This window comes from Platichthys flesus, chromosome 6, assembly GCF_949316205.1.
Source record: "Platichthys flesus chromosome 6, fPlaFle2.1, whole genome shotgun sequence".
Lineage (NCBI taxonomy): Eukaryota > Metazoa > Chordata > Actinopteri > Pleuronectiformes > Pleuronectidae > Platichthys > Platichthys flesus.
In genome coordinates this window covers 25,433,689-25,505,777 of record NC_084950.1, presented here as the reverse complement: position 1 = coordinate 25,505,777, position 72,089 = coordinate 25,433,689, and the positions used below count along the sequence as shown (strand labels likewise).

General features: G+C 40.5%; 2 protein-coding genes across 2 annotated transcripts; both read left to right on the top strand.

Moving 5' to 3' along the window:
• Positions 1 to 12,974: 12,974 nt before the first annotated feature.
• Positions 12,975 to 49,868, top strand: lrriq1 (leucine-rich repeats and IQ motif containing 1). The gene is made up of 26 exons (XM_062390168.1): positions 12,975 to 13,309; positions 14,090 to 14,186; positions 14,410 to 14,486; positions 14,580 to 14,670; positions 15,217 to 15,422; positions 15,712 to 15,786; positions 16,119 to 17,615; positions 18,229 to 18,381; positions 18,462 to 18,612; positions 19,128 to 19,321; positions 20,715 to 20,842; positions 21,056 to 21,129; positions 22,140 to 22,233; positions 27,621 to 27,800; positions 30,983 to 31,354; positions 31,851 to 32,034; positions 32,881 to 33,006; positions 33,472 to 33,561; positions 34,920 to 35,053; positions 35,722 to 35,793; positions 35,899 to 35,987; positions 36,822 to 36,923; positions 42,954 to 43,059; positions 44,284 to 44,344; positions 44,929 to 45,049; positions 48,126 to 49,868. Exons 1-26 carry the CDS (start codon positions 13,193 to 13,195, stop codon positions 48,257 to 48,259), a joined length of 4,725 nt encoding a protein of 1,574 aa, XP_062246152.1. The 5' UTR covers positions 12,975 to 13,192; the 3' UTR covers positions 48,260 to 49,868.
• Positions 49,869 to 54,027: 4,159 nt separating this feature from the next.
• On the top strand, positions 54,028 to 59,111 carry alx1 (ALX homeobox 1). Its single transcript, XM_062390568.1, has 4 exons — positions 54,028 to 54,217; positions 54,706 to 55,010; positions 55,400 to 55,528; positions 57,790 to 59,111. Exons 1-4 carry the CDS (start codon positions 54,028 to 54,030, stop codon positions 58,129 to 58,131), a joined length of 966 nt encoding a protein of 321 aa, XP_062246552.1. The 3' UTR covers positions 58,132 to 59,111.
• Positions 59,112 to 72,089: the final 12,978 nt, after the last annotated feature.

Genomic DNA, 72,089 nt, shown 5'->3' with positions numbered 1-72,089 from the left:
GGCTGTGCGCTTGCTGTCTCTCCCATAATATGTTTATTGTGCTGTACGTGCCACGTGCCAAATAAAACAGACCTAAAATTAGTTATTTTTGTGTGGTTGTGTGTTGCCCGGTGTTATGTGCGTAATGGGAAGCCGCTGTTCCGCGCGCACTGTTTGCGTGTGTAGACAGGGGCCCGTGGCGAGTTTGTGTCCAGGGCCCATGGTCATGATAATCCGTCGATGGATGTGACGTCTCGGCCCGCCGTGTAGCACGGCGAAAACAGATCAGCGATCTACAAACAAACATACAATCAAACAAATGACACGCTAAGTATTTAAACTAGTCTCTGCCCAGACAATAAAGCCTCTTACTGTGACCTTCACGGTGTTGCGTGCGCGTGTCGCGCGGATATTCCGGAAGTCCAGTGAATAATCGTGGCCGCTCAAGCTTGGCGGCGCTGGCTCCTCTGTCGCAGCGGCGTCGGCTGGGCCGAATAGGAGCGGATTCGTCTTGCTCCTCAACGGGATGACGTCGTTCTTCTGCAGTGATGAACAGCGGTGGCACAGTTGTGTTGGAGATCGTGGAAAAGAAAAGTCTTTGTCTCGGCCGGCAAATGAGCTTCCTGTTGCGCGGCCTTTCAAGTTAAACAAAAAATAGTCTCTATCAAAGTAAGATCAAACTTAAGATAAAAGACAATGAAAGAAATGAAAGAAAATAACCCTGGTTGCCCCCTTTAGCAACTAAATCATCTGGAAAGACCCGGAGGGGTCTGTTGACGTCTTGAGAGCAGGGAAAATAGCAGCGATTATTGATGTCTCAGCACTCTTATACCACCTGAGGACTTCCTGCTTCCTCCGGAAGTGGTCACAGGGTTCAGTTGGCTCTCAGCCAATGAGAATGTCAGGATTCCGACCTTAGTGGGCGGGGCTTGGAACTCAGGGGGAGATTCTCAGGCCTGCTGGAGAATATTTTCCCTCCAAAAGTTTTAATCCTTTGTCCTCACCGTCGGCTCCAGGTTCAATCAATCAATCAATCAAATTTTATTTGTATAGCCCATATTCACAAATTACAATTCATCTCATAGGGCTTTAACAGGGTGTGACATCCTCTGTCCTTAACCCTCAGCAAGAGTAAGGAAAAACTACAAAAAACTCTTTTAACAGGGTAAAAATATGTAGAAACCTCAGAGAGAGCCACATGTGAGGGATCCCTCTCCCAGGACGGACAGAAGTGCAATAGATGCCACGTGCAGGAGAACATCATCAATAATCAAAGTCTCTAGCAGCATTGATGAAGCACAGTCCATGCTCAGCAACCATCTAGACCACAATCCACCATCCAGACCAGACGCCACTTCAGTCCTCAGTCACCGTCCACCGCCGCCCACCAGGACCCATCACAAGCCACCACCGCGGTCCTGGTCCACCACCCGTGCCCAATGGAAACGCGACACAGGGTCCGCCACCAGCACCACGATCAGCCCACATGACTCAGAATCTGCCACACTGGATCCAACACCGCAACCCCCGGTGCGCGATCCACAAACCGTAATCCATGGTGCGGCCACAGAGGCCCTGGATCTGCGGGTGATAAAGCAAAGGGATTCCGGGGAAGGGGGATAGGGATGGAGAAGAGGAAGGAGAAGCTGGAAAGAGAAGCTCTGTGTGTCATGTGTCATAAAATAGAACAAGTAACGTTCTGGCGCACTAATTAGCTCTAACTATAAGCTTTATCAAAAAGGAAGGTTTTGAGCCTACTTTTAAATGAACAGATGGTGACTGCCTCCCGAACTGAAAGTGGTAGATTATTCCACAGCCGAGGGGCTTGATGGCTAAAAGCTCTGGCTCCTACTCTACTTTTAGAGAATTTAGGGACGACAAGTAGGCTTTAATTCTGGGAGCGGAGTGCTCTAGTGGGTTTATAAGGTATTAACAGCTCTTTAAGGTATAAAGGCGCTATTTTATTAAGGGCCCTGAAGGTGAGGAGGAGAATTTTAAATTCTATTCTAGATTTAACTGGAAGCCAGTGTAGCGATGCTAATATTGGAGAAATGTGGTCTCTTCTCTTTGTTCTCGTCAGGACACGTGCTGCGGCATTTTGGACAAGCTGTAGAGTCTTTAACGACTTCCTGCTGGAGCCTGATAATAATGAATTACAATAGTCCAGTCTCGATGTAACAAAGGCGTGGACTAGTTTTTCTGCATCTTTTTGTGAAAGGACATGTCTAATTTTTGAAATATTACGCAAGTGGAAAAAAGCGGTCCTAGAAATTTGTTTTAAGTGACTATTAAAGGATAAATCAGGATCGAAGATCACTCCCAAGTTCCTGACTGTTTCATTGGAAGCAAGGGCAATGTCGTCTAGCGAAGCTATATCATTAGATAATGCATCTCTAAGGTGTTTGGGGCCAAGTATTATAACCTCTGTTTTGTCTGAGTTTAATAAGAGAAAATTGCGGGTCATCCAGGTTTTTATGTCCTTGAGACATGCTCGAAGTTTAGTTAATTGATTACTTTGTTCAGGTTTTATTGACAAATATAACTGGGTGTCATCCGCATAGCAGTGGAAATTTACCGAGTGTGTCCTGATAATGTTTCCTAGTGGAAGCATATATAATGAGAATAAAATTGGGCCGAGCACAGAGCCCTGTGGAACACCATGATTAACTTTGGTGCGCACAGATGACTCATCATTAATTTGCACAAATTGGGAGCGATCAGGTTGTCTGAGGAAGGTGTGAATTAAGACTGAAAACTGGCCAAACTGGTTTCAGCTTGGCCTAGCAGGGCCCAAGTATTTACAACCCACTGTTTGGTCCTCACTGGGGAGTCTACCCCGACAACATTTTCATTTAATCTTCTTTTCATTTACTTCAACTTCATACTAAAAGTTGAATCTGTCAATTGATCTGATTCATTTTGAGAAAATTCACTGAAATTATCTTTGCTTAATCTGCATGATAAAGTGTTTCTGCTACAATACAGACAAGAAGTTAAGAAGTCTTTAAGAAAAGCATTGTGTCCTCTAATGTCTGATCAGTGGTGAAAGCTGCAAGAGAGAGAAGCCTCTGGTAAACTGAACCTCTTATTGAGCCATTGAGAGTGCTTAGAGCAAAAGACAGAAACAAAATCCACCCCGTCTCCACAGAAATGATGCACCTGCATGGCAGTAGCTCAGCTGAACTGAAGATGCTGGATAAACATATCGTCATGCTCATTCATGCACATGACAATATGTTTATCCAGCTTCTCATGAAAATCAATCATTCTAACTAAAGAAACATGAGAGTTGATCAACAAAACAGATGACAGCACGAAAAGATCATTGACACCTTTGTGGTAAGTTGGATCTTATATGTTATCATTATTCCATATTGTTTGCAATAGTGGTTATCAATCTCTCCTTAATAGCTGGGCTCATATTCAATCTTTTCTTTATTGTGATCTTATCATCTGCTGAACCAACGTAATGACAATTATATTCTCTAACATTCTCCTATTTTATTGTTCTGAAGGCCACAGTCTTACAGATTGGATAAGAGCTATTGTCATATCGCGACAAGCACACATGAATTACGTGTCAGGGACATTCCCTGAAGTGAGTTGATGTGTATTTCTGTTTATCATTGTCTTTATATCAGCTTGGCATTCAAGGATTCAGTGAAGTCATTGTGTGGCTGTAAGTAGGATTGGGTTCATGAGGCAGACTGACTGCAACACTGACAAATGTTTGTGCTAGTTCACTTCACACCTCAAGGACAAAGAGGAAAATAATAAAGAACCCAATCTCCAAAAGGTCAAGTGGGGTCATCCCACCGAACATCTGATGCACGAGGCTGCGGGGCACACCCATAGAGCAGACCTTAATGCTATGTTATGTAGAAAAATGTACCACCAGACTGATGAAATACAGCGAAATACAGTGGATGACAGTGGATGTCTACAATTGCTGGCATGCTACATGATAAATACAGATTTTTGATTGATTGATTTACTCATGTACAATTACATAGAGTGGCTCAGTGGGTGGGTTCTTAAAGTTGAGATAGTTGATAAATAATTCATTCATTAAAATCATTATGTATGATCTGAAACCCATTTATATCTTGCCTCTCTTTAATGTTCATCACTACATTATAAATTCAAGTGAAAACATCATTAAGTGAAACATGACAAACACAAATGCATCTGTTTGCCCACTCTATCTCATACAATAAAGCAATAACAAGCTCTGACCTATTCAGTTCAAGTTGATGTCAATTGTTTGAATGAACATGGCCATTATGGCCCGTAATTACAATGAAAAAAGAAAAATCAGAGGCAGATATGGAAACATTTTTTATTATTACACGTGCATGTGTGGTGTATCATAGATATATATATAAAGGCTAGATGTCTCGTCCGCATTGCCAGCCAACGGAGTGGAACATGTACTTTTAAAATAAAATAAAATAAGAAATAATTCTTGATCTATATTTGTAAAGGGAAATCTTGTACCTATATAGAACATTATTCTATTTTTAGAAAATAACATAATTATTCATAAGTATGCAGTGTCATAACTACATCTCTTATGTTTATAACAAAGCAAACCGCAAGTTATGGTTATTTAAAAAGTACGTACAACTACAACACAATGTTATGGGTGAGCGAGCAGCACATGGCAGCAAGATGGCCGCCATGTGCTGACGTTCGACGCGGTTGGCCGAGACATCTAGCCTTATATATATATCTATGTGGTGTATAGCAAGAAAATGATACAGACGTGAATACTTGACAGTTTACCAGTGAGGTAATCTGTTAAGGTTTTGGTCCTCTTGTCTCCTTGGAGGGAACTGTCAATGCAAATCTGTATTTATTCAAAGTCATTTCCTTTATTGGATGTAGGATGAGACGTATCCTGATGCAAGAGGTTCACAGCACAGCATAAGGGCTCACTGAATGTTTTTTTTGGTATGAAAATTATGTGAATAATATTGGACGTGAATCACAGGCACAGCTTGTGGTAAAACTACACAATAATAAGAGACTTCATGATGTTTTTTCTTTCTATTTCTGTTTTGATATACCCTATTTTCAATGTTTCTCCAGCTGATAAACCTGTTTACATCAAAGCTGTCTCACATGGAGGCTGTGCATCAGTCTTCTGCCCTTATTTTGAATTAATTATCCCTTTGAAGTTCATAACATTTTTCTTTATTAAAAAACTAGCACAAATTTCTGAGCCTGTTTCCAAATAGGAATAAAACAAGTGGTTTTAATAATGAACTGTTGAGTACTTGGTGTTCCCCCGTTCTTGTTTTGATTTTATGATGGTAAACACAGAGCTGTTCACAGATGGTGGACTACTTAGATGACCTGTTGAATTCTTCATGAGCTGTCCATGAGTTTGCTAACACAATGCCATCCGGACGTCACAGGTTTACCCCTCCCACACCTGTGGAAAGTTAAGCCGTATTGGTTTTCACTATGTCACTGAAATGAAAGCCCTCAGCCAATGGGAATCCCCCACAGCTGACATGAATGAACAAGTCAGTGACTTGATGCTGATTCTTGCCCCTCAGCTCCTCAGACACAACTTCATAAGAAACAAGTCTTGCAGCTGTGAGAATAATAGTATCATGTTTAATGATTACAGTATTGAGATGGACAAGGAACTTTACAGTTAAAGCTACACCAATTAATATTTGTATTTCTGTTCTATCAAATGGTAGTAGCTGTCCTCAAATCAGTTCATTAATGTATCTTTAAACTCTTTTTTTTCTTAACTGGCTACCCAACACTTAACTACAGACGCAAAACAAGTAAACAACTACTAAGTAGAGAATATTGACAAACAAGAAGTAAAAATGCCAAAAGAAGCCAGACATGGAGTCGGCCAGTTCAGAGCTTAAAAGATAATTTTATATTGAATATTGAAGTTAAGTTCATCAGGTGTCCAGAAACTACATATCATTTTATAAAAGTAATTCTGCCCCTCTATGAAATGAAAACAAATTATATATACAAATAACTTGTAAATATACTAACACTGAACGAAAGTGAATGTAGAACTAAAGAGATTTTCTCTCATTTACCATCACTTCTGACTTTTGTCACCATTTGAACCAGATAAATGTTTGATACTTTTGTAATAAGCATCAGTAAGTTATCTGTGAAAGTCATGAAGCATGGTGTAGATGCAATGTGTCATCTCACAGTCAACCAAGATACCTTAAAGTATTTACATTCCTTTCATTGACCTGATGTTTAAAATCACTGGGGTAAAGTGTAAAATGTTTGTTATATTCAACTAATTGTACAACTATGAACTTGAACACAATATGTGTGTAGTTTTTACCTTCCATTGATTTTCATTAGTCGACTGATTAGACAACTCAAACAAGTGATTCATATGTAAGAAATTGTATTTAGTTAGTTTTTCTACCAGTATTAAGTGAAGCAGTTGACATTTACAGTCAAGTAAGTGAAACTGTGGAAGATGAACTTTCAACCAAAAACCTTTTTGTGTAACAAAGCCAGTATTCTAACAAATAAATAAATAACATCCTGCAACTGTTATCCAATCATATCAAACTATTTATAACATCATAATTACACACTAAACTCTTAAACCAACAAAGATTTTGTGCTATTGTCTTGAAAAGCTCTTTTTCACCCAGGGGAAGCTGAGTTTGTATCATGTACTGTCTGGGAGCCGCTTCAAAAAACAGAGAGGCCTGTGTGCTGTGCACATGACGTCCACTGTGACAGCCTTGATGCAGTTGGGTGTGAGAGCGCGAGGCCATGAGAAGTGCTGATGGCTCGAGTTTGTATCTGCGAAGTTCTGAATTTATCACTGAATGGTGATAAATGCTATCTGCTCCCACAGTGTTGTGTCTCGTCCAAGACAGAGTGTTCTGTTGTGTATATGTGGGTCACTCAATAGGATGGTTTTTACTCTCATGTGTTCGGTGGCCTCTGTTTCAAAGCTGCCAAACTTTCTTTTGTCGAGCAGCTGACCACTGAAATGTCCTGTCACCTCACGTAACACGCAAAGGTGCAGCTGTTGGTACGAGTCCCGACCCATGCAGTGTTCTGGTGCCCTTTTCTAACAGATGTATTCATTCTACTGCTGCTAACTCTGCACCCATGAAATGATCATTAGGCCAGCTAAGTTTTAACAGTAAGTTATACAACAATGTGGCCAGGACTGTTGAGGTCTTTTCCTCAGATCTTCTCTTGATTAAAGGTGCCCTGTGGAGTTTTCATATGAACAAACAAAAATATGCTTAAATTCATTGTTACGCACCAAAATGCATTGTGTGTATCCTTGAGGTAGAACAACAGGGAAATGTTGAACCTATTGAACACATTTCCTTCCTCATAAATCTTTTGCAAAGCCCATTTTTCTCACATGTTTGAAACCTACGTTGTTTAGATTCATGTTTACCAGCGAGCGGTCCTCTTCATCGTGGGACCTATAGTCAGAGATGGACTCCAGCCTCCTGCAACTCCGCACAGAAAGAATTGTTTAAGATAAAGAAGATTAACCACAGAAAAGCCTCCTCTCTTCTCTCAATATGACTGTGACACAAAGCCAAGATCAAGTCATGAGACCCACAGAGCACATCACAGCACTAACACCAGACCTGGGCCAAGTGCTCTCTTTATGCTTTGTTTCAACCCAGCATCATGGGAGTGGGTCTTACCACGCAAGGCGGCGAACTATAATCAAATATTATATACCAATATACTAGCTAACTATGTCACTGAACTGAATTTTGTCAAATCACATGACTGCATTAAAGACTTACATTCTCAATTCCCTGATATTCACTAAAACCCCTCTGATACAATGTATGACTTTTTACAGCTGATATAATAATGCATTTGATATCGAGTTAACACAAGGAGCTAATATCGCATTTGAATATAAGTGAAACACACATACGTATTACTTTTGGTCCACCACATGTTACTGCAATTGACACATGGTTTTTAATGTCTGCAATATTTCAGATTAAATAGTTCCTCCTACCATATGATTATATAAAAAAAACAGAACAGAGCTTGAAATAGAATGAATTTTGAAGTAACATTCATCAGGTGCCCAGAAACATGACTACAAAAAAAAATCATAATAGTAATTCTGACCCCATTAACCTATTAAATGAAAAATGATTATACAGACAGCCAATGCTGACCATTAATGCATTAGCCTGTTTGTTTATTCTGCTCACTATAATGGAAGAAGCAGTATGTTTGCAGTTGTATATGAGGACAGAGGTAACTGGACCTAACATGGGCAAATCAAGGGACAGCAGAGAGTGTCCTCTACAGTTGTAGGCGTTCACTGAGAGCCATTCTGCCTCCACACAGTGAGTCTCTGTACATATACTGTGGCCATGCACAGAACACCCTGTTTAACTTGAGACATCATTTGTACATTTACAGTGTTCATGTTCCCTGTGAAGAGAACAAAAGAGCTCACATTTCTATTTGCCCCTGGTCATCAATGTTACTATTGATAACCCTCTGGGGAAATAGCTGTATTCGGCATGTGACTATTTGCAAAGAGTATGTGTGTAGATGGTTGGATTTAACCTTGAAATAGTTGTATAAACCTTTGTAGTTTACAACACAGATATCGGGAAAGAAAAGGAGTTTAAATTATGAATAAAAACATTTGGTAACATGCTTCTCTCACTCACTGAACCCCGGGTGGAATATTCCCAGCCCCCAGCTCTTGGAATTCTGATTGCAGTAATCCCACAGTCATTTGAAGCAGATTTAGATGTACTAAGGTAACACTGGCAGCGTAATGATAACTTTGAAAGGCAATCCAAATCTGTGTCCAAGTCCAACTGATTCAGCAGTGTTGTCATCCCCCGGGAGGAGAGGTAATCTCAGGTCGGAGGCTGCTGACGATGAACTAGGTGAACTCCCCCATTTTGAGAAAATGCTGTAAATGTGTAACTGTAACTTTTAGCTCAAGAATGCAACCTTACTGTGATCAGGCTTACAGCAACACTCGTGCTGGATTAGCTTGCTTGACAATGTCCAACCCTCACATGCACTTAATATGTTCACGATCAGTTCACATACAAGCCGCCTTACTCGTAGAAGCCTATAATGTGGCTCAGGGCATTGAGAAGAATCATCCACATTACAGTTCTGGTATTTGGAATGTCAGCTGGAGTTCATGCATGGAAAAATATGTTATTTCAGGTTTGAACATACACTTTAGGTTTCTGTGATTACTTCCAATGACTAAATACAACTGGATTAAACCATGTCTACACAAGAGACACGTATGTTGCAGCCCAAAAGTAAAATTCAACAGTTAATTGAATGAATCATTAATAAATCATGGCCTTACAACCTGAACATTCAGAATGTGCAGTGAGAGAAGAATGAAGGGCAGTTGGGGTGGTGGTAATTTTTCCCTTCAATCCTTTCTTTCGTCAGAGCCCCCAGATGGAAATGATAGGCTTGATATGCCCAGTAACTGCCAAGATAATGGCTACAGACGAGTAACAGAAAACCCTTGACAGTGTAAACACAGGGCCACTATCTAAACCACCACTGCTTTAGGGCCGGGGCCGCCATTGACCGACGTAATCTGCTGTATAAATCTGCACCATGGCTCTGTCTGGTTGCTGTCTGGGTTCCGTGCACTTGGACAAAAGCGACGGACACCTTGCCCACTGACAAAGGGCCTGGCCCTAATCGGAGCAGACAAGGCTTGCTGATGGAGCCTTTTTGAGCAATTGAACTTGGTCAATGAATCTTAGAGGACCTAATGAAACATACGGGACAGGCAGTTTGACTCCAACAACGAGGGCAGCACCAAACTGTCCTGTTTTGCTCATCAGCCTCAACACTGAAGTTGTGCTTTGACCCACATGACCTTTATAAAAGCAGGTCCATACCGAACCTGTGAGGATCCTGGCGGTGTTGAACTTTGTAGGCCGCGTAAGTGTGGTAGATGTGATGCTTTTCATTGTTATTGTGGAATTCAGTTTTGGCCTTTGAAGGAAAAAGGATTCTGATCTGGCGCCATTGTGTTGTTTTGTTATTCATCACGAACATCACGAGAATGGAGAACAGGCCTCAGAGTGTCTCCAGACCAAACAGTTTGGGATGGAGGACATGCTGTTTCTCTTTGAAACTGAGGAAGGAGACTGGGTTCCTTTTAGAAACCCCTCTGGAATGTGTATGGGAAAAGCTGTGTGGGCCACTGGAATCTCCTCAAAGGGACAGAGTACAGAACGAGTGCACAGCCCTCACCATGGGAGAGAGATACCGGTCTTTGTGATCATAAAATGGCATGAAAAAAGTGTACATTGTTCACAGCCCCACACGTTGTTTTCTTCTCCTGGTCCTGTGACTCACCTACAAGGTCTCAGGCTCGCTGACCTCCTATGGCTGCCCAGAATGCCCACAGCAGGCAGTGACCTTACATTTTGTTTTCACAAAGAAAATGATGCAACCAAACTGCTCAGCTTTTCTGTAACTCTGGTAGGATATTATATTATATTATATTATATTATATTATATTATATTATATTATATTGCATTACATTATATTATATGACATTGTCCAATTCATAAAAGTGATATGTTGATAGTAGTATTAAGGATTTATTTATTATATCGTTTTTTTGGTAAATTTTTTTAATAAATGTGCACAGCCTTTCAGCAGTGACATCTTTAATTTCGTTGTGTACGATGACAATACAGACTCCCTCTTCTAAATCTCGACACGTCGCTACAATACCACTTTCCTTTTAGACTGTTTGTCCCTTACGGTGTCACGTAGTACACAGCGTTGTTTCCACGGAGACCGAAGTATAGTCGCGACGCCATGAGACGAGAGACAGCAAGCTCAAATCGTGGCAGCGGCAGCTCGTAGGGGCACTTCCGATGGCAACAGAATCTGCCACTGAACTGTAAAGGCAGTTGTCCTGATTTGAGGAAGCTGTCAGTTGCCACAGCTGTTTGGGGGCAGTTGCCACAGCTGCCGCCCTGTTCGAGGGCAACCACCGCTGTTTGCGACTTATTCCCAGATTTTTATCAGCGTGTTACTTTTCTGAGCACCAAGAAGAATTGAACAGGGTTTCTCCACTTGTATTGTGAAACAGCCTCGTTTATTTGGCCGGTTTCTTGTCATATTTGTGTCGATTCTGATGAAATGCTTTTAATGGGTCGATGCCATGTTCTTCTTTGGCTACTGATCATTTATAAGAGGTGCCTGCGCCACACTTCAGACCTAACAGCGACAGAACAAATAGCATAATAATTTTTTTGTCAAAGCAAAATGAATCCAGTCTCCATGCACATAATGAAGATGAGTGTTCGGGCTACCAACACTAGATTTCCCTAAAGATCAAGGTGAGCAAGGTAAAGATGCTCCTTTTTTTCTCTCATACTATTGTTTAGTAATTGTGTGTTTTGAACTGCATTTACAAATTAATTGATATTACTGTTGGATACTTCTAGACTATATTACATGTAATTTTGAGATCATCATTATTAATTTGCACTGTAACAATGTGCAACAAGTGACAAGTGGAAACTTCACTGCATTACCATCTGAAAATTCCGGTATTTCCATATCTGTAGCCTGTTGTGCATATCTTTATCTGATTCAATATCTGGTCTTTTGCTTCAGATATGCAAAATCAGAATGTATTGTTGGTTTCCATTTATGTGGTCCAAATCCAGGGTGTGTTAGACTATTGTGATTATATTACAAATACTAAGTAAGCCGTACTTTCCGATCCATTGAACAGCTCGGGGCCAATCACGTCAAGACTGACAATGTGATGTCTACGAGAATGGTGTCTCCTCCTGTGTAAAGACTTTTATCCAGGCATCATTTATAGATGTTGATAGAGTTGAGCTGTTGTTAAAACGATGTCCAACAATCTGTTACACATCAGTGTGGTAGGACTTGGTAGAACACTGCTCTTTTTTCAATGAGTTACATAACAAGACTTACATTTGCTATGACTTTACTCCTCTGTCTGAAATGAAGATGGTGAGAACATGTTACTTATGGTTCATTAATGTTCGTGCCTTGTGAACTTCAAAGATTTTAAAATATTAAAGTCACTTTAACCCAGTCCTTACGTAGTACCCTGCTATCTTTGACCCATGTAAAACCGGCTCTTTGTGTCGGTTATCGCAGCTCTGGAGCCCTTTTTAAGTTCCAGTATTAACCTTTACCATCACTGACACAATAAGTTTAATACAATCGACAATGCTATAATTGAATGCTTTCATTTAGTTATTATGATATGTTCTTGCACAAATTACCAAAAAATATATAAGGAGATTATTTACACATTTTTCATGTCTGTCTGTCATCCAAAGCAAAAACAATTTATTTTTCAAGTTGTTCTTGGTAACCTTGGTGGAGATGTCCTTGAAATTACTGGTCAGCCGGGAAAGTATAAATAACAGTTTGCTTCAATATCAGTACATCTCACTATTTTAAATGGATAAGCCAGTCTGTATCAATATTGCTGTTCTTGAAGTCAGTCAGTTATCTGAATTCATATAAACACTGAAGACATGAGAATAAAACTTGGTTAGAAAGTAGAAGTTCAGTAGCTGTTTGTTGTGTACAGCTTTGTTTGTCCTTTGTCTATTATATGCACTGATGCTTTTAAACAATAGAAGTTCATAACTCATAAAAAATATATTAAAGTTGAAGGAGTAACCATAAGTCTATTTTAAATGTTCTTATGGATGTTGGTGTATTTACTTAGTGTCCTTGGAGAAAGGCTATGAGATCCTGTCATAAAGAAAACATTTGGGCCAAAGTCAACTTCTGATAGCAAATAAAACTGTAAATGTACAATTGGGAAGTCAAATTTTGTGAGTCTCTCTTTCTTGTCTTGTAACACAAACAATGGAAACAGATGCCAAACAGTGTGGCATCGAAGGCAGCTTCTTTTACGTATCAGTGGCAGGTTCTGTTGACACCGGAAGTGGCTCTACGACCTCCCGCTGCCACGGTTAGAGCTTTCCCTCACTGCTAGAGAAGTCGTTCCTCTTACTAACAAATGTTGAATTAGCCATTGCGTGTTGAAATACACACTATTGAGAACACGTGTCAGTCACAGGTGTTTACAGGCGATAGAGGCAACGTGAGTGAAGTTTGTGGCGACTGACCGAGACCAACTGGGACCAGTTAAGTTTACCAGTGAAGTGTACCGTCGTCATGGCGGATGCTGATGAGCTGTTTGAAACAATCATGCGGGAGCTAAACGACGTGGTCCTTTCTGAAAGTGGCGATGTTGAAGAAGAGCTGGAGGAACTTCCCTTTCTACAGGACACGGTGAGTGTGTGAGTCCTGAGCGCTGAGAGAAGTTCGTGTTAACTGAACCGGACAGGTGCAGGTGACGACGAGCTAACTGGAACTGCTTTTGTTAGTCAAGCCAGAGGATGGTGGCGTTTTTGCGTATTCCTATTATGTTAGTTATATGCATTGAGGTGTGTTTATGTAAACAGAGAAAAAACGTAAGCACACAACACCAACATATTAATACCCATACTATATTAGACTGATACTATCAAAACCTTATAAACCGGCCCAAGTATGTGTTTAGGTAACACCATAAATATACCCACAAACACTCACAATAAGTAAATGTTTTTTTTTTTCAATTAGTTTTGTTAAATATATAAGTTTAATTCAAGCCCCTAGCCTAAACACACTTTCCCCATCGACCCAGATGTTTTGAAGTTTATCATTTATCAACACGTCCTTCCAAAGTAAAGTAAGTCTGATAGCATTCTGAACCAATAAATAATAAAAGAATGTACATCGTTTTCTTTCAAAATAAAATACTGTATTTCCAACTCATTGCGTGTTCTGGCTGCCAGTTGAATTTCATCCGAGGACAATGCTGTAATAGATGATGCTAGAGTCAGCAGGTGTTTCGGCCTTTTGATCGCTATAAACGTTAAAAAAGCTGAGGCTATAGGTAAATCTGTCTGGATACTGGCTTGTATGGCAGTACTATGAAAGCCATGGTATTCTAAAATATAGTATGAGTATGTATGAATTTGTTTCTGTGATGAGACCAATTTAACTTTAAAATTAATTTGTCAATAGGTCTCCGATGATATTCCACCCTCTCTGCTCAGTTACTTTGAAAGTTCAAAAAGCAGAGCAGCGAGAAGTGAGAAGTTCATTCTTGAGGAACTTGAAGGTATGGAAACTAGCAAGAACATTATCAAGCATGTTTATACTTCTGTAAGATCGTCTTTCCTCTGTTAAAAAGGGGCGTTAAAGCTTCTGCATTGAGATCACTGTTGTTAAAAAGAGAGAGAAGTATCTCCAACAAATAAGACTTCCAATGATCCCATCGAAAGGACGTAGATTGTCTCCATTGTTGTTTAAAACATCTACCTGTTCTTTGAACTATATCCCAGACCTCACTGCATCACGTCACACTGAGGACATGGATAATTTGCCTGATGAACTCGATAAGGACATGGCGAAGAAGTTGGTAAATGCCTTGTTTCAAGTCTCTTACTGTTTGACTCGTCAAAACTACAACAGGCCCACACAAGCTGATGAAATGCATGTTTTTCTGAAACAGGTTACTTTTGACACAGAAAACGAGTCCATCTCTTCTGCTGAGACAGAAGCACCTTTTTCTCACGATCTGTCAGTGTGTCCTGACATTGAAGGTACAGTGCATGTTTTCGAGAATGAAGTAAACATGTTTGAATGGTGATAGAAGCCATCTTTAGAATATATCTTTTAATGTACATATTTCCCAGTTAAATGCACCATCATTGTGATAAACACTTACTGAAGTTAATCGTAATGAATGTATCAGGAATCCAAAAGAACATTATTGTTTTGATGCTTAATACAGTTTGTAGGTATTTATGAAAAATTAACCATAGTAAAAAGTTGTAAACCTGCAAATGTAAACCCAATAAAAAAATATATTACCATCTGGGTTATATTGCAGTTATGTGCGATATAACTTTCTGCATTACAAACACCTCTGGTAATTCTAATGTTCCCCACAAGAGGTCCCTGTTGTCCTATTTTTTGTTCTAATCTATGACTTGTGTAGTAAAGAAATTATGAACATGTACATAATCCCACCTATTCAAAACGTCTTTATCCAGCATATTTCAGGTAGTAACTGTCACTGCATAGTTTGACATGGATGGAAGCACAGAGAGCTGGGAAAAGAAACAATTCTCTCTTACTTTTCACAGATGAGACTGAAACAGATGAATATGTGGGGCCTGGACTGGGAGTCACTAAGAGCTCAGAGGAAGAGGAACAGATGAAAAATAGCACAGAATCCCATAGAGAACACAGAGAGAAAAAATGCTGTGAGGAGATGAAGACAGACGAGAAGAGGAGACAGAGACACAGAGACTTCCAGGAGGAGCTGAAGAAGATCATGGAGGCAGAGAAGGTGAATCATTCGTGACTCCCTCTACTCAACATACTTAGTTGTCATAATAATTCTTAATGTGGCAGATTTAGGGTTTCTTAAGTTTTACAAATGAGCCAATTTGTGATCCCCCATTTAGTCATGATTTATTTTATATATGACCGACTGTAAAAGGGAAATACGAACCTAATAAACATGTCTAATACTAAATTAGTTTATTAGGGAAAGCTGAGGAAATTACTGCCTTGGACAAGTGTGGTGTTCATATGAACATAAAGGTGATTTTTTTTGTATTATTGCTTTTATCTAGCTTCATCAGAGAGAACTGGAGTTGATGAAGAAGAGAGCTCAGGAAAAGCTGGAAGTGGAGTTTCTTCTTAAGCAAGTATGTCCGAATTTTCCTAGGCAGGGACTCAGTGAAGGTGTAGTTAATTATTCACTGTGTTAAAGCCAGGGTTGTTAATCCTGGAAAAGTTACACACATGAAAACACGAACGTCCACTGACTGACAACCACTTGCTAATGTCTGACTCGTCTCTACTTCATCTATGTATTTCTCTTTCACCTGGACCAAATGAAAACGGGTTTCTAATTTTCATGTGGGTTGTTTTATTTGCTCACAATACAAAGTTTTGATTTGTTTATTGAGTAATGAATTAGAAATTGAATGAGACTTACTTTGTTGTAACTATTGTTGTGACTATTTTCACCAATCAGGAGCTGATCTGCAACTTACAAAAACAAGTGGAGGAGGAAAAAAAGATGAGAGAGGAGGAGCAGAAAAGGTTCAAGGAAGAGGGGGAGAAGAATAGGAAGGAGGAAGAAGAAAAGAGGAGAAGAGAGGTTGAGGACATGAGGAAAAAGGAAGAAGAGATAATTAAGAGGGAGCGCATAAGGATGGAGGAACAGATGAGGAGACAGAAAGAAGAAAAGATAAAAATGGAAGAAATGCAACTTAAAGATGGGATCAGAAGAAAGAGAAAAGAGGAGCAGAGGAAAATGGAGGAAGAGGAAAAGAGGAGATTTCAAGAGGAGGAAAAGGGGAAAAAAGAATTGGAACGAAATATGATACAGGAAGAGAGAAAGAAGGAGGAAGAGACAAAAATAAATGAAACAAGACTTAAGGAAGAGGGGAGGAATAGACGGATAGAAGAAGAGGAGAGAGAAAGGAAGGAAAATGAGGAAAAAATAAAGGAGAGGGATAAGAGTAGGAAAAAGGAGGAGGAGGAAACAAGGGCAATGGATAAAATGATGGCAAAGAAGATGGAGGAAGACGAAAGGAGAAAAGAACTTGAGGTTAGGAAAAAGACTGAGGAGATGAGGAAAAAGCTGGAAAAGGGTAAAATTGAGGACAAAGGAAAGAATTTGGAGGAAGAGAAGATGATAGCTAAGCAGATGAATAAGAAGGAAGGGGAAGAAAAAGATATTGAAGAAATGCAACTCAAGGAAGATGGAGAAAAGAGAAAGCAAGAAGAGGAGATGAAACATAATATTGAATTTAGTGATAAAAAGAAGGAAGACGTGAAAACAACTGAAGAGGACAAGAGGCCATGGCAGGAGCAAGAAATGAGGAAACAGAAAGAAGAAGAAGAGCACAATAACATGGAAAAAGAAATAAGATTCAAGCAAGAGATGGAACAGAAAAGAGGCAAAAGAAAGATGGAACCTGAGAAAAAAACAGAAGATGATGTGAGAAGATATAAAGAAGCAGACAATTGGTGGATTACCAACTTTGGAGTGCAGGACACCGAAAAGGAAGAGAGGCTGAAGCTGCAAGAGAAGAAAAGAGATAAGGATGGACCTAAAAGTCAAAACAAGACAAAGAATATCAGTCTGACCTCATGCACCGTCTCTTTACAAAGCCAGTGCACAGTCAGTGCCTCCATCTCTGAAAATGTACAACAACTTGACCCAAACAAGAATGTTCTCTATACCTCCACATCTCAAACTATGAAACAACCAGATGCAGATGTATCGCCCCGCACCTCTTCCGGCCCTTTACCCATGTGTCTTCCGGAGCACACAGAGCAGAAGAGACTGTCATGGATGAGAGACTGCATCCCGTGGTCCAGACTGTCTCTGCAGAACAAGAGCAAGCAAAAAGTGCATGTCCGAAGTCGCAGGGGACTGCGTAGGGCCTCCGAGGCCTGTAGTCTGCCACCCGTCTGTCCTCAAACTCTGCTTCAGTCCCCAGGCTGCAGATCCCTGCAAGAGGTAACCTTTGCGCAAATGTTCAGCCATGACGCGGATGCTAGTTATTAAACCTCTGCCAAGGCCCAACATTCCCTATAAGGAACCACTTTAAGATTCACTAGATTTTTAAAAACCAAATTGCACACACTCATAGATATTAGTCACCTAAACATGCATGATCTTTTTCATCTAAAGGAGGAGGACGAGAGCGGTGGCAGAGTTGTGAATTATTCTCTTAGAACTCAACGTAATTGTTGAATAACATCCCTTCTTATACTGTTAAAGAAAGTAAAAAAATTTAAAAAATGCCCGTCCCTCATGGAAATCCATTGGATAGTTTTGTATAATCCTGCCAGCTAAAAAACAAACGCAGACAAGAGCAATCTCCTTGTTGAAGGTAATGCAGTTGTTTGAACACTGACACAGGATTTTCTTGCTAGCTCTATGAAAGAGAGTGCTTTGTTTTAGCAGTCTCACTTTCCTGGTGGTCTGTATTTGATATAACACGATACAAAGTTTTGTATGATACAAAATATTGTATCATAAAAATATGATACGAAGACATATTCTTGTGCCTTGCCATATGTTCCAAATTAACCCCTGAAACCTGATGCAACCTCTGCCTCTCTCTTAGGTTACCACGGTGACCCTGGAGGACTTGCCTGGCTGCAGCTTCGTCGCTCTCGTTCAGTGTCCTCAACTTCAATCCCTCACCCTCAGACGCTGTGGCCTAAAATCCCTGGAAGGCATCAACCAGTTACAACAGCTCTGCTACATCGATGTAGAGGTGACTGTTGAACCAATATGTGATGATTAGTTACTGGTGCCATTGTTCATGTTGTTCATACTGAATTGGTTTTGTCTCAGGGGAATGACATCTCTTTTGTGGATTGTGAAAACATGGCGAGTTTACAAGTTCTTCGACTGGGACACAACAAGTTAACATCCATCCATGGTTTGAGTGGAGCTGTAAACCTGAATGTTCTGGACCTCTCCCACAACTCCATCACCCGCATTGGTGAGAACTTTAAAACCCATTAGCTGTTCTTTAAAATCTCAAATTGTAATGCTTTAGAAATTAAATACAGATACAAGCTGAACGAATGAGGGGATAATATTTGATCGAGTCTTTAGTCTTGTCCTTGGACTGTGAATGTGAAGTAGCAGCCAAGACGAAGCCTTCTTGTGGGGTCTGCAATATTCCACAAGAGGGCAGCCTTGTTCTCCTTCAGTCCTGGACCTCATTCACTTCAATCTGTATTTAAATGTGATTCATTACTAAACTCAACCTGGGCCCTGAGGCATGGGGCTAAAGTCATAAATATATATTGGCCAGGCAAGAGGTTAGATGCATGGAATGGTACTTTCAGCTACTGTAACATTTCCATCGGACTCACCCCTAAACTTATACATACAGGTAAGGGCAAGGACTCTCATTTCAGGATAGATTTTTTAACATGCTTATGATTTGCTTACTGCTCATACGCAGATTTATCCTTATAAGAAGCTCTTCTCTTGTTGTTTCTTTCCCAGCTGGTCTGGAGTCTATACGGAGACTGCAGAGTTTGTCACTGGATCACAACCAGCTGATCAGCACCAAAGGACTGAGGGACACGTACACCCTCCTTCACCTGGACTGCTCCCACAATCACCTGGCTGCCGTGGAGGGTGTGGAGAACTGCGCTCTGCTGCAGACCCTGGACCTAAGATCCAACAGCCTCACTGAGGTAACAACAGCTGAGCAGTGGAGCTGAGGTCACACTTCACGTCAGTGGTGCAATTTTAGATTAGACCTTTATGGAAGATGATTAAGTTGTTGGAGGGAGGTGAAGGACTGAAAACGCTTATTGAATTAAACTGTTTTCATCATGTGGGGATGTAAATCATTTGTATGGATGGATGGATTTCACATGGAAACTCAGGGATAATAGTTTACTTTTCTATTTTTTACTTGTTCATTTTTTATCATGATGCAGAAAATTAGATGTATTGTATTACTTTATATATTAATGTATATATAATCATAAACCCCAGATGTAATTTTAGAGAGGGTTAGTGTGTATGTCATTAGTCAGAATGCTGAAAAAAGTTAAACATGTAAGTTTGATATCTAGCATGAAATCCTTCAAAAATAATAGGCTAAAGTATTACATATACATCTGAACTGATTCATTGAAATGAGCAACACAAGAGGAAGCTAGTTTTAGGGCTCACATCAGTACCTTGAATCTATCCTAGTTGAACAACTTATTGTGAAAAACAACATGTTGCATGACATTTCTTATTCTTCTTTTTCTAGCTGGTTGAAAAATACTAAAAACTAATTCAAATAAATGTTAAAATCTTAAATGTAACCTGAATTTAAGACCTTCCTGCAACCCTGTACAGCACAAGGGCTTTAAATGAATCGATGACCAAATAGATAAAGGAAGAATACAATGCAACAAAGCCAATGATTGTTCATTTTGAAAATGGCAATGCAATTATTACCAGGCGTATCTAATTCCAACATATAAATGTGCTAGATTCAGCCTTGCAGACTAGTTTTAATCTGCAGTTCTTGGTAAATCATGGTCTGTACAAAACATTGTGATGAAACACATCAAACGTATATTTCCACATAAGATGTTCAGAACAGAACACTGATTCTATCGGTGGACAGGACACATTTACAAATTATTAAAGGTGACTATACACTTCTAAGTCTCAGAAATGTCGGCTTTAGCAAATTCCACTGACAACTTAAAGATAGTAATGGCTGTTGTATGTGTTACTGAAGCTTTATGGAGAGTAACTCTCCAGTAATTGCTTTATAAGGCAAAGTCAAGAAAAGTTAAATATTATAATATTATATGAAATTAAACATAAAAACAAATTTTCATCAGTATGAAAATGTGTACATCCTCACTGAGTACACGCTGAGGCACCACTTGGTCTATGACAAATTTCACTTGTGTCCTGAGACGAGATGATGACTGTAAGCACAGCAGGACTAAAACAACTGACAGTGATGGACGGGGTCTTCCAGTCGCCTGCCGACCAGCGGCAGTGTAGAACCTTAGTCCAACTCCTCAGCGTTACTTGTGTTGACTGACTTTTTCCACCCCGTCTGTCCATTAGCCCCCCAGTCTGAACAACCACATCCTCCTCAGAGAGCTACATCTAGGTGACAACAGCATCTCGTCGCTGCAGGGCCTTGCTGTCTGCTGGCTTCCCCTCATGCAGCACCTCTCAGCAGCTGAAAACAGGTTCATTATCAGCAAAGCTTTATTATTATAACCAGTCTTACTCCATATCTGTCTGTGCCTGAGGTCTGTTGGGTGTCGGAAATACCAAAGAGGAAATCACTTTTCGATTTTCTTGAACTCAAGTATCATTGAATATAAATTTAAATGTACCTGTGTTTTGCAGCAATATGAATTCTGTGTTAAAGGCTCACAATTTGTCTCTGTTTTTCTTAGAATTACCCTCCTGCCCTCCATGTCTGATTTTGTGTCCCTTACAAATTTGGATCTTCGCTTCAACTGCATGTCAGGTAACATGATGTGTTTGGTATAAATAAACATATGTTAATCAAAAAAAAAAAAAAAAAAAGGGAGGGGCGGTGGTCTAGTGGTAGAAACTTGGACTATGGGCAGAGAAGGTCTCTGGTTCGTCTCTGGTTCGTCTCTGGTTCGTCTCTGGTTCGACTCCACGGAGAGACAACAAAAGACGAACCTGGTCTGATCTGTCCAAAAATCCAAGAGTCTCCCTACCCTGTCTAGTGCCCCTGAGCAAGGCACCTTGCTCCCCCAACATCTGCTCCCCGAGCACCGTACATGGTCGCTCACTGCTCTGTGTGTCCTGCACACAGATGGGTTAAATGCAGAGGTTAAATTTACCTACCATTGCATGAGTGTGTAGTGCATGTGTTTGGTAGAAATAAACCTATCTTAATCTTAATGATGTCTTGTTTAAACAGATTATAGAAGTCTCATTGCCTCTTCTCAAAGCCGACTCCTTCTGTGTTTATAATCTAGACAAATCGAAATCCTGTGTTGTTTCATTTTCTTTTCTTCTGATTCTTCTTGAGGTGATGATTAATCACTTTTTTGATTTGGTGCCTTGTATGAAGCCCTTTGTCTTTTTTGGTTTTGAAAATTGCTCTATAAATTAAGATTATAAATATCTGAAAATACAATTGTTTTCAGTGCAGTAGCTTTTTTCTGTATGTATGTTTTTCCTATTCCATACTTCTGTTCCTTACAGCCACTCAGCCAAAGATTGATTTCATTTTACGATATAGTTCCACTGTAAATTTAGATTTACCAGACGTTAAGGCATTAACCCTTGTGGATCCACCATTTTATAGTATGCTGCTGCCTTCATGTTGGCTCTGTGCTGGCTGTCAAACTACAGTTCAGTTTATGACTCCTTGGAAATAAGATGCATAGGTCTCTATAACATGTCTCCATCTGTATAACCAGCTGAGGCAATGGTGAAAGTGGGGAATAGACTGATAAATAGACACCGCATGGCAAATGTGTTTTTCTACGTCTCTCTCAGAACTGCATAACGTGTGTGAAGGTGTGGAAGGATGTCTCTTCCTGCAAGAGGTCCACCTCATCGGGAATCCTCTTCAGCAAGAGACTGGCTGGAGGTAAGGAGATATCTGGATGGAGGAGTGAGAGCATATTTCATGGGCTACTGTTTTCCTGCAACTAAATATTTTCTGCTTTTAAGGCACATCAGGCAGAACTGTTGTATTAATCAGATTTTAGTGCCGCAGTAATATTCTGGACGGCTGTTCACAACTTACTTGAGTATGTGTGTCCCCGTTCTCCCTACCTCACAGTTTCTAATCAAGATAGTATAATAAGACATTTTCAACGGTCTTTCTGGGAATTCTCTGGAAAAAAGTTTCAGCTTCTTGCGGCTCTGAAATATTACTCGCCATGATGGATGTTCAAAGGAACATACCAGTGAAAATCCAGTATTTCTCTTATCAAAAATACGGTCTATTGGCTCAGAGAGTCATAACATTCCAGCAGAACACAGGCCTTCCTCTCCACTTCCCAGGATTAGCGCTGTGATCCGCGCCTGCTATTAGATTACTGCGATGTGCCACCGACATCTGTGTGTAAGGAAGTGCTTGTAATTCCCAAAATATTGATACAATAGAAAAATCAATTATCTTTTCTGTGTCGATTTGCTCACCCACGTATAACACCTAAATATTTTGACTGTGAAGACAATTGCAGTGAATTGCATGAAAAATATGCAGTGATCACTCATTCTGTATTTTTTTTGTCAACCTGTCATGAGCAATGATCTCAGCTGTTGCAGGTTTGCAAAGTAAATTGGCTCCGCAAAGTTGGACACACCCATATAATATCAGAAAAATATACAAAATATGAAAAACTAAACTTTTCTTGTCTCTCTGAAAATCCCTTACTGTTGCAGGTTTAGAAAAGTTTTTCTGGGTTTGTTTTTCTAATGTTTTTCTGGCTGTTGTATGGTGTATCAGTAAAATTCGTCAATCCTTTTTTTTAATTTTTTATCTGCAATTTCATAACGTAGAGTTAAATTTCAATGGCAAATGTAAACCATTAATGCCTTATTTACTGCTGACAGTTTTAACATAAAATTAATGTTTTTTTATTTGTTAATGTCTGTGTTTTAGTAGTTTATGTTCTTAAAAAAAAAAAATACAACCCAAAGACACTGGTTACTTGTGGTAATTTTTCCATCTTAAGCCTCAACTGAAACATAACCTTAATATTTGATTGAACTTTTCTTAACCTCCAGTGCCAGCGCTGGAATCAACCCTCTGTATTTCCACACGCATTCCCTGCCCTTTCATCCTGAGCCAATGATAACACCAGCTAAATTAGAGCACCAAACGGCAAAGCGTTAAGAATTCCACTACCTCTAGACTGTTCCTGATCCCGAAGAAAACACTGGGCTTGATTAATCAGGGTCACTTTAAGAGCCTGTGTTTTTGAGGAAGTCTTCACTAAATGAAATACGGACTTGTGCTCTTACGGACTAGAAGCGGGGGATGAAGGAATGTGAGCCAAGAACAGTTTTCCCCCTGAAAGGAGAGAAGGAGGATGATATTTTTATCAATTTAGAAAAGACTCAGTTTGACTGGCTACAGTTAACATAGACGTAGCTGTACGGAGAGAAAGGGATGCACATCTAAATTGTTAGTTTCATGTATTTGATAAATACACAGTCTTGATAAATTCACATTTACAATACCGCAACAGGAAAAGATTCTTCACAAAAATCATGAAAATGATTGTAAGAGATGTCTTTATAAAACCACAACTCCACCCCCTGATTTGTCTGATATGAATGAATCACTGTCACTATCAACAACCCATGACATCTAATTATTTTGTACATAGGTCTACTCTGCATTCTTCCATGTGTGTCTAAGTGGCGTCCAGCCCTGAATTGAATTACAATCTGCACCTCAATGAGCTCATGTAACTATCTGAAGGTCCCATTTGGGTTTGGAGCTTCATTTCATTTGAGGACAGCCAGCTATAGAAAACATGCCTGAAGGGTTGGAATCTTATCCCGATCTGTGTCAAAGAGGCCAAGTGGGCCACATGAAAACTGTATCCCCCTGACAATACACACATCCCGTCTTCCATGGTGATGTCTCTGACTCAGGGTGGTGCTAGGGTTGGGAAAACTCTGCATGCTGTTTGTGCAGAGCATGAACTGCTTAATATCCTCCACAGGGATCTAGAGAAAGGGATCACAACTCGTAAATGAATCAGAATCATTTCACTGAGTTAATGCTTTAGTCTCCGCTTCACCTTTATTAGTTTATTACCAATGGCCATAGTACATGAAGCTTTGTTTTTCAGACAACCCAAAGAGATATACTCTTCAAAATCTATTAAAGCCATACATTGGTAAAACATGTAGATATATATGTAATGTGATACAATATGAAATAGTTTTCACAAAATCACATTATGAGCTGGTGAAATGAAAAGCTAGCCCTCAACACATGTTTTCTTCTCCATGGTGGCATAGCAGCAGGATTTAAGAGCATGCATCGCCCTTGGAATCAGTTTTGCGATTCCCAGTTAATCATTATTTCTTTCTTTATTGACTTCATCGCCTGAAAGCTTGGATTTTTTTGTGTGTTTTATTGTTGGCTGTCCCTAGTGTCCTGTAGATTTCCCAGCTCCACATTTTCCCACTGAACACAAACCACATTTGGCGTGTGCTCTGCTGCTGGATGCTCGGAGTCTGTTTCTCTGGCAGATAGTTGAAATTCTTCTGCTTGAACATCCTTAGCCTCGGGCAGCAGTTACCTCTTCCCCCAGACTCATAAGCAGTTCAGGGCTTCCCTCCAGTTTGAAGGCTAATACTACCCAACATATTCCATTTGTTTCGGGGAGGGGGGGGGGGGTTATCCCAAGTACCTGTGTAACAACACTTTTAGACACAACAGTATAAAGTTAACAATGAAGTAAAATTGACTCAAACGGTTTAAGATTATAATGGCGGATCACGGTGTACATCATTTTTACCAGTTAACAAAGTTCAACAAATTCACCAAACACATTAGCCTGGTTACACCAGAGGACAAAATGTACAATGCAGTCAGCAAACAGAACAGCTTGTACGCTGAGTGGCCTCAGTGGGACCCACAACTGTTTTCTCAAACTCTCTACCTGTCAGGATAAATGGAGAGTAGCTGCACGAGCCCTCCTATATTGGAACAACTTTCTAGCCCATGAGCTATACACCAATGAAGATGGGGTTTCAATAAGACAATCATCGTGCAACAAGATGGGGATTTTGAATAGCTTTGTTATTGATTAAATTAACATCTTGAAATACAAAACAGATCATAATTCATGAAGACCTTTCACCACAAGTCTTAAGCCTCTTAAGATGTTTGTGAGTCCATATTGACCACAAGCCTGAGGCGGACATCTGTACCTCTTATTCCTGAAGGTCTCTCACTTTAACATCTCCACTGAATCCAAAATGTCTGCCTTTTTTTATTTTTCATTCATATCACTCTCAAGGCCTCTTTTTTTTGGGAATACACAAACTGTAGGACTCATCAGCTTGTTTGTATTCCCTGCAGGGGTGAAGAGATCGTTCGAAATGCTCTATTATCATGTAGAAAAATATAGTGCAGCAATAATTCAGTTATTTGAAAAGTCTGAATGTTAATGTATCAGCAGAAAAGGTCTTGGATGACAGATTTATATCAGAGCTGTGAAAAATAACGCGTTAACAGATTAATTCGTTATTTTTTTTTTCTGATGAACCTGAGAACCTTCTGGACGGGAAGATCGTGTTCCAAAAAAACAAAGATCGAACATTCAATAAAACCAAGGTGATATGTTCACTCTGTGGGAAGACGTTATCGTTTCACAGTAGTAATACCAGCCTAAAGTACGTGCGTGGCCTTCCGCGGTTGCGACTGCAACCGCGGAAGGCCACGCAGTTGCATCGACGGACTAGTTTTGCTGCCCGTGTTGCAGCGCAATTCACCGCCAGAACACTAGGCAGAGTAACATTTTACTGTTTATTTACATCGCCACTCCGGCTCCTCATAGCCTATTTCTGGCGGACAAATCGGCCAATCAGTGACGGGTTATACAAGTGGTCATACTTTCGGATCTCTTCTGCCAAGTGCTCTTCTATTTGGTCCATGTTTGTTGTTCTTAATCTTCCGTGATTTCCGCGTATTGTGGGGCATGAAACCGTAAACTAGACTCCGGACGGGATGTAGTAAGCAGACCAATCACAAGCCTTGCGGGCTGCGTGAGGCTCGCGTCGCTTTGTCGTATAGTTAGAAAAATTGGCGGACGCACGCAAGCCGCCAGAGGGCTCGAAAGTGGCGTGTTGCGTGTCTTGCGTGCATGCGTGCGCGCATGCAACCCGACTATAATTCAGCCTTTTAAGGCCGGCGCATGCTTCTGCAACTGCGTCGGCGGCTTTTCACTCAGCTGTGTCGCTGGACTCTTTGTCATTCATGCTTCCCCAAGCTTCCCCAAGCGCTGCGCGTCTTAAGGCCGAATTATAGTCGGGTTGCACGCACGCACGCATGCACGCAAGACACGCAAAACACGCCCCTTTCGTGCCCTCTGCGGATTTTTCTAACTACACGACAAAGGGGCATGAAACCGGAAACTAGACTCTGGACGGATGTAGTAAGCAGACCACTCACAAGCCTTGCGGGCTGCGTGAGGCTTGCGTCGCTTTGTCATGTAGTTAGAAAAATTGGCGGACGCACGCAAGCCGCCAGATAAAGCCGCCTATAATTCGGCCTTTAGTTTGCCTCACCAACTGGCTAAAGAACGACTAGCTAAGAGGACCTTGAGAGGCATAAGATGGTATCATGGTTTGGTTAATGGTTGTTTGACAAAAAATATAAAAAATGTCAACCATCCTATAAAAAGAATGGCTAAGAAGCTCAAATAATTTCTGTTTGATTTAAAAAGAAAAGAAAAAAGTTTTATTCAACAATACAAGGCTAAGAAGCCCGAATTCTGTTTAGAATGAAGATTATATTAATGTTCCATATGGAATTGCAAAGAGAACTGCTAAAGAACTGCTTTGTTGCAGCACCATTGTTTTGTTTATTTATGATTATTAAAAGAAAACATGTTAAATATATATATCCGTCTTTTGTCATAAATTGTTTGTTTTCACAAAAAAATACATAGAAATCGGTAATGTGATTAATCATGATTAATCCATAGAAACCTGTGATTAATTTGCTTAAAAATTTTAATAATTTCACAGCCCTAATTTATATACATTACCAAGCTTAGTCTCTCAATGTCTCTATTTTCAAATGAATGTGGTCAGTGCTGCAGTCAATATGTGGATAGTTTATATTTTTCACTTCAATACATATTTGGCTAAATGAACCAGATAATTTGTTTATGTTGTTGAAATGCAAATAAATATTGGAACTGAATCATAACTGAAGCAGTAATGCCATTAAAACACTGCTTTAATGGGAAACTTACCTTAGTTTGCTCTCTTTTTCAGATCCACTCTGCAGAAAGCCGTCGCTGGCCTGAGAGCCATTGATGGTGAGGAGACAGACTCCTTTCTGTCAGCCCCTGCTGTTCAACAGCTCAGCCTAGCCTCAAGCAGCTTCCTAACGCTTTGTCAGGCTCAGCTTAAGCAGATTCGTGATTTACAGCAGCAGCACAGCAGGGAGCTCAGGTAAGAGAGAAATCACTGACTGCTTGTGTCGAAGTGCTGTCAGGTTTGGAGAACAGTGTGGAGAACAGTGGTCAATGAAAGTGGTTTGTGTGTGTGTGAGTGTGGGTGTGTGTAGGAGCCCCCCAGAAAACTGTTTATCCTTTTAGAGCTGTATATGAACCCATAGAGGATAAAATGGTTGGTGATAATTATTGTTAACTATTATCTTTATGAATTCTAAATTTTGAAAATGTTAAAGACCACAGACATACTGACAGATTTAACTGATTTTTTATCTTATAATCTTCAGAGCGCACACTCTAGATGATTTGGCCACAATGTCAGACCACACACTTGCCTTCATTAGGATACGATTTCACAGAGGTGATTCCAGAGACTCACAGAAACTCAAGATATTAAATCAAATTTCAAATCAATCAATCAAGATAAAGATATCTACTTAATATTTATACATTTTGCAGTGCAAACTGGAGGTGTGTTGGAAATGTATGGCTGTTTATAGTCGCAGCTGTACGAGTACGCAACATCTGGTAGGTGCTGCGTTCCGGTCAGCTCGCTCTCGTTAGCTATTGTGGGTTTCTGTCAGAGCCGATAATCATAAATATCAAACATGCTTGATATTTACAATTGGACATCGGGGAGACTCTGTGGTATTGATATTATTTTGTAAACCTCTCACACTTCAGGATTGTTGGGGCTGCTAAGAAATATTTAGATTTTCTCAACAGTAATAATTGTATTTATATGACATTGTATTACATGCTGATCCCCTGTATGTCAGACACTTATGAAGCAGTCAGCAATGTTAGCCATCCTCTTGCTATGTCTGATGGATAGGGCGTAGTGAGCCTGAAGACAACGTCCATCTATTTTCACAAGTCCTTCAATGTCACTGGCCTCCACACACACATTGATGGTCCTATGCAAGACAGACCACCAACACTTGAAACAGTGGTCAACTTTCTGCGTATCTTCATGACCTTTCAAATTACACAACACAAAAGATGAAACGTGGCGGCGGCTATCCGTACGGGTCACACCAAGGACTCCTATGGCTTGGGGGGTTAGCATGGCGCTCCCTTTGCTTCACCCCTCACTGTGTGCCCTCTTCCCCTCTGGCCTCTGGACAATGAGCCTTTCTGGGGGCTTTCCAAGGACCAACACGGCCATTTAACCCCTGGCCTGACCTCGTGTCAGACTAAGGTTCAGTGGAGGTGAGAAGAGCCACACGCCAGACCACTGGTGAATCTAAGGTATGGTTTCATAAGTTGTCTTTACGAGGTGTAAGTTAGAGTCTGAATTCAATTTTCTTCACAAAGTGCCTCTATTTTGGACAGATCACTTATGTTTAAGATATTTAACTGAGCATTTAAAATCTCCTTCCCCTTACTTCAAGCATCTTGTTGGAAAACAAGTGTCTCATCCACAGCATATGCATAAAACAAATGTTTGTGTGTGTCCTCGGGTGATCCCGTATGACAGAGAAATCCTTAAAAAGTTCTTCTTCTTTATTCTTTTTCTTCTCCTAACTTAATTATTTTAGCTCTTTGATCTCATCACCTTGCCACAGAACAGTGTGAAATAGTTTTAGAAACAAGCGGAGGGGTTAATGTTGTAAAGCAGAATAAGCCTATATTGTTATCTAGAGTAATTGGCTTTAAAGTCAGTATTCATGCAAGACACTCCAATAAATACATACTTACATAGAAAACACAACAGATGTAACATGTTAGAAGAAGCCATTGGCTGTTAGAGATTCTCTCGTCTCTGGCGTGAGCGTGGAAGGATAAACACACCCATGCTCCACCTCTACCAACTCTACCTCACTCATCTTACTTAACTTTGCATAATAAAGGGAACTGTACGTCTGACATTACCCATGGAAGTTAACATTGAGCTGCAAGCTCACTTCCTGTCGATACTGACTGAGTCAAGGCTGCAATTTTGTACATTTTATCGAAACACAATGCTGATGTACATTGAAAGAGTCACTTGTGGTGTAAAATGTTATCTTCCTATTAAAATGTTATCGTCCTTAAAATGTCCTGAAATGTAACCGAAAAACACCGATTTTGCAAACTACACACAAGCAGTAGAGGGTATACATGAACCCTGTTTTTTGCGGCAGGTTTTTACAATCTAAATGTTACCCTGCTCTCTTATTCCACTGTTATATGTGCTTGTAGTGACCCTGGAGTGAACCAGCAGGTAGAGCGAGGAGGGGTCACTTGTGTCAAAATCCTTTTGGACCCCCCGACTCCTCTCTCTCTCATCCCACTGAGGACGAAGAGCTAGGTCTTTGTAAAGAAGAAGCTGGACTACCTTAGGCTACTGGCCTTCCAGACTGGCTGAGTGTTGAAGCGTCTCTGGCCCCTCAGGGTTGAGGATTGGGCGGGGATGGGGGGGAGCAGATCCAAGCATTGCTAATAGATTCATTAAGTTTCCATTGAGGTGGCTTTGTAGTCAGTTTATCCCCTCAATGAAAGAGACATTATATGGTATTAGGGCACACACAGTGCAGGGAGGCTGCTCACACAAACACACAGACACTCAGTGCACTTACCTCAACTTGCCTATCTTCTGGACCTCGCATTTATTACAAAGAGTCAACAGCTTCCATTCAGTTTGTTCGAATGTTTTCCCTTTAAATTTTTTTTAAAACATTTTCATTAAAGTGTTGTAAGCAAATATAGTGATGTTGTCTCATGTGCAGTTTCTTTATTGAAGCTTAGATTTGGAAATTTGATGACCACTCAAAATACAGTTTTGCCACTCACACACACATTAATGCAGTGCATTTATGTTAACCCCTTTTGCTCAAGCACACAGACTAGAGGAGATGGGGATCAAACCACCTTATGGTCAGTGGATGAACTGATCTATGTCCTGAGCCATAGACACAAACAAATGAAAGCTTTTAGATTGGAAAACTTGCATTTATATGTATTAATGTGTTCTTTGACTGCATAATCAGGAATCTCATATTTATCATAAAAGAGGCTCTGTCCAGTCAACATGAGTAAGCATGACTGTGATTGATATAGGCTGTAGCTAAGATAGGTTGTCATTCAGATTTTCTTTAGGTGGGTCATTAGTTCCTCCACTTGTGCTGCAGCGGCTGCAGATATCCTAAACAGAATGAACAGCCCTTCCTAAAATATTGTGTTTATGTGTGTTCACAGTAATGCCTCAACTCCCCTGGATGCTGTGAAAAGATCCTGTCGACACTTCACTGAGACTCTGAAACTTGCTGTGGACCAGAGGTCGGCTCACGAATACAGCGACACCGTTGTGTCTTCAGGCGAAACAATGCTGGAGGAAACACTGGACATGGACAGTGCTGCTCTTAAAAAGCTTGCTGAGCACTCAGAAATTGGGTCCACTGAAAAAGCTCCACCAGTCATTCCAAACAGGAACAACACCAACTGGACATTAGAGGAGAAGTTGTCCTTCAGTCATCAAGGCCTTCACTCCTCGGCAACGATGGAAACAACCACTTCCTTTCAACTTAAAGTGGCTCCTGTGTCCAACCATCAAGGCCTGGACTCCAAAAAGTAAATCACCAATTTACTTTTGCCTCAGTGTGAACCTCAAAGGAGAGGTGGTGGGAATCCATCATATCCAACACTATGCTTTTAGAAACGAATCAATGAGTTGAGCTTGTTTGTATTGACATTGTCCACATTATTCCTGGATAATAATTGTAGAAAGATTTTTTTTATATAATACTTTTCATAGCAGCTGAGCATTTTATTAGTTTCTGCTGCGGAGCGTTTGTCATCATTGCCGCCTCCTCTACTTGATTTACAGCACAAGATGCTGAGCATTCTATTCATTTTAACACGCAGCTTCATCATCAACACTGCGCTATCTTTGGGAGGACAATAGATCTTTGATATGAAGGGTGGTTCTGGACAGGCTTAAACCCTCCTGCGCTCCAGATGTCTGCTCATGGATAAATTTATGTTTTGAGAGGTGCTATGACATCATATACATATCCCTCACTTTGTCTGTGCATGTGTGTGTGTGTGTGTGTCCTTTGTGGAGCAGCACAGCAGCAGTCGTGATTCAGCAGCGGTGGAGGAAGTACAGACAGAAATGTGGGAACATCAGCAGCCCCCCCACAGCAGAGAAGGGAGGTGAAAGAGGAGGAGATGGAGGAACGCCAGAGTCAGGACCTTCTGATGTTGACAGAAGTGTTGTTGGCCAAGATTATGCAGCAACTATCATCCAGGTAAAGCTGTTGGAATTCTGTCAAATATATGGATGTTTATGTCGTCTGATTTACAGAAGGATATATCCAGTGACTAGTTGAAGTATATTTAAAATGTTATAGGGTTTTACTTTCCACAGACCTGTAGCATAAACTGTGAGAATAATTAATTAAATTCATCAAAAAGTCAATATTTGCAAACCAAACTGCTACTCAGAATGGACAATATACTATAAGTTGCCAATGTGTAAATTAAAACCTCACCAGCTACAGCTTCACGTTTGTGGCAGAAGGTTAAAGTCACTTTCAGATCTGAAAAGTTTCACTTTCACCCTTATACATCCATCTTCAGGCCTCATACGTGCTCTGGGGGTTTATTCAGCTAATCCTCTGCACAGGCGTGAGCTGCCGTTCTAAAAAACATGCTACTCAACACAAATCCCCTCTCAACACAAAAAAGTGTTTGATGAGTCCTTCAGGGCTCTCCAAGGTAAAAGGGGAGGTGACTGGTGCAGTAGGGAAGTGTGTATCCATGTTGGGGTTGTGATTAATCAGATTCCAAAGAAGTGTGGTATTAAGAGTTCCAGGATTCCTGCTCGGTGCAGCTTGAAGTGAAGTGTGCCCCCCCCCCCCCCCCCCCCCCCCCCCCCCCCCAGCCCATTGGGAATTGGAGGATTTAGAGGCACACTGAAACTCCATTTGTCTCGGAACAGCCCGGAGTCACTCAGAGTTCAGACAGCAGAGTTCTCGGCAATTAAAAGAGGGGTTAACATGTTTTATCTCCCTAATGGGATAACACACAATATTTACGTTTGCTCCTTGATTCATGGAGACGTTTCAGCTTTTTCTTTCTTTGTGTACCTCCAGGCGTTCTGGAGGGGCTTCGCTCTGAGGAGGAGGCTTGAAACTGCTCTGGCTGCTGTCACATGGCCCGACAGCGGAGAGGACGAAGCCTTTGAGGGGGTAGACGTGCATGGATTTGTCTTTGATGAGGTATGCACACAAGCTCATGTGCTATTTACTTTCGTTGGTCAGTAATCCCCCAACCCTTGCCCCAACAGACACACAGACCTGCAGAGAGGCTGATTCAAAGATACCTAAAAATATACTCTCCCTCTCAATACATACACACACAAGCACATAGGAAGATTTATAAAGACACATAATCATCTCTGCATACATTACATATTGAACAAAACATAAACACTTACAAGACATAAACCTACAGACATGCAAATATGGACACAAAAACATAATAATACCAATAAACACATCACATACAAAATACACAACCATAACCTCCTTCCACTATTATATATGCCACAACATAAATAGAGAACAGCATGTTATATATTGTATATCATTTTACATTTTTTTGTTCACCAGTTGCTGGCTAGAAATGAAGTGTGTATATTATTGCTGCTAATATACAGAAAAAATCTTTATATTTTCACAAAGGCAGCACTGGAGAAGCACTGGACATTGCCAGTTTCTGAAGAATCATCTTCCAGATATCATCATGGTTCCGAGCAGCCACTTTCTCTCAAGGTGAACTTACTGTCTATAATGTTTTTAAAGCTTGGTGGAGGGGAGCTATGTGCGTGTGGCATGTGCATTTTGGGATTTACCAGCCGCATGTGTGATATCAGTGGAAAGACCTTTTTTACTCACCCGGCCCCTTTCTCATCTAACTTCGGTTCCAGAATTTGTCTCACATTCCCTGATAGTTCTTTAAATTTATTCTCTTGAAAAACAAGATTTTCCTGGAGGACAGTTGCTCAGCACCAGCAGATGTCATTTTTCACACGACTGGCTGTCATATTTTTTTTCCCTCATCGCTTTACCTCGTGTTGGATCTATTCTTTGGAGCAGGCTCAGCGCTGTACATCATGGTAGCTGGTGTAGGCCCGCTGATGTGGTGCAGCTGCTGTCATGGCCTGTTTCAATGCGTTGACAGTGAGGTAAACATCAAAGAAGGGGATGAACAATTTATCACTTAGAGAAAGAGAAAATGAGACCTAAAGAGTAATTAATTTAGTGGGTTTCACTAACATATGAGCGTTACGTCAGTGTGTAAACCTGCCTCGGTTAAAATTGTCAGCAAAATACCTCAAATGAAAACATGCACTTTCGTTTAAATGGGACTGAACATTATGTGATACATTGTATTTCATTTTTGCTCAGGTATACTAAAGACTCCATGTTGTCTTAAAAGAGTTAAAAGTCTATTTTCCCTTGTAGAGCATCAGCATGGCAGCTTTACACACCTCAGATTAGGATTCACTTTTCACTCAGACAGGCACCTGCAAAGTTCCCTATGTTAAAAATAATAATTTTAATATAGATTAAAACTCTTTTTGAAACTAGTATGTAGATTGGCTGCTGTACACACTGTTTTTGTAAAATGCAAGATGTTAAGGAGACTATGATTAAGGGACTCCAGATGTAAACTAGCTTGAAGCTATAATATGTTATAGTTCATCAACTGGTTACATTTATGTTTTCAACTGTCTAATCTCCCTTTCAAATAAATTAAAGAAACAAACGAGAATTGAACTCAATAGAGCACATATCTCCGCCAAGGCCCAACAGCCTTATGAAACCACATGTGAATTCACAACACTCCGATTTTTATTTGGACCTGCTCCAAATTTCACACACTCATATATATCAATCCCCTTAACATGTCCAATGAATAAAGAAAGTGGGAAAAAGTCTGTATCCACCCCCAGATGCTCACCAAATGTAATAACTCATTTAGTAATTGTTGTGTAGTCCTGCTAACTAACAACAGACGCACATGAAAACACAACCTCCTTGGCAGAGGTAATACATATTGAAAATGTACTCAAAAAAAGTAACAAGAACTGTGACTAGTTGCTGACAGTGATCGGTGTTTATTTCAGCCTCCTGGGCCCTTTCCTGAACCTTCCCAGTACACACTCCCACCAACACCCTTATGGAGGCCGAAGCAGGCCTGGGTGGCAGGAGAACAAGTGGACTCCACAGGGATGAAGGTTTCATCAGAGAGTTCTATCAGGTAAGTAAACCCATGGTCTGATTATTCACTGAAATTGACTGCTAAGAACTACAAGTGTAAGTCATTCACCACTTGATCTCTATCTCACACTGTTTTTATACATTTTCTACAATATTTCATATCTTCACGTAGAGTCAGAACAGTGTTTATTGGTACGCCTTTATGGATTTCCAAATAATGTTGTGAGTCTGCACATAGTAGAGACCCAAAATACAAAAAATATTTTTTTTGCAATTAAGCTCCTGGACAAACTGTATGTGTAACCTGGATTCTGCCTGTTCTCAATTTTGCTTTACCTGACTTCCATATGATGCACTGACTTTGTAATGTCATTTGCATTTGACTTAACGATTTAGATTTAGATTTACATTGATTTCAATAAAATCATAATAATTTATATCAAAATTGTATCCATCTTCCGCAACATAGTCTACAACTTAGTATATGTAGCATTTAAGCTAAAAATCAGACCAGGTACCAGTGAACCACATTAAGTTGGTAAAGACTGCTGTAAAAAAGATTATAAAAAAATGCTTGTTTATCAGATACTATTATCACTGATTTTACATATATGATAAATAAAATAAAATGTGTTTGAATATTTGAAAATGAATGCATTAGTAATCTTCTATGTTATCTTTCAAACACAATTATCTCTTTGTTTTCAGAAGCAAATCTCCTGCTTCAACTGCAGCGCTCAGTGGTCTCTCTGCAAGATCAGAAAAGATTGTGCAAGAATGGTAAATCACCTACGTGTGTGTGTGCGCCTGTGTGTGTTTGTGATGGGGCATTGTAATTCCATGAATGGGATTATATGCGCCATTTCTGTCCACTTTGTCTCCAAGGGGGTTCCAAGACAGCAACACAGCTCTTCTGATGCTCAAGAGAGCTCACAAGATGAGTTCCAAGAAGCACCAGCAGAATAAATATCGAGGTGAGTGTGTGTCATATTTCTGGTTTTGATACTTTTTAGTTAGCAAAACACGATAAGGCACATTTTAATATTATGAAGGCAGATCAGAAGCTCTTTTCTGTCAGTCTCCTCAATCCTGACCTTAAATCACCAAATATCCCCATCACACACAAAATGGAAGGTACTGCTGTTATGACATAAACTCATTTTCTAAAGAAAAAAGAAAAGTCCAGACAAATTTTTGCGCCTTGTCCATATCATTCCTTTTCCTTTAAATGTGCTACAACAGCAGCGAACCTTTCCACCCCATGTATGTTAATGAGCCATAACAGACAGCAGAAGCCAGGACCTGTCGCCTCTTATTGGGCCTTATTTGAGAGCCTGCAGAGGAAATAACGATCACCAAGAAACCTCTTGACAATTCATCCCATGATGACTTTCACTCATTGTAGTGGTTGACTGCAGCTGCGTTGAAAGGTGACCTCACCTCTGCTCTGCTCCAATAAACAGTAGTCCTGCCATGGTTATCATGCCATGGTCGTGTAGACGGCCGCTGCGCTTTGATCACAATTGCGAATGCATGATTCCAATAGCAGGGCTCTTGTCATCTTGCTCCACCGACACACAGGTCTATGTCAGCTGTAACTCTTAATGGCGTCTGTCTCAGTGGAAACAGAGCGCTGCTCTAATATTTTCCGAATGTTAGGTCCTGGTTTTCTGATTCTGGTTTTAGGCCTGCCTTGTCCTTCTTTGACCCGCCTTTTCTCTCTCTCTCTCTCTCTCTCTCTCTCTCTCTCTCTCTCTCTCTCTCTCTCTCTCTCTCGCTCTCTCGCTCTCTCGCTCTCTTTCTCCTAGATCCCTCCGTCTGCCTTGCATTGTTCAGAAACAGCAACTACCAGCAGACTCCAATGGAGGCACGAAACAGGCCTGCCCCGCACAACAGAAATCATGTGAAAGGTAGAATTCAGGACATGCAACACATTTGTTAACCGTTTAGCAACACCGTAAATACCGCTTTTATTGAACCATATGTAGAGGTTAGAGCCGCATTTCACAAATCATGCAACATGCAAAGTGCAAGTGGCAATAGATAATTTCCTGACTACTAACTTTGACATGTTGAGCTAATCAAAGCACACAACATACTTGTTGTCCAAGCAGAAGAATGTGAGGGCCCAGCAGGACTAGGAGTAAGGGATCATTTCATTTCTCTTTGAAGTTTGGAAATGTCTTCATTGGTCATAATAACACTATATTCACCATAGATGGTGAGATCTGTGAAGACCGCAGCCTTTTGTCTCAATGATCTGACATTCCTCGTCTTTAGTGAGTTCTCCTCAAACATTTCTACTGTCACTCTTTATTGTTTGTGCTGGACGCTGTGTTCAGAGCTTTTTCAGAGAGAAGTTAGAAAACGTTGTTTACTGTATTTTCATCTGCAATGAAAGTTTATTGTCAAAGTTTTTCATGAAATGAAACTGAACTTGTTTTATTACTGTTCATGTTTTATACATAACATGTCGCCTATTTCAGAGGTCTTTTAAGCAATCGACACAATCTTCAGACCCAAGTTCACGACTTTTCAAGATAAGTAGTTATCCCACAGTTTGACCCAGTTGCTGTTGTGGTTTATCAGAGGACATACAAGACCTTTTCAACAGGTCCTACAGACTGAAGGCACACTGCCCAACCCCCAATTAATGCAGAGCATTGATATTGAACATATCACATGTCCAAACCTCAATAATTGACACTGCATTTCCTCCTTAAGACACACTTGTTGGAAGTGTGAAGCTGATATAAGGAACAGTTGAAATGACATACAGACATGGTACTTTGGGACAAACCAGCTACCAACTGATTTTAAGCTACGATGATTTGTTTCCTGAGGACTTTCTTCCTATTGTTATGGAGTAAGACGCTTCAAACAAGTCTATAGGTTGACTGTAATGTGAAGTGCACTGATGGAAACGTGTCTCTCTCTTTCTTTCTGCTGTTGCATCCCGTCCTGCCCTGAAGTTCAGAGACGTTTTGGAGTTGTGACATCCACAGTCAGTTAAAAAGGGAGGGAGAGCTTTAGGCAATGCAGCAGGGGGGACGGGGGAAGTTGCTTTTTATCAGGAGGGCCTGTCGCCATCTTTCCTCTGCACCCCACCCAACACTATTCCATCAGGATCAAGGCCTCACGTCCAGAGAGCATGACGCTCGCGGTCCTCCAGCAGTCAGAGGGACGCTTCACCAACAGTATTTGCCAACAGGCAGTGAAGTGACTGGATTCTCACTGGGCCAAGTCCCAGGCTGCCATAAGCATGAAATACTCCCTGCTTAGCTTTGGATAAATAGAGAACGTTTATTTGTCATTTCATTTAATTTTACAGTTCAAAAAGAAATGGAACAAATTGTACCTTCAACTCTGGGATAATTTTCAGTCCACTTAGGTCATTGGTTTGTGGAATAGATGCGAAGTTGTCCCCTTGTTTCTCTCACAGCTGTTTCATCGCTGTGTAGCTTAAATGGTAAATGGTTTTGTATTTATATAGAGCTTTTCTAGTCTCGATGACCACTCAAAGCGCTTTACAGTACAGTTTAACATTCACACACACATTCATACAGTGCATCTATTCGCAGCACTTTGATGTTCTATGGGGGGGTCATTCGGGGTTCAGCATCTTGCCCAAGGACACTGCGGCATGCAGATGGGTCTGACTGGGGATCAAACCGCCGACCTTCAGGTTGGAGGACGACCACTCTACCCCTCAGCCACAGCCGCCCTTAAGATCAAGCAAATGCTCCCTGGTTTTAAAGAGACTGATAACTTTTTATTGTTTTCAGTACATGTCAGTCCATGTCTAAAGTTACACCATAAACCAATAATTTGGTTGATTGCAGTGAATTTTTTTTCCCATTTGGAATCGTTCAGCAGATAAATTGAGGCTGAATATGGTGGAACAATTATGTTATCAAGAGTTTATTTTGACCTGCAGGTGTATTATGCCAATTCTTCAACACGGTGTTTCCTGACGTTGGAATCATGTATGAAGGAGCACAACACAGCCATCGATAAGCTCTCAGCCAGCTGGCGGTTAAGGATCGGCTCCATCCAATTCACTTATTGAGTTACAACAATATTCCCAGTTCTGTTTCTTTTCAGTATCCTTATCTCTCCCCTCCACTGTTGCCTTGATAATTAATCAAACAGGACTGATCTTCTAAAGGAATGAAGCGAAGCAGCTTCATTAACTGATAAAATAACGGGGGTCCATACGTTACCCTTCTCTCAGCTCAATGCTCATTGTGCTCAGCCGGTTTTCTGATCTGAAGCTGAAAACGTCAACTAGCTTGGTTCTAGAGGAGAGTACTCTTGCTGCCTTTTTAACAGAGTATCCTAAAAGCGGTGCCAACAGTGGCATCGCCGGTGTTGTGTCGGAAACTGGCTCTCGGTGCGGTGGTCCTATGTAAAGGGGCCCAGGCCAGCCTCCCCTCTCGCTTCCCTGGTCCTGACCTGTGGAAAGCACCCCTCCTCCGGATCCATCCCCAGTGCCCGGGGCCTAGCCAGCCCAGCCCGGCCCAGCCAGCGCTCCCCGACAGGGGCTAACATTTCAGGCTTTGACTCAAGCCCCTTCTGGAGGTGATTAGCCTCAAACCCATGACAGATTCTTTCCAAGATATCCGATGCGGCGTGTTTATTTTATCCGGGCTCTTTGTGTGGATGTGCTGGACATGAGTAACCCACTTGAAATGGGTATCGGCTTACATACCCAGAGAGAGACAGAGAGGGAGAGAGTGGAGCAGAGCCGCAAGACATTTTCTTTTAAAGGCAAAAAAAAGAAAGAAGAGAAATGCACTTCCCTTTTTCTAGATGATTTGTATTGTCAAGTGTCTGGGTAGTGCAGATCCTGAAGATGTTGTAGGATTTAAAGCAATCGTCCTTGTTTCTCCTCATACTTTCTACCAGCTCCTTCCACTCTACCCCCCCCCCCGACACACACACACACACACACACACACACATCCTTGTCTTACTACATTAATTGGGAACTGTCATTGATGTAATGCATATCCTTCCCTACCTAACCTAACCTAACTGAAGGCCTTACTTTAACCCTCAAACCAATATCTTACCTCGCGAAGCATTTAAACTTATAGGGTCGCCTCAAAGCTTTCAGTCTCCACAAGTAGACCCCACAAATATAGTGAAACAAGACCTAACACACACACACACAAACACACTGCTCCAACCTTCCTCTTCCATCCAAACTGAGATCAGGCTCAGAGGACGGATGTCCTCATGTCAGGGGGACACAAGAGTATATATTTTTATTTCAGCCTGGAACCTCTACCTCCCGAGCACTTAACTCGATTTCACACTTCAATTCCGCTACAAAGCTCGACTGAAACACAATCATCTTGTTTATCATCCATCATCCAAAATAACTTAGTGTCAGACTATTTACCACCGTTCATATGCGTTCAATTTCACCCCCGTAATCTCCGGGCTTACTTTTATCTCAGGCTGGAGCTCTCTTCTCATCGTATATGTTTGAGGTGCACTGGCACACTCCGAGAAGAAACTCGCTGAGCCAATGTTGTGCTGAGGTGCAGCAGTCTGAGTCACTCACAGAGACAGACGTCCAACTGAAAACACTGAGTTAGTCAAGTTTCAGACACGCTCTGATTCTTCTTCCACTTTGCAAGTCCATGAAGACAGGATTTTGTGCCATGTTTTCCATCAAAATGGCTTTCAAACCAAAAGCAAAGAATGTAAGGGGCTGAGACATGGATTGTTTTTCTTAGTAAATCTAAAGTTTCACAGTATCTAGAGCAGGATGGGTACAAGTAAGTCTTTATTAGAAAAAGGGTGGATTTTGTCAGTTTTAACAATTAACACCATGTGAACAGTTTTTTTCACCAATATATTTGAAAGGTTCTCACATAGTTGATGAAATAATTGGTAAACAACCTAGTGCTTTAGTAGCTTTAACAAATTAGAAGCTTAGCCTTTTTGGAAGAAAAATTTAATTAATGGTAAACGTTTCTTTATTCAACAAATAAAAGTATCTGTTTGTTATCTGGCTGTTTGTAAATCCGTTTATAGTAGTCTTGATGTAATAGTCATCTAACAGCGAATGATGAGGATTTCAGGACAGAAAATCTGACCTCTCTACAGCCAGGTATGGGTGCGTCAGACAGTCGGCAGCCCAGAAAGTGTTATCTCAAGGTTCACACAACAACATCAGTCACTTTTGTTTGCACAACTATGACTGCTTTCTAGAGAAGAGAGATTATGTGTGGTTGTGTTAAATTGTTTTTTTTTATATTATTCCGATTTACATACAAATTAAGTGGTTTAGATAATCTTTTTTACAACCTAATGACTGTTAACTTATTGTTTTAGCATAATCTCTATAAACAAGATTCTACTTAAACCAATCAAAACAGAGCAGGCTTAGGTTGTCTGCAGTTAAACAGACTGTGAGGAGTAACTAATTGATCTGCATTTGTAACTGAGGATTCAAACTTCTCTGGATGCTCGCTCTATACAACACAAAGTCATCAGCTCATTCAGGCCACCATTTAATTTGTTAATAGAGATCACTGGTCCGACTCTGTGTTGTTGGTTTCTGCAGTGGCGTTGGAGGGGAGGAGGCTCCAAAGTCCCAGCTCTGTGTATCACCTCTGGTTGGCTGGGGGCCAAAGCCTCCACCATCCTCCTCTCCAACTCTCTTATATTAAGTCAGAGTTCTCCCCACCTCAGTGGAGATGAGATCGCTTAATGTGCTTAAGAGCCCCTCCTAACAGGCGTGACTCCTACAGGCCCCCTTCTGATGTCCTGGAGGAGAGCGAGAGGGGGATTCAGGAGGTTGGAGGGGGTCAGGAGGTTTTTTTCCTTAGGGAGTTCAGAGGGGAAACAAGAAGAGAGTCTCTATGCCAGTGGATTGCAACTTAAATGCAAACTTTAAAAAAAAAGCTTGCATTTTGTATACAAATACACACAGTGTAATTGTGTGATACATGCAGGGATTTTAAACCATTGTCAGCCTTTATAGCAAATTTAGATATACAGCATAAGTTTTTATTTAAAAACTAAATTCTTCTGTGGGTTTATTGTGTTTTCTTCTGAATCATCTATCCCTTGTCTCTCTGTTTATTATCTGCTTTAGGAAGTGCAAGTACCCATTTCCTGGCCTTTGCTGCCCCGAGGGGGACGCATCTATCACTTGACGTTTTTAGTGGCGCTTCTCAATTAACCCATGAAAACTGTATAGCTCTCCCCTTCTTTTTTACAGATCAGCAGAAGCAAGTCAGTGGCTTAAGTAAATGCATCATTAGTTCCAGCATTGGGCTGTCAAAAGTCATTATCAGTGTACACCAACTACAGCAGCATTACTGTCTCAGCAACATAAATGTTTACTTTGAAATATGACCTTATTATGGGATTCCGGCATAACTCGTCAATCAGCTAGATGCCTGTCTGATTTCGGTCTTTAACCAACTGTTGGGTTGTTGCTTGGGCTCCATTTTTACACAGAACCACAAGACCCAACAAATATTGATGCACAACTCATTTCATCTCTCAGCAACTTTAAATGATCCAGTATTATACAGTCCTCCGAACAAGTACACCACATTACCCCAAAACATACTGGGAGGTTTGACTACTGTTGTCTGCCAGGACTGGGAGCTCTGACCGGCTGTAATTACAGTGAAACATGTCAAGTGTTACTGAAGATCTGGCCCACGAGCTGTTTATTTGCTGAGCTCGTACTTCGGTGAACATCTGTTAACACATGTCCTTCACTGCTGCGGTATTGATTACGCTCCCTGTCATTTAGAAAGGTGCCACCTTCACCCTGTTTTTACAGATTAAGCAACATGTTCATTCTTTGCCCCAATTGTCAACAAGAATGTTACTTAACTGACACAAAAAACTTTGGAGGGGGAAGAAAATTGCCTGTGAAATTTATTTGATGTTTTCTGTCGAGTGCAGAGTGCAGAGCAAAGCTGGAGCTTCAGCAGGCGGAGGTGATGGAGCAAGTGAAGCAGGAACGAGCTCAGCAGTGGCTGCACACCCAGTCTGACAGGGACTCAGAGAGGTGAGCTGCTCAATGTCTGTCATAAAGTGAGGGGGCATGTGAACTACATACATTTCTTTAAAAGGTAACTTGACCAAATTTCGTTTTCTTCTTTTAGATCGAGCCATGCACGTAGCTTTGGCTTAATCTGACCAAGTTCTGATATGTCTGTAATTTTGAGCAAGGTCAGTAGATTATCCAGTATAATCTAACAAGAAATCTCAAAGATGTGAGATATCTCAAACCCAAAACATTTACATGGCTTGATAACAGTGGCGGTAGTTAGCTTTTTATTTCTGTAATTGATCTTTTAATGAGCTGCATCACGGTTAAACTACAAAGATGATTGGATTCCTCCACAATAAAGTTCAGATACCGTTTTAAAAACGAAAAAAAAAGTGTCCCTCACTTAATATTCCAGAAGTCATGACAATGCATAGTGTTCATTTTTTAGTATCACTACTCACATGATCAACACATGATACTTCTTACTTAATTTAAAGTGCAGATCTTGACACACATTCATCACACTTGTATACATTTAATATTGGGCCGTGATTGGCTACCAGAAAACGAAACAAAGTTAAACATTAAACTTACATGTGTCTTCACAGTGAAGGTATAACATCCAAGTGAGGTCTTTTTAAGAGCTTGGTTGGTTTCATTTAAAAATGATAAGATTTATCTAATTTGTCTCAATTCATTAAGCAATAAATTGCCTTTTAGTAAAATCACATCTGTGTTGTACAGATTTTTTTTTTTCTTTAAATGTCCAGGGGCAAATAACTGAAATATTCAAATAGATAATGACACTTGAGTATTATCACTGTGTATTGCATCATAATAACTTTCTGTCTGTGAGGCCCTGAGCATTGAGGCATGTGCTGCCCATTGCTCTAAAATACTCAAAATATTAACATAATCATTCATTAATTCACTGTTTCTTAACTTCTGCCAAGGATGTTACATTTACTTTTTTCTCTCACAACATTATGATTTCCTCTTGATGAAAAAAATCTGGCATAGTTTAGGGATATTCATGAGTGAGTGTAATTTGGTGCAGATCCAAATTAAAATCTGGATCTAGTGAATTCAAATGTGTCTTCATTTGCGGGCCTTGGAAGAGTCTACTGAATTCCACTCTAGTTGTATGATATTTTGATGCTTAGACTTTAAAATGGGCGACTTATTTTTAAATTCACAGAGGACTAATAGCCCTGAACACATTTTGTGCCTTATTCTCAGTGAACATTTCCTACCAGAGATCAGCTCAATCGTTCTGAGTGGAGGGAGAGTGCAGCTGGTGGTGAGTACAGACCCCCCCCCCCCCCGTTTACCCCTGTGCTTTGAATCGTTATTTGAATAATTTCTGTGTGTGGGGGGGGGCAATGCATGTGAAGGTATGCAGTATTTACTTTTGCCAGTCGCAGTCATCACACGCGTTGTAGGTCCCCTCCCCTGGAGCCTGTCTCATCAGCTTCGATTTAAAGGAGGAAATGGTGGGGGGGGGAGCGAGTGAGTCGAAGGTTTAGCTCCACGGTGACACTTTCAATTGGATCAACTGGCTGCAATTTCTTTATTTCACTCGCAGAAATCCTAGTGTCACTGTGGAGCAGTTTGTCTGAACCAGAGAACGATACTGATGCTCGTAAGGCCTTTGAAGTCAGAAACCGCAGGTCCCCCTGTGCCGCTATACAGCACTTTGAGTTATGATCACTGGCTCGAGGAGCCGCCCCCTTCCTCCTGTTTCTTAGATATGTTCAAACTGCAGAGCCGCTGCCTGTTGAATGTTTTTCAAAATACTGGACTGCTTGCGTGAGACGTGTCATTTTGGGCCTCTTTAATGTGTGCGTGTGTGTGTTTCTGTGTCTCTGCGTGTTGTGTGCGCAGGCTGACCCAGGACGCGCTGAACGTCTACATCACGGCAGTGGATTGTGGGCCAGCAGCAGTTTACTTGCCCAACCCTGCAAAGAGAGAAATAATCATTGCAGCAACTCTTTGGGTCATGCAAGTAAGTCTTGTAAATTTCACAGCCATTTTCTACCAGAGATCAATGTGTTACTGGCAATTTTACACCAAACATTGAACAGAATCCAAAGAACACATGTTTTTTCCTAGAATGTTCTGAAAGTCAGGACAATCATGCCTTCATAGTCAATCACGTCTGTCACTTACTGTACAAATAGAAAGGATAATAGAGACATTTTATCTTATTTAAAGGGCTTCAGGTCAGGTTTTATGTATATATATGCAAAATCTATAAAGCCTGACCTGATTCCCTTTAAATAACATAAATATATATAGTATCTAGCAAATATGGAACTCTTTTTTACTACAAAGAGTAACATAAAAGATGATTTCTTTCTAAGCCAACTCTAAAGGAAAACGACTGTACCTAGTGCATACACATTTATAAATGTATCAGTATATTTTATACTGTGTGTATATAATATGTGTCTATATATATATGTATATGTCATCACCCAGTTGTTGATAAAGCAAATGCACACTTTCTAGTTACTGCTACATAAAGAGGTGTAGATGCACCAAAGTCACACTTTCTGAGCATTTTCTTGCTCAAACTTCAACAACATAGGAGAAGCATACATGTGCGTATGCAGAACATTTACATTTAGTACACGTGTGTACAGATGTTTCAGTGTTTGCACACTCGCACAGGCAGGTCTCAGGTCACACAGACCTGAGTGCTCATAGCCAGGGATAAAGACGGCTGCTTATTCAGCCTAGACTGAGTCCACTGGTCGGCTGCTGTGTAACGGGAGGGAGGAGGGCGTGGGGTGCAACAAGGTCGGGCCGGGGACAGAGGGCCGTGAATTTCTCTTCTGACAGGAAACGAGCAGGAAGAAAAAAAAAATAGGTCCTTTCAGTGAAGAATGACTGGCCCTTCTGTCAGGAGAAGCAGTGCTCAGGAGTTTGAGTGATAAAGATGCTACTGACGAGCTGACAGCAGATGATCACATTAAACAAGCCAAGGAATCCGAGTGAAGGGGGAGCCCTGTCCCCGTTAACGAAGCCAAATTGGATTCCGGTGATAATTTCCAAAATGATATCCACGAGGTGGAAGCTTGAGCGAGCGTCGGCGTGCTACGCAGACAGACTGTTGTTCTCCTCAGGAGCTCAGCGCTGGAGAGAGAAAGCTGCTTTGTCTGCTCCCATAAAAACACCAATTGCATAGGGAAAATTGAAATATGAATGTATGTGTAAGGCCGGACCATTTTTCAAAAACCCAATTAGATATTTCATAAACATGGAAAAGACATCTAATGGTCTATCTAGTGCTCCAGTTCAACTACCAGGAACCTAATTTAATTAAATTGGGTTAAATCAGGAAAACAGGAGTGTGGAATCGTTTTGTACTCAGCCTGTATGAGACAGTGAAAGAGTATTTATCATAAAGGAAGTCTATTCTTTGCCTGGGAAGGGACACGCACATCAAAGTGCAGGTTTAAAGTTGGAGGGTTCACTTAATTTGCCATTGCAGTAAAGACTTCATAAGTACTCCTGTTGCAATGCGATACTCACCACTTGCTGAGGCGGTGCCATAAAATGCGTTTCCAGGCTCACAAAATATTTTCATTATGTGTGCAGAGGAAACCACTTAAGCTGCATATCTGCTCCTTCGATTGTGTGCAACGCTCAATGTTAATAATAATAATAATAATAATACATTTTATTTGGAGGCGCCTTTCATGTCACCCAAGGTCACCTTACAATACAAAAGTACAGGATAAAAGATAAAAACATTAAAGATAAAAACAACATTAAAACAGAACATCAACCCTGGCCCTAAGGAGAAAAATGAAAAATGAAAAATGATCGAAAAACAATTTGTTTGGTCACAGCGGTTGATAAAAACGTGTGGCCATTTCTTTATCTCTGTACGTTTAATAACATGGCTGCAGGAAAATTAGCAACACATGCATCAGGGGTTTGGGGTTCTGTTTCTGATTTAGAACAGATAATTGGACAAAAGTCTTTAATAAACTAAATTCAGCCTCCACAGCTGGAGTGAAATTTCTGAAAATAAACACAGAGGATTGTGGTGGGCTATCTTGGAACTATATTACGCAAACTACGAGAGAGGAAAAGCACACCGTCACACCATGGTACGTGAGTAAAATCAAAAAAACGAGAGAGCAGTGATTAGGTTTGACTCATGACTGGAGGGATATTCTATACAGTGTGCCAGCTGTGCAGATATTTAGAGCTGGGTCAGTACCTGCGAAGCGTCCCGGGCCCCCCGCCGCCCCCAGAGCCCTCCCCACTGTTTGGCTCCCTGTGTGGTTTGGCCGTGGAGACTGCGGGCCTGGGCTCTACACGTGGAATGCATCATGCCCGGTAGAAGCACCGCCTTTGTTCTGTGTGTTTGAAAAGCTTTGTGCTGATCCCCAGGTGAAATGGAAGGGGCTGTGATACATCGCACCAGTGCCCCGGGGAGCCGGCGCACACAAACACAAAACCTATCTGCTCTTGCTTAAGTCTTTACTGTCCGCTGAGCCAGAGACCACAGGCACACACTTTATCTACTAACACTAACTACAGTTGTGTCCTGAAGGAAGACGTTTCTGTATTAAAGTAATCATATGACGGAATGAAAAGTCATTTCATAGAAATTTCATTGAGGCTGTTTGTTTTTAACTTTTAGATTTTACCAAACTTCCTTGTATGTATGTAGTATCGACAGCGCCTTTTATCATTCTGTTCTTGGAATTTTAGACTTGAAGCGGATTTATAGTTTCCCAGTAGAAAGTAAGAATTTCTTGAATTCTATTCCCTCCTCCTTGTGAGTTGGTTCTAGGATGAAATCCTCAGGTGTACAGTACAAAAATGATACACTACAATTCTGACAAACAGAAGTTACCATAGAAACCTATTTTATTTTATTCAATTAAATATTTATTATTATTTATTATTAAATATTTAAAGTGCAGTGCTAGGAGGCAAAAGCAGTGCTTTCAACTAAAGAATATCATGGATTTCTATTTGAAGTCTGATGGATTGATTTCACACTGCTAATTGCACATGTGAAATGCTGATGTGTCCCACTTCGATATTTGTGTCTATAGGAAAAAAGGTTCCATCTCCACAGCGCGTCCAGTCTTCTCCATCAAGAAAGGAACGCATCTCCTTTCGAGACAATCCGGTGCAGCTGAGTGGTGGCTGGGGAGGAGGGAAGAAAAGGGACAGAGTGTACAAGTAGAACAGCAACTCCACGGCGACGACGACATCTCTTCTTGTTCCTGCCCTGACACAGCACCATTTAAAGTAGATAGAACTATAACTCCCATACAGCAACGCTGCCTTTGATACAAATTTTATGTCTTAAGTTATTAAATAAATCTTTGTTAGGGCTTTATCAGGAGCGTTAAATGGTTATTTCTTCCTTCCATGAAGACAAATTTCCTTAGTTTGATGTATAATGTTATTTTATCACCTATGCTGAATCCCCTCTGCAGCTGTTCCTTTTAAACTCAGCTGAAAACATGGGCTCCCTCTCCTGGAAATTAATTAAGACCAATATGAGCCAGAACAGCCCAAATATCCTCAGGCCCTTTTCTTACGGTGATTCTGCTCAAGTATCAGGACCTGAATGGAGCAAAGTCACAAACCTTCAACGAATGACACGCTCCATATGCAAATGATGGCAGGAAATAAAAACCAGGACGTAAAGTACCTGTGGATTCCTGTTGAACTCCCGTCTCTGCACTGATATTCTCTCTCGACGGTAAATATAGTTTGAAACCATGGGAAGAGTTGTGCCTTTTCTCCTTCTCCTCTCCCTTAAGAGCAAACTTTGATAAAGGCCAGAAATCTGTGCAATTTCTCCATTCTGTTGATATATTTAGCTCCTGCTTACCAACAGCGGCCATGAAATTGCTGCCTTTATGAGCCAAACACAAACATTGGTGTTGGAATTAGAAGACTGTTTTCTTTATTTTCAACCGTTGATTATAACGACCTTTTCTGTGTATTTGAATTAAGGCGTCCGTTCACAAACACTGCCCCACCGGAGGTGGTGAACCTCAGGCTCAGAGGTTCCTCGCTGGTCGGCTGCCTAGAAATGATAACTTAATTAATGTCAAAACAAATAGTCTGATCTGCGGAGTGGCTCCCTGGCAGGAAATGCATATCTCTCCAGCTTGTCTCTGTGTTTATTTTTCTTCTATCTTTCACTTACACATGTCTGGAGGGTGTGTTATGACTGTACTCGAGCTGATGGGGATTTGTGTCTCGGTGAGTGGCGTATGCCAGAGATGTGGTGGTCTTTCCCACTTGGAGGCTGTTGTGAAACCCAAGAGGACGGTCCTCCCTCAGGCGGAGACTGATTCGTCAAGCCCCGCGGGGGACAGCGAGTGAGTGGGGGTGTCTGTCATCAGACTGTCATTATACAGCTGTACAACGTACAACTGGAAAATCCAGATTGTTGTTGCATATAAAACATGATCAGATAGGTGACATTAAAACACATCGTGTCACAAGGTTCAGATCTACCAGACTCCGACTCCTCTTCTACGACTATTGCTTCTGAAATGATATTGTTAAACATCAACGTCATCCACCAGCCATCATTAAAGTTGTTTACTTTTGTATTATGGGTAAATTATATGTAACCAAAATGCGTTGCCTGGTGAAATTAGTGCTGCGCCACACATTTAGATAAGATGAAGAATGTCCCTCTCAGCTCAGACTGCGCTGCCAGCCTGACCTCAAGTCAGCTAACGTTGTCAAATGGAGTCTGGCAGAGAGAGGTTTTGTATCCACATTGCTCCATGTGATGTCTTCAAATGCATTAAAGGACTTTAACAGTGTCTTTGCAAGTTTCAGCTTCATGTGTTCTCTAGACTTCTGTATACGTCACCTGAACAGTTTGGAGTGGATAATGTACGGTTTTATTAGTTTTAGTAGACAAGTATGAGTTTCAATTCAGTTCAATGTGTTTGAAAATGAATCATCAGCCTCAGGAGACTTGCTCGAGTTGTGTAATAAATCACAGTGGATGTGGCGTTAATGTTTGTCAACGTTATATTACCATTACATTACAACAATAATGTTGCTATGGAAAAATGAACACAGGCATGTTTCAATGATGTGATAATTGTATTTTATATCCTGTGTAAATTAATGGAAACTGTGAGCTACCTGGGGGTAAAAACCAAATTCCTAAAACACAAATCAACATGTCTCGCATGAAATATATATTTTTTTTAATAATATGTAAAAAGGAATTGCCTTAAATGGACTAAAAATGGGACAAATATATTTTTATTTAGTAGGATTTCCTCTCTTTCACACTTTTGTGCAAAAAACACATGTAGTAATATATATATATATATATATAATAAACACACTACAGAGCGTGTGTGCAGGCAGCCTGACATTGAAGGAAATGTGGTAGTGAAGATGGCTTGAAGGTCTAGTGCTGATGTATTTATCATTCAAGTGAAGAGTAAATCATACAAAGAGTTACAAAGTTATTAGGTTTGGAATTTGGAAGTATTGTGTAAAGCTTTCCTTAGTTTCAGCACTGTAAATATCCCAGGATGGAAAACATAAATCTAACTCATAGACAAATGACTGAAGAGGTGCTGTTAGCTGTTATTTCTGCCTTGTGACACAGTTAACCAACACTTTTATCCAAAGTAAAGAAATCGGAAAGCGATACAAACTAAGGAATGTCTGAAGTTACCCTGAAAATGTTACCCTGAAAAGCAGAAACCATTTTTCACAGGATTCTGATAAAAGTTGAAGCTTCCCTGAATGAAAACTGCTGGATCAGATTCTTATTATATTTGACAGAGGTGAAGGTATAGAGCAAAATCACTAGAAAGACAATATACAGAGGATATTTATGCCAAAAAATACTTAATACATTCTTCAAATATAATAGAATCATCTAAAATGTACTTTATCGATTGTAGATCTAAACACACACATTATTGATCGCTAACTTTTTCATAATACAGTCATATATCTTTTTATTCATTCAAAATAATTTCAGTGGCATGATTTATTATAGCTTCTTGTGTCAGGAGCAAAAAAATCTCCAGGTTTGTCTAATTTTCTTTTTTTAAATGCTAATCATTTACTTTTTGTTACTGGACTCAATAAACATGATATCATAGATTGTTTGTGCTGGAGCAGCTTGTGACAGTTGTTCGCTGTTCTTCTTTGTGTATACATGCTTCTTTTGATGAATGTTGCCTAGACTCATTTTCACCTTTAGATTGATTAAATATTAAAATCCACTTAAATAAGCTTTTAGATTTTTTTAGTGGTGATGATGTTATTGTATATAAAATTGCTTAAATATGCAAATAGATGATGTGTGCCTGTCTTGATTGTTGCTAGGTGCTCTGTTGATGTTGTTCCTGTAAAACCTTTTTAAACTCTTGAAGTGGTTATATGACAAAAATGTTCAACCTCATTGTATTTTAATCATAATGTTACTTTAGTCTATAGGTTGGATTAATTTAACTGGTTTCATAATCCCGATGACTCAGGAATGTCCAACTCCATTGAAAAATAGCAAAGGACAAACAAACAATCTCTGAAAGCCAAAACTGCAGCTTTAACTTTTTTTGTGATATTTTGATGTTCAGCTTCCTGAGCCTAATGTTCTGCAGATTCCGATGACATTCACAACCTCCTCAAAATGTTGTGCTTTGGGGGAATATAAACTCGCTTCGATTTTGTGTTTCATAGCTGGCCCAACTTTGAAGACATTTTGACGGATTAAATTAGACCCTGGAGCGCTTCAGGCATCATGATGTCATGCTCTTGCCTTCTGAAGTGGCACATTTTGGCCTCTCGGCCCTGGTTTGGTCGCGTTGGACTCGGTTCAGTCACATCAAGACTGAAATGAATGATAATTAGTTCAGTTCAATCATATTTATTTTGACCACGATGAGTGCTATATACACAATGTAATAACAAACTGGCAGTGGATGTTTTTTCATTAGAAATGAATCTGTAGGTCTTTCCAGGTGGCTCACATGACATTTTGGCGGCAGCACTGAGAAACTGCAGGGCCTGGAGGTGACCGATCCCTCCAACTCTACAAACAGGTCCCAGCATCTACTGTGGCGGGAGTCTTCAGCCAAACTTCCGGCAGACCACATTGAACTTTTCACATTTTCTCCTCAGCGTGAGCCGGTGCGCAAGGTCATCTTAGAAGCCCAATAGGACACCCTCCCCCTGCTACTTAAGAGCACCTTTATTTATTTTTATATTTTATCCCGTGGCACAGTGCAGCCCCAGGTAACTGCCACTGACCCCAGAGCGAACCAAAGCAACGCATGGTGTGCATGGCAGGTGGTGTGGCCCAGGGTGGAGATGTGGAGGTGGGAGATGGGCTTTGGTTAGTGGTAACATAATTCCACCAATAAGAAGAAATAGAAGAAGCCCACTTCCTGTCCTTTTTAGAAGAAAAACCTCCCTGTTGAGTCCGGGCTGCTCCGGGGAGTCTGCATGGGTTCAATGAAACTCAACTTCCCTGCACCAGAGGAATGTTAGCTCTTTAATTGAAAAGACAGAAAAGGTCAACACGTCTTCTACAGGACCCATGAATCTCAAATATGAAATCCTCATTTGATTTCATGTATTGCAAATTTTAAAGAATAAAGCGACAGAGTTCAGGAAGATGCACCGAGGCTCTTATTGACCAACAGGCAGAGCGTGGTTTTTACTTCATGTTTAAGTTTGTCCTCGTTTAAAAAGAAAATCAATTTACAATCATAGCTGGTTCTCTTTTGAAAAACATATCGAGGATTTTGCAAACAATTGACTCTAAACGTAAAATTCATATAAAGCATACTAATTTGCAGATGGTGGCTGACATGAGAGCAAGAATCAAACTGCGCCGACATTAGATTTACATTCAATCACACACTTTTTTAATCTTGCGCAACTCAACCCAGTAGTAGGTAATAAATAGTTAGCGACACACTGAACGTTACAGCGAAAATAACGTCTAAAGCTGTATTTAGAATATGTATTTTTCTTTTTAATATAGTAAGGAGTTAATTATCCCGTTATTTAACTCGGAATGAAGCAAGCGTGGAACCGTTAATATCGATAGAATTGTACATTTAGGGAGTAAGTTAGAATTGTTGTCATTTCTACAATTTCTTTAAAAAAAAAATAATAAAATTGTGCAGCCATATATTATATATATGCAATATATTTTTTATTTAAGCTTTTATGTAGCTGTGAACGGGTTCGTCTTGACGAACTTATGTTTTTAATTAATAAAAAAACAAAATTCATTTTCTGTCCTTATTTTATATTAAAAGTTTAAATGTATTTTATTTTCTAGAAGAATTATAAATGGTAAAATATTAACATGACGCCTTTGGGCGTTCGAAGTACAAAGTTGAGCAAGGCACTAAGTCAGAAAAGAGTCATAACATAAACAAAAAACATATAAATCATTAAAATAAAATGCAATTTTGCGCCTATTTACGTGAACGACATATTGCTGTACACTTATTTGAAAGCAGCCAGGTAAAATAGTCTTTAATTGACGTGTGTGTGTGGAGAGAGCAGCGACCTTTACTTCAGACACAGGGATGAAGAGGGCAGGTTTTCTCAGACCCAGGGTGAAGGTGTAGATAAATGATGGGCTCATTGTGGATGTGTAAACATGTTGTACATTACAGTCACTTGTGATTGTTTCCTCTCAGAGTCGTTGTGGGTCTAGATTCACTTCAAACTTGTATCTGGTTTGGATTGGGGTCGTGGGAGGAGTTGGCTGCTGGTTCACATCCACGGAGGAGGAGGAGGACAGGGTTCTCCTTTAAGACTCTCGTTCTCTTCGGGGCTATAAAAACGATCTGCCTTCAACACACAGCAAATCAACTCCATTGGCAAATTGTTGCATCACAAAGCACCGCTCCGCTAATCGTCGCGCGATCAGAGCGTCTTCTTCAATGGTGACATCAGATTCAAGCAGAGTGGATCCCGGTTGAGATGATGGAGTACATGGAGGATAAATTTGCCTTGAAAAGCCAAGCGATGAAGGCCAGCGATTACTACATGGACCAAGTCATGGAGAGCCTGGACAGCGCGCAGTACTTCACCAAGTCCTCCGCGAAGTGCTCGCAGGCCTTTGGGCTCCAGAGCGACGAACACCGCTCCTCGCCCTGCGTGGACCAAAACGGTGCGTAACTACTTTGCGTTGTGTGACTGGCTTTCTATGCGCCATCCTTGTGCTTTATGGGATCTGCACCGTACCAGAGCTAAAAACTAGAAGTCACAATTGAAGACATGTATCATGCAGTGATATTATCGCTTTCTTTTCTTTCTATATTGTTTGTCCACAAATTTTCAGATGCGTAATTCAAATTCAGATAAACTCATTAGATGTCATTATTCTTGAAATTATTTTATGTTTTTGTCATTTAAAAAAATTAAAATGTATTTATTTAAAAATTCTGACATTTTGATGACATGATTATAAAGGAAATACATTTAAAATAATGAAAAAGGACTTAACGTTTATTGGGGAGGGGTAGAAACTAATTCGTGCAGTCCACACTTTATTTACTCTGCTACTTGAATCATTGTTTTGCTCTAAACTGCAATCAACATGTGCTGAAATAAAATATAAGGAATATTTCTCACTTATTTGTCAATTGTTCTCTCCAGCCAGTTACGGTGTGCCAAAAACAGACGAGGGCAATTTGCAATCGGACCTCGGCAGGTCCATGGACAGTTGTTGCACCCTGCGCGAGTCCCCGGTGACCAGCGGGCAGGAAAGGACGGACCTGGACGACATGGCGGACAAGTGCGACAGTAACGTGTCCAGCAGCAAGAAGAGGAGACACCGGACCACATTCACCAGCGCGCAGCTGGAGGAGCTAGAGAAGGTGTTCCAGAAAACGCACTATCCAGACGTGTACGTGAGGGAACAGCTGGCCATGAGGACGGAGTTAACGGAGGCCAGAGTGCAGGTACAATACATCAGCGGGCTCAGTGTTTTCTTTCAGTCTAACTGCTGGACACGACAAAGCGTGAGATAAGAAAAAGAAGGTTTAAGAAGATAAAACAGGAATGAGGAGCTGTGCGTAAAAATATAAATCCACCAGTGTAGCTGATATGAATACACCTCATCATCTTTTATCAGATAAAACACATTTGTAAATTTAACACACACTTGATTTTTATTTGCTTCATTACAGAAATATTTATTTTCCAATAATTGTCACGGCGCTTATTTTTCAACACATTATTTAACATGTTTTCGAGAAATATACCATGTATTTTATGCAGAAAAAAGTCACATTATTTAAATTGATTTGTTTTATTTTATTTTCCATTTCTCCTTCCTCTCTCCTACCAGGTGTGGTTTCAGAACAGACGAGCAAAGTGGAGGAAGAGGGAGCGCTACGGGCAGATCCAACAGGCCAAGACGCACTTCGCGGCCACCTACGACTTATCCGTTTTACCGAGGACCGACAGCTACACACAGGCGAGTTTGACCCCACGTTTCTACAGGAGTTCAACTTTGTAAAGGCTGTGAAAAAAAAATCCACATCTGATGGAGTTTAAAGCCATTCATCAAAAGCATATAAGGGCGCATGGATCCGACGGGATGTCGGAGGTGCATCCCCCCCGTGCGAGTCACAGGTTGCACAAAGTTGCACAAAGCAGCCAAACTGTCACTGCGGCGCAATTAATCACTTATTATGAAACGTATCTTCAGACAAAAGACCCGGGACGCTGATTAGAGAGGCTGCGAGGTGTCATGGCGGAATGAATGGCCTAATATCACATTTCATGTTGGCTGAACATTTATCTTGCACTTTGGACAAAGGTCATGTACAAGATGAGGTGAGAGGAGACGCAGAGTGTCAGCTCGTCCTCTGGGTCCATCACAAACCGAGATTAGTGGTGTTGTCAAGGCCCGTGCTGATTTCTTTTTTTTTTTAAGGATGGAAATATGCAGACGGCCTCTTCTCACAGCAGTGTGTGTCCACATTTCAAGCTTAAAGAAAACAGTTTGTGAGTTGATTTAGAAGAAGAAAAAAAAAGTAGAATCACAAATCGAAATGCACAGGATGTTGGAGTCTGTGCTACGGCCTGGTCCAAGAGCAGGTCAAAGAATCTGCTGGACTGTTTCATTGTCCTCGCACATGTTTCTGATAGATGGCCCTGGATACCAGCCGTGCCCTGTCCTGCAGCTGATCCAGATTACTGTCACTCTAAGAGAGTGGGGGAGTGGGTGTTTATGTGTGTCCCCTAACTCAGCAGGCATGGGTCGCTTTCTTGTGAGTTTGAAAGAGTTTGTTTTTTCTTTTGTTTACTACAAGGATTTTGGCCATTGTTGTTGCTCTGGGTAGAGATTGAAGTTGATTAATGGCACATGTTGTCAGGAAGGCACACAGTTAGGAAACGTTCCACCGGCCCAAGCTGCTTCTCATGCTACAGCCACATTTCGGAGCTGGAGTCAGTTTATCTCATTGTCAAAAGAAAACTCTTCATCCAACCACAATTGACTTGTGGTCTTTTCTGTAAACTAAGGTGTTGTCCTATGTTGCACACTAGCCGGTTGGTTCAGTCTATATCTCTTTGCATTTTCTGTATTCTCTGAACATGCTGTAGGTTTTGACGTAGTCATTATAATAAAGAAGTCTTTAGCTGCTGGATTCAGAGGTTTAACCAAATGCAGTTAAATGCAGTTAAAGAACAGATTAATTTCCATACTTATAACATGTTACTTACTGTACTTACATGGGCTTGTCTTCTCAGTTTGATTGAAATCTTGGCATTTTAGGAAAATAGGTCATTTATTATGTGACAGAGCCATCGGTGTATTTTACCTTATAGACCGACATGCTGACGAGACGCTCCTGCCATGTGGTGTTTACTCTGTGCTGACCAGATGTCTGGTATTCATGTCTCATATTCCAATGAGGAATATGAGACATGAATGACATTCCTTTGTGCATGTAAACATATTAACCATTAACTAAATATGACCAAAACATATTTCCTCCCTGACCTCTATATTAGTAGACTCATAAATACAGTTGTGCTTTCTTTGTCTCTAAGGTCTCGCCCTCCATGTGGCCCTCGCAGCATTACAAAATTATAACATTTAAAATAATTTAATGGCAGCATTTATTTTTCGTAAGAAGTGTCACTGTTTGACGACATATTTCAAATATTTGTCAGAAGATTTCATTGGGACCAGTTCTTGTGGAACCGGACACTGTTTATGGAACGACTCATATCTCAAAACCTGGGCAAATAAAACCAAAACTTAGTAAAAGCTCACACAGACACCACTAGAGTTTAGAATATATTTTTCGGGTGGAACAACCTATTTACATTTACATTTTTTCTGTTAATTAATCATTTTACAAAATATTCCTGTATTTTAACAGATGCATGCTGGAACTACATTGAAAACCAGTAGTATAATGCTAATGTTATGTTAATTATTTTACTTGATTTGTGTCGTTTGTAGCCCCTTAAAAATGTGATACATTGCGATGAATAATTATATATATTTAGATTTATTGAGTTTTTTTATTTTCAGCACACTTCGCAGAACTTTAACATTCTTATAACTACATCTATATTGTGTGATTAGCATCTGTTTACAGGTTTTTACAGAGCTTCTGACTGTATGTCCTGATCTTCAGCAGCCACTGTTGGAGTGTGAGTTAGATCTCCATTCTATGAAACTCATTGTGCTCCGTATCTAACACCCTCTTTCCCCAACAGATCTCCAACAACCTATGGCCGAACCCGGCCTCCGGTGGCTCCGTGGTCTCCTCCTGCGTGCTGCCCCGAGGCTCCCCGCCCTGCGTCACTTCCTACTCACACTCCCCCCGCTCGGCCGCTGGCGCCGCCGACCACGGCTACATGGGTTTTCCCAATCAGCAGAACCAGTTCGGCCACGTATCCCTCAACAACTTCTTCAGTGCAGACTCTCTCCTCACGCCGGCGGCCAACGGCCACCACACCTTCGAGACCAAACCAGAGTTTGAGAGGCGCTCGTCCAGCATCGCTGTGCTTCGCATGAAGGCCAAGGAGCACACGGCTAACATCTCCTGGGCCATGTGATTGTGGGTTTCTGTGTCTGGAGAGTTTTTTTAAAATGCTCAAATGAAATCATATAAAAAGCTCTGTGACTCACAAATCTTACAACTCACCTATCCTTTGTTTACTGCGAGTGATATGGCCAATTTAACAACCACCTTGCCTTACTATTTAGATCTGCATCTTATATAAGGCATAACCAAAATGTATTCATTGTACATAGAAATAGACCCAAAACAGGGCCTGGATCCAGAGCTTCAGTTGAAAATGCTTTATCTGCATATTCTTAAAGCTGCAGGAAATACTCTCAAAATAGGAAACTATGCAGCCATAATGTTATATGACAGATAATCAGCTGCGTTTCTGGTGTGATGCAGATCTGTAGTGCGACCCACTGGTAGTATCCTTAAAATACCAAATCAAGTTTCCAGTTTAGACCTTCATGTAGCTAACTCTAGCAAGGCATCCATATCCTTCAGACATTCAGGGTGATGCTCTTACAGTGTTTTACAGCCCTGTGAAAAAACTGTTGTACTCTCTGGTCAGACCAGACGGCCGATGAACCATGGTGATGTGAGGAGGTGAGAGCTGTGAAGAAAAAGCTTTCTCTGTTATTGTTGTTTAAAGAGGAGGGTCAGCAGTGCTTCCTCTTTATTCAGACAGAAAGAAGTGAAAGGCAGGTGAAGACAGAGAAACTCAAGGCTCCAGTGGGATTCACTCCCACCGTGGGTAAAAGTGGATCCAGAGCAAAGGGGCCTGAACCACTACCTGATTTCTAAAGCACTGTGAAGAGGTTCCTTTCCCTGCGCCTTTCACCTTTCTCCCCCTCGCTCCAGCTCAGGACTGAGGATGAGACAGACTGACTTGACGTACTAACGTGTCTGTGTGCTTTGCAGCAAGGGTCTGTAATCTCTGTCGTCTGCCTCTGTGCTGTATCACAGGTACAAGACGCAGGCAGTTGAGGCAGATTTTAATATGGTGTTTTGTGTTGTGAATTTATCTGGTGAATGCATAATAAATGATTGTCAATGAATCCAGTATGACTGCACTTTTTTTGAGGTTTACATTAAAAGGTAAGGCAGGTGATTTTCCATTTGGTTCCTTAATGTCAACAAATCAACAATAGCAATGCTAACATCGACACCAATATTTAGATATTGACCTAATAAAGCCAGTAGCTTGAATAAGATACTGCTACCTAAACAGCATTTCCTGATTAATACGGTCATACTCAGAAAAAGCAATAATGGAATGAATACATTTGGAGTTGTCGCATTGAGTAGACATTTATATGTCGTTATCACATTATAACGTCCTCTTGGAGTCTAAACAACCAACTAGAAAGAATGTTGACGTGAGTCATAAACACACTATGCTCTTTAACACATAAACAGGAATCTCATGTGGAAAATTCTATTGGCAACTCCTATAAACTTCATAATCAAAATTATATCTTACTCTAACTAAGGTCAATAATTGGAATATTATTGTCCATTTAAATATGGTCAATGGATTCAACCTTCTAACGAGCCTGAGGCATCTTCCTCCAATGAACCACTCCCAAAATCAATCAAAAACATTAGGGACTCACTTCTTTAACTTAGGGAGAAATTTTTCTTTGTTTCTATCAATACTTAATTAATTTATTAATTAATTTATTATTCCTCTCCTTCCATTTACTTGTCTTACTGTCAGCAAGTCCCATGAATTAACCAAAATAAACATTCTCACTGGTCTTTCAATTGTTGGACCTGTCTACATTGTCATCAGCTCTAACCCGCTGGCTCCTACTGAAGACCTTGCAGGAAACAGTCTCAGACTCATTACACGGCAGGCCTCTTTAGTCTTTAGCAAATGTTATAAACAGAACTAAATAATGAATTTGAAGGCGAAGACTAATAGACAAATTCAGTTATAATGTTCATGAGGTAACGTGTCAGCAATTGCAACAGTGTAGCCCATATCAGTGGATCACTGTATGGCACAGATGAATATAGATGTGTTCTGATTATATGATACGCACAATAGGAATACTACAGAGACAAAGGTATAACAAACCTTACCCTTTAAACTCCATCCAAAAAGAGTCCTGACCCACATAACCTCGAAACTGCCACCTCATCTCATTAGACACAGTTAATCTCTTCATTTGTCAGTGGTAGCTCATCCATGTGGCCCCAGCACTACATGTCTCTGCAAAGACACCCAGTCCCTGTTCTTTAATCTATGACACTGTCCTGTAATTGGGAGCATGTCTTCTTCTTTCTTTCCTGTTTCCTCTCTGATGTCATCTTTTTGTTTTGCTCTGAGATCACAGTGAGCAGTGGACGGCATCTCAGGGAAACCCAACGGTTGGCTTGATTCAATTACGACTGTAACTTGTGTCAGATGCTTTGGTTTGGAAACCAGTTTGTTTCCTTGGGGTACTTCCTGGTTGCTGCTATTCAAAAGTACAAACCAGAGTATGTTATCTGCATGCATCATAACACAGAGGCTTTGATCATGAAGTGTCCATGGAAACAGGGTTGGACGTGTTCCCCGATGTCACAGGGAGGTGTTCCTTGCTGTTATTCCCTCCGCCATCTTTTTTACTTCACCAGTCCAGTTGTTGACTATCATGTGCTGTATCCTGTAGGCTAGTTTTATTTGAACTCTGCCAAGGAGGTCATATTTTCACTCCTGACTGTTTGTTTGTGTCTTTGTTGATTTGTATTAAGGCAGTGGTTCCCAAACTTTTTACACTCTCGTACCCCTTCAGACATTCAATCTCAAGCTACGTACCCCCCCCCCCGACGCACGTATACAGCATATAACACTTGAAACTTTGAAATTGTCAGGGATTTCAGGGCTCAGATGTAAGTTTAGATCAAACTGAGTTTATCTTTCGATTGTCAGTTATCAATCAGTTGTTAATCATGATTGTCAGTTCCTAATCGATTGTCGAGAGAATTAACGATCGATTTTTGATTAATCGTTAATATTTTATATTAAAATGCACTATTTATAGGCTCTGTTAAAATGCAGTGAAAATATAGGTCTTTATTACAAGGTGAACAACTCTTGTGGCAGTTAAACGGGAACCGCTCACTGGTTACACTTGAAAATATGCGCTGCTGTTCTCTTAAGCCCCGATGAGAGTGCAGCTAGCTGCTGTGAGCTAGCTGGATTTGACGGTTCTCGACCTCTCAGTCCGGTGGTTGTCACCCCATACCCAGAGCCGGCTCTGTCTGGGTCCGAAGGGGCTAGCTTTGGAGCTAGACCTCCTACTTAAAGAGAGCAGTGGACTCCTCAGGCGCTCATGGAGACATATAGCTTTGCAGTGTTTGCAGTGAACGCAACAGAATTACGTCCATGACAAAATGTCATCTGGGAAATTCTTAAGGATCAATTAATCGATTGTCGATTAATTATGCCCATCCCTCGTTTTTACTAACGGTCACTAACCTACCTGTAACTTCTATTGGCAGTGTAATTATTTTGCTGAATATGGGTATACATGAGTATTTTTGGCAATGCGACTTGGCTATTTAGACTATTTAATAATGCATGATTATTTATAGCTCAGTTTGAAAATGTAATGGGCTTTTTCACTTTGAAAACTCAAATAAAATGTTCTCCCCATGTACCCCCTGAACCACTTCGCGTACCCCTGGGGGTACATGTACCCCAGTTTGGGAACCGAGGTATTAAGGGAATATCACATTACATTTAGGTGCTGATGTGGATCAGGGAGTGTATCCAGGACTATTTTCCTCTTTCTTGAACATTTTGCGAGATAGGGCTTTTTTCAACATTTTCACCATTTACCCAGAACGAAATTTCAAGCATATGAAGCAAACTGATATTTATGAGCAATTTGTTGCAGATTAAAGTCCAGGTCTGGTGATTTCAAATGTGCTTTCATGAGGGGACTTTTGGGCCTCGGACGATGTCGGCATAATCCATCCATCAATTCAGCCATCCATCCATTCAGCCATCCATCTATCTACCCATCCATCCATCCATAAACTACACTACTTATCCTTTGAGGGTCATGAGGGAGTTGGAACCGAGGCTGGGACAGGTCACTAGTATATTGCAGATCCTTAATATTATAATATGAGTAATAATTAAAGGTTATTTCTAGTATGTAGAGATTGACTACATCACAAGCATTGCTACATTCAGCAGTATTTTCATATCTAAAAGGAACTATTTCCTCAAAAATGAGTGATAAGTCAAGTAAGACAGGGATTTATTTGAGACCATATGCATGTTTGGTGTGCGTCTCTCGTTAACTCCAGTGGCATTATGTACAATACAACTCTGAAAGCCTGATATTATTGATTATACCTATAGATTGCACTACATTGAAGAACAGTCTTACCACATTGTAAGCTAACATCTTGCGTGGGCTCAGCATGTCAGTGAACACTGGCAATGGAGGAAACACATGTAACAAACCATTGAAACTAGGTCAGTGAATGCAGTGAATGCCAGTAAGATTGCACAATGTTATTGTGGATTTCTGTCGACCTTTCTGAGTAAACATTCTTCACTGGATATCGTCAGCAACTGTCGTTCATTCAGCCTACTGTATGTTTGGGTCCCCACCTCTTGTGGCTTTTTGTGAATAAGGACTGTCAGGACGAGTGTGACACTTTTCCATCTCCTCAGATGCTCAGTGTGTGTGGTTGCGTGAACACATTGTCTTGACTTTTTCATTCTAACAGTCAACAGGATTGTTTAACCACAAACCATGATCTCTCCCCAACAGAGTGGTTCTAGTCGACATATTTGCATGCACAATTTGTTTTGTAGGTGAGGAACAAGATTTTGGGTCTGGAAATCTTCTGGTCTCCATTTCTTCTTTGAACAATCAAGTTGTACAGGCTTTGGTTGCTCGCAGGTAAACAGGCTGTGTGGAGAACAGAGGCCGGACACGTTGACCGAAATGCATCGACTTAAATTGCCATGCATTCATATGTAGATCTCTGCACCTAAAACACATTTGACATGTGTGATAAAAGACGCTAGTGGGACTAGGGCCAAGACAGTGGATATCTGTGCTGGGTGTTGCCATCAGAGGTTCATTCATTGTCATTGTCAGACGAAAGCCGATAAGCTCCCAGATTGTGTTTTGGTAAAGGAGATCTTTTTTTTTTTTCACTTTCTTAAGACTGTTGTTATGTGGTTCCACTGAGCTTTACCTCATCAAATTACATGCTTTCATCTTCCTCTGTCCTTGATAAGCATGCCCTTAACTAAGAGACCACATTGCTCCTTTATAGTCATCTTTTTTCCCTAAGCAAAATTACATCATCACCATCTGTGACCGGACAACCACCGACTAATGGTCATGCAGCCAGGCCTGTGCGCATGTGGACAAGAGTGTGTGTATGTTTGTGCATTCGATTCAGAGAGAGAGAGAGCGAGACAGAGAGCGAGAGAGAGAAAAAAAAAGAGAGAGAGAGAGAGAGAGAGAGAGAGAGAGAGAGAGAGAGAGAGAGAGAGTGAGAGGGCTCCTGCAGACCAGATCCATCAACAGCTCAAATGGGTTTGACCCTTCCAGGTTAACCACAGCCATTAATATAAGAGCTTCTCTCCCCTGCCTCCCTACTTCCCGCACTACCTCACGTAGGGGAGGACAGGCCTCTGTATAACGCACTCTCACACATACATGCACACACACACACCCACACTCACACACACACAGACCTAGATCAAAAGTTCTGGCGGCTGGAACACTGAGTTATGGGTCACGTATGTTCCACAGCAGAGATCTACATTTGCTGTCTGCCCACTGTTGTTGTTCTAATCACTCAACACTGATGTTCTACTTCTTCTTCTCCTATTCTGGAACAGATAGACCAGCTCACCAACAGTCCATCACCTCTTTTTTTCCCTATGTGCACAGATATTTGTCTTAAGCCCTCTCCCTGGCTCACTGTGATAGTTGAGTTACTTCAGAGGTCACTTCATATATTTAATAATATATATTAGACTGTGGCAAAGGCAAACTTCATGGAGCTGAGCATACACATGTTGTATTAATGTACTGTGCAAAGCCTTGCAGCTCAAATATCTTTAAACAAAAAATCTGCAATACATGTCAGAAATGAGCCTTGAGATTTTTCCTTTGTTCAGACTTAAAAAAAAGAAAGTCATTTTTTAAATATATTATAATTACTATACAGGGCGGCTGTGGCTGAGGGGTAGAGTGGTTGTCCTCCAACCTGAGAGTCGGCAGTTCGATCCCCAGTCTGACCCATCTGCATGCAGAAGTGTCCTTGGGCAAGATGCTGAACCCTGAATGGCCCCTCATAGAATAACAAAGTGCTGCGAATAGATGTATGCACTGTATGAATGTGTGTGTGAATGGTTGAATATAAAACTTTACTGTAAAGCACTTTGAGTGGTCATCAAGACTAGAAATGCGCTATATAATACAAAACCATTTACCATTTATAAAGTATAGCAGGCAAAGTTTATGTTAAACTATAACCCACAAAACTCACATTAAGAAAATGAATCAATGTGATAAATCAAAGAACTTCATCATTTTGTTCATTCTAGTTGTTTTATTTGGTTTCATTCAGTGCCTTTTTTATATCATAATGTTTTGTACTATATTGAGTCACAATATAAAACAAACTGAAACTACACACCTCTTGGCCTCCTTGATGGTACTCACATGAAAGTTTCTGCTTTTAGTCACTTATGATAATTCTTTGTTTTTTATTGTTTTTGAATATTGATATTTGCAGATCATATTGTACCGAGAGGCAAGTTGCTCAGCTTCTTAGAATTTTATAAAAGTACTGTCAAAAGGGATAAAAAATCTGTTGGGTAAAACTAAATGTTACAGTAGTAGTGTTACCAGGAAAATGGTTTGTATTTATGTTGAGCTTTTCTAGTCTTGATGACCACTCAAAGCTCTTTACAGTAGAGTTTATTGCCATTCACACACATATTCATACAATGCATCTATGTGCAGCTCTTTCTCTACGAGAACAGCAACCACTGACCTTTTGGTAAGAGGGTGACCCGCTCTCCCCTGGACACAGCTGCTTCATGAAACACAGGTTCCACCTTCACTGGAGCTGCTGCATGCTCTCAGACAGCACTTTATCTGAATTTTCAGCTTCCCTTTGAAATCTTCACACTTGAGCTGGGCCTTCCTCAGGAGACCTCTTACACTCTGGTTAAAACAAACTGTCTAAAGGACATTGTACTGCCCCGTACTGCAATAGTAACACAATACTTTTTCTAACTCTTTTTCTACTCTTTGTATACTTGTATGTATGTTGGTATGAGATGGACGACCAGATTGGGATAATATCTACTTTTGTTATGTTAGTTAAATATTTAGCACAAAGCAAATATCATGTTACACTTAAGAAGTGTCAGGATATAATGCCTGCAATATTCACCATGTTACACTAGCTGCACAGCTGTGGATCAGCCAATCGGCTTATACACTATGCTAATTCTAACCATATTTACTGCTTGACTAACCCTTACCCTAACCTTTAAATCCTGTCTTCGCTTTAAAGTGTTATGATTTACGCCATTTGGTCTGCATGGCTTCTTTGTCCATCATTTCCATGATGAAAGGGTACACACACACACACAAACACACACACACACACACACACACACATACACACACACACATACACACACACACACACAAAGATACATGCATGTTTGTACCTCTATGTAAGTGGGGTCCCTCATTGACATAACACATTCCCAGGCCCCTTACCCTAACCTTTAAAAGCCAAACTAAATGCCCAACCCTAACCCTAACCCCAACCTAACACTAATTCTAACCATAACCCTAAAACCAAGTCTCAGCCCTCAAACAGCCCTTTGAAAAAGGGAGGACCAGCCAAAATGTCCTCACTTTCCAAACATGTCCTCACTCTGTATGGTCTATGCTTAAAATGGTTCCCACAAGGATATAGGAACAGGAACCCACACACAGAGATCTATGTATAGACAAATAATAGTATAATTTTATATACTGTATAGACAAAAACATAGCCTACATAATGCACATAAATACACTCCAGATAAAAGATCCAATGAAGTTTAGCTCCATCAGACACACACACACACATACACACACACACCCTGAAACCTCTGGTAACTGGACACCTGCTCTCTCTGCTCTGACTGACAGGCAGCAGCAGACAGTCCAGGTCCAGTCCCAGCTCTTCCTAATTGGATTTGTGAGGCATCCTGCTACAGGCCTCTAATAGCCCCTTGTAAAGCCGCCTCGGGCCCGTTGTGAACCACTTCCTCCCTGCGTTGAGAATAAGGGACCTCCTGAAAGGAATTTTTGGCTGCACACCATGATTCCTCAGAGCTATTAGGCACTTGTAGATTTTGAGGAGCTTTGACAACAATGTCAGAAAAACAGGACGTGTGGCAAGGGGGGTAAATGGGTGCAAGGTTGTAGCATTAAAAGCCAGAGCCACTGCCAACTGATCGTGGTTTTGAATTTTGGAATTGTTCCACAGTCAGTCCAGGACATTTCTTTTAACTGTATGAGCCTGTGTTTGACTTTCAAACCCAAGCAAGGAAATGAGAAATAAAAAGAAAATTTTTGTTAAAGTGTACTAAATACACATTTAAACAAATGAAAAACAGCTAAAAGGCCACAGTGGGATTTCTTGAGTAAGCAATTATTATGGTTCATCAGAAAAGATTTTCAGTCAATCCAGGTTTGTGTGCGTGTGTGTGTGTGTGTGTGTGTGTGTGTGTGTATACCCACACCCACAATCAGGTCAAGTGTTACTATGGGAAAACTGCAGACTTACTCCCCTGGTAAATGTCGTCCAATCCAGCGTGACGGATTGAGAATCTAGCTTAGTATTGGCTAATCAATGATGTCATGTCCCTGCTCTACATGGCCCCTTGAATGTCATCACGGCCAACTTATATTCTTCCTGATCTTATTTTCCAAGTACGACACTTTGGCTATTACTGCACATTTCTTTGGTGAAAACCAAAACAAAAGCAAAAACTATTTCTTTTAGCATTGAACCATCTAGACGCCAGCTGGGATTGGCTCCAGCACCTTCCCTCCGCTGCCCTCAAAGGATAAGCAGTATAGCTAATGGATGGATGGACAGAGTCTAACAGACGCCAGGGCCAAACATATGTTGAATGAATTCACAGGGTGCTAGGTAAGGTTAAGTGCCCCCTGCTGTGCTGAGGAGTGACAACAGCCTTTCTTTGTGGTTAAAGGGGCTCTAGACTTTCAGGTTAAACATGGAAACAAAGCAGCAAATGTTGAAAGATCTATTATTAGACTTCAATAACGGGTCTAGATGCTGGCGAGAATATCAACGGTGCCTCTCATTCCCTTAAAAGTAGTGCTCTTTACATGAAGCACATAGGAACTGTTACCAAAAGGAAAGGGAGACTTGACATGGACCTATTGTCTCATAAAGGAAAGTTATAATCTAGCACTTTATGTGATATAAACCAAAAGATCCTTATGTGTATTGTTTTGTTCAGGAATATTGCCAGAACATTGGACACTGGCAGGTTTAATGCCATTCCAGAGTGGGTGGTCGGCGAAAATGAGAATGAGGTTAATTTCATTTTCATCTGTCAGTGATCATTGGGCGAATGCTGGTAAACTGCTGTAATGTGTTTTTATGTCAATTTAAATACATTTCCCTTCTGTATTGGCTATCATTTACAAATAGGGGTGAACTTCCATTTACTTATTTTTCTCCATTTTCGTCGGTATAGGGTGTCAGATCCTGGTTGTTTTGTTATTGTCTGTTAATAACGACCTAGGTTGTTAATTCAGTGGTCTGAGGTTTGATTTGGGAGACAACAGTCTTTATATTTTTGATGTTATGCCCCAAGATGGGGGGATAACAACCCCAGCCATTAATTGAGTATAATAATACATATGAGACTTAACTGTACATAGCTTAATAGATGCTTCAGAAGTGTTTATAATCAGACAATCTCTAGATACCAGTGGTCGTTATGTTAGCAACCTGATCACCAGTATCAGCAAGTGTGTGTTTTTGATTGTAAAATGTGAACTGGGATAGGCTTAATGTTACAATATAATATAGCAATATATAATAAAGGCTAAATGTTAGAAGTGAATGTTCACAATTAACCAGAGAAAATGGCTTCAGACTAATAGCTGAGGTGAATAAACTAATAGGGGTAATGTGGGACATTGGGTAATGTGAGACACCCCCTGTATCTAGGCAACGGAACACATTTGTGGTCATGTGACCAATATGTTTTCAAGCCCCTCCCATTCCCCCATTGCCATGAAGGAGATGTCGGTGCTGGTGCTGTAGAAAGTATAATTTTTCACAAAAAAATTGCATGTAAAAGTAAATTGTCTTGCTTTGAACTTAATCAACTGTTGTGTCAAAACAAATTGATTCAGGTAGACAAACTTATATCATACATGTTGCTGAACTTCCAACATATAAAACCATGTGATTGGTGCTAGCTGAAGATTAGCCTGAATTGCTAAGAGATGTTGTAATTTCTAAAATGGTGGCTGTGGGGAAAAGTGGGACGAATGCTTAGTGAGACAGTGTCTCACTTTACCCCACCATGAAGCACAAGTTAAGTTTAGTCTTAAACATGTTATAGTGCTATATTACATTATATATGTTTTATTTTTAATGTCACAAACATTGTAGAAAAGCCATCATGCCAAGAAACTATACACCAGGAAGACAACCTGGGGCCAAACACCCCTCACAGAGATGGAGAGTGCAGCCGCTAAGGTCATGCAAGGAAAGAATTCTTAAGAAAAGCTGGAAGGGATAGAAATATTGATAAGACGACCCTCAAAAGATAAATAAAGAAAAAACAGAAAGGGGAAGTAAAATCAGTAGCCTGGGGTGCAGTAGCTGAGGTAAAGAGAATATTCACAGATGAGATGGAGGAGGAGCTTGCCAAACACTTCAAACAACTAATACAAAACAATAATGCAGCTTTTTTTTTCTATCTATATCAAAATATTTGAGAAATCGCCCTCATCCTAAATTGAAAAGAACTGTTTTTCATAGGTGTCACAATTACTTCACAACTTAAAACAGTGTTGGAACAAAAAATAGAGAAATACCTTAGACCAGTGATTCTCAAATGGGGGTACGCGTACCCCTGGGGGTACTTGAAGGTACTCCAGGGGGTACTTGGGATTTTTTTTCTTTATATTTAAAATTAGCATCCATTCAAAAATCCTTGAAAAATTGTTACTAAACAGATATTCAATATAATATAAGTGTAAGTTTATGAACTAAATTTTATATTCAGTAGGCTTTTCAATTTAATTATCCTAAAAAAACAGAATCTCCCCCATACCGATGGTTTGACCCAACCTGGCACACGCCACCTGTCATCACCTGCCTTGAAAACTTCAACAATGGAGTCGAGTTGAAGTGCAGCAGCAATACTGCTGAAACACGGAGGGACAAGCGCCAAAGAAGGCGAAACCAGAGCAGAGAGCCTTCCCTAAACAACACCGTGAGAGCTTGTGCCTCTTCGAAGGGGCGCTAAAACGTAAAAGTTTTCTGTTGTGAAGTAATTGATTCATGACAAGAATTCCGCGTCTCTACCGGTACCATTTCAAAATAAAAGCATGTAATACAAAAGCGGAAATGAAATTGTATGACCTTAAAGCGAACAAATATTTCACAATAACAAAGACACTTCACCAATATTAACAATAACATAGATTGGGTTATTTACACTTTTTGTTTTTTTCTGTGGGGAGAGATTTGCCAACAGTGGCATTAAGCCACCACATCTTCAGCGGTATCTCCAGACAAAATATGAAAGTCATGTTGCTAAGCCACCTGAGTTTTTTAAGAGGAAACTTTCTGAATTCAGGTCATCTCAAGACACGATGTGAAAAGCCTCCCAGAAGCAAGCGGAAACAAGCAACCTGTCAGTATTCTTTTCAATCCTTAAAGGAGATATTTTAAGATGATAAATATAAAAAAAATATGTTTTGAGCTAATCTTTTATTTAAAACTAAGTTAATGATTAATTTTTTGGGAAGAAGTGTTTAGCTATAATTAAGTTCATGAGTTCAGTTTGAGAACATATCTTTATTATGATCCCAAAAGAGGTCACTTTAAGTTGATAATTATTTTGATGTGCACAAAACTTTATTTATATTGAGATAATGATAAAAGTCTAGTTATTTTTATATCTTTTTATTTCCAAATAGTTTAAGAGAGACCACTACAAATAAGCAATGTTATGGAAATTGATGGAGTTTTAAATTTGAATTTAAATTCTTTCAACCAAAAATGCTTTGCGCTGGTCAGGGGGTAAAAAGGTTGAGTACCGGTAGAGACGCGGAATTCTTGTCATGAATCAATAACTTCACAACAGAAAACTTTTACGTTTTAGCGCCCCTTCGAAGAGGCACAAGCTCTCACGGTGTTGTTTAGGGAAGGCTCTCTGCTCTGGTTTCGCCTTCTTTGGCGCTTGTCCCTCCGTGTTTCAGCAGTATTGCTGCTGCACTTCAACTCGACTCCATTGTTGAAGTTTTCAAGGCAGGTGATGACAGGCGATGACAGGTGGCGTGTGCCAGGTTGGGTCAAACCATCGGTATGGGGGAGATTCTGTTTTTTTAGGATAATTAAATTGAAAAGCCTACTGAATATAAAATTTAGTTCATAAACTTACACTTATATTATATTGAATATCTGTTTAGTAACAATTTTTCAAGGATTTTTGAATGGATGCTAATTTTAAATATAAAGAAAAAAAATCCCAAGTACCCCCAGGGGTACGCGTACCCCCATTTGAGAATCACTGCCTTAGACCATATAGTGTATTAATTCTCTTCAACACTAAACCCTCTGGAGTAGATACTCCTGTTTATAACGATCCTAAATGCTCGACACAAGAGAGATTTGTGGGACGAAAGTAAGGCGATAAGATAAGATATATACTTCATAAAAGCAGTGTGGATATGATAGATCAGATTTTCCGCAGCGGACCACAGAGAGAGGCTGTAATCTTGTTGCCTCCTCAGAAGTGAACGTCTCCTCCACATGACGGCTGACAGGGGGAGATGGCTCCTGCTGTACAGCTGCCAAACCAAACTGCAGCTCAGCTCCCAGGCAGCCCCACAGTGCCTCGTATATCTTACATGAATGTGTTTGGCTTACACCTCCAGGTAGTGCATATAGTTCATATGGGGGAGCACACACACACACACACACACATACACACACACACACACAGACACACTAGGCAGCAGAGCAGGGCAGGATACTTGGATAAAGCTATAATCTGATGTCTTACATGTACAGAAAATGTTAGTGTAAATCAAATTTGGTAAAAAAAACCCATACATTACAAACTAATATGCTACAGTAATCGGTGTATAGAGTTACAGTGACTCAAATTAGAGTAGAAATACGAAAATGAAGGAGCTCTGCACGAGCCCACTAGATGGCAGCACATGATCAGTACCATTTGCTTCAGCAATACACACACGCGCGCACGCACGCACGCACGCATATGTTTTGAGTAAACAATTATGAGCAGCTGAAAGCCAAACTTGTGATTATGTGTAATCATTCCATTTTATTTAATGTGATTTAGTTGACATGAATATGTGTCTTTATATATCGTATGTGAGTTTTGCACCTTTTTCTTTGATTTTGGTTATAGGCTTTATTTTATTCTTGGGTTATTTGATCAGGTATCATGAGCCCTGCTTTCTCAATGCTTACTCCAAATGATAAGAAGCCGGTTGAAATACAACATGATCATTTAAACTGTCTTCACATTGTCAATAAACAAATCCCTGCGAGAAGACACTGAGCAACTTGCACAGAGCCCCGACCTCAACCTTTGACGTGAACCGGAAGAACCAGGCCTCTACATTGACCTTACTGAGGCTCTTGCAGCTTAACTGGTTACAAATCTTGCAGCTGAGACCTGAAGAGTGGATGATGTTAGAACAGCACTTTAAT

What these genes read in the sequence shown, in the direction of transcription:
- alx1 (XM_062390568.1), top strand. Translation starts at nt 54,028, where the DNA reads ATGATGGAGTACATGGAGGATAAATTTGCCTTGAAAAGCCAAGCGATG. An exon ending in TAACGGAGGCCAGAGTGCAG is followed by an intron (nt 55,011 to 55,399) that starts GTACAATACATC and finishes CTCTCCTACCAG; the next exon opens with GTGTGGTTTCAGAACAGACG. An exon ending in GGACCGACAGCTACACACAG is followed by an intron (nt 55,529 to 57,789) that starts GCGAGTTTGACC and finishes TTTCCCCAACAG; the next exon opens with ATCTCCAACAACCTATGGCC.
- lrriq1 (XM_062390168.1), top strand. Translation starts at nt 13,193, where the DNA reads ATGGCGGATGCTGATGAGCTGTTTGAAACAATCATGCGGGAGCTAAAC. An exon ending in GATCCAACAGCCTCACTGAG is followed by an intron (nt 19,322 to 20,714) that starts GTAACAACAGCT and finishes TCTGTCCATTAG; the next exon opens with CCCCCCAGTCTGAACAACCA. An exon ending in CAAGGCCTGGACTCCAAAAA is followed by an intron (nt 31,355 to 31,850) that starts GTAAATCACCAA and finishes TTTGTGGAGCAG; the next exon opens with CACAGCAGCAGTCGTGATTC.